We start from the raw sequence: 72,089 nt of genomic DNA, 5'->3' as shown, positions 1-72,089 counted from the left end.
TGGGCATTATCCTGACATACCTGGTGGTGTGTTTAGTACCTCAGTGGCACGGGAAAAATTACACTAAGTACGAATCAAGGAAGCTTTGGTTTTTGTTGACACCTGGCCATTAAGTTTTCTCGGCATTCCCCTACCCAAAACCCAAGGAGCTGCTAAATCTAGACTCCTGTGTAATGGATTAAGCATTAAGGTCTTACCTTTAATCACAAATGGAAAGAAGATACATATGATCCAAGCCATGGACTCCCTTACATTGTGGGGCTAAAGACAAATCACAAAAAAAGTACTGAGTGTGACAGCAACACTCAGTTGGAAATATCAAGCCAGCCTTAGATAGATATTTCTCCCTGGAACTATGATGCCTGATAGGCAATATAAACATATTACTACTTATTTACATTACCTGATACAGCTTATATTCAAACACAGAGAATTTAACACTCTCATTGATTGCTTTGTAAGCATTTAATAGTCTCAGTGTTTCACTGGAATCCACTCTTACCTTACATTTAGAAATGGAAACTCCAAGATTGCTCATAGTAATACATTAATTATCTATTGATATGTAACAAATTACCCCAAATTTTAGTAGCATTAAAAAAGGACATACGTTATCTCACATTTTCCGGGGTCAGGAACCTGGGGGCTGTTTAGCTGCATGGTTCTGACTCAGTCTTTCATGAGGGTATAGCTTAGCTGTCGGCCATGGCTATGGCCAACTAAAGGCACAACAGGAGAATGGCTTCCAACATTACTCACACTCACTCATTGGCTGTTGGCACAAGACCTCAGTTCTTCACCATGTGAGCCTCTCCAAAGAACTTCTCACAATATGGCAGCTTTTTCCTTCCAGTGAGTGATCCAAGAGAGAGGAGACTGAGAGAGTGCCCGAGATGTAAGCCATGGTCTCTTATAACCTAATCTCAGAAGTGACATACAATTACTTCTGCCATATGCCTTTTGGTAACACAAACCAACCCTGATGTATGTGGGAGGGGACTACATTAGAGTGTGAATACCAGGAGGCAGAGATCATTGGAAACCATTTTGGAACCTTACTACGACAATACTAAGTAACGTTAACTTACCCCTCACCTCGTGTTTTATGTGTGTTACCTTCCTGAGGCTCTCAATACTCTCAGAGGTAGTTACTATAATTCTCTCTATTTTACAGATGAGAGAACTGAAGGTGCATAAGAGCACACAGGTAGGAAATGAAGAGCTGAAATCACAACCCAGGCGTGTTTAACCCCAGAGCCTAAGGTCTTAGTTGAGGTACTCAGTTAAGTCTTGTCCCACCTGCCTTCTCTGTCCATTTGGATGTGTACAGCTGTCACCTTCTGTAGACCAGGTTTATTCAGGATTGGCCTAGAACATGATGCCTGTTCTAAAGAAAAAAAAAAAAAAAAACCTGTGGAGTTAACTCTGACTCATGGTGACCCCTTATGTATCAGAGTAGAACTATGCTTTGTAGGGTTTTCAATGCTGATTATTTGGAAGTAGATTGCCAAGCTTTTCTTCTGAGGTACCTCTGGATGGACTCAAGCTTTCAACCTTTTGGTTAGCAGCTGAGAGTTTTAACCTTTTGTACCACCCAAGGAATCCACCTGGCCTAAAAGGAGCTTATATTAATGTTGAAAACTGTCTACATGTTAAGGTTGTGCTTTTTCCGAGGAAATGTTTATTCTTCCCCTCCCTTCACTTTTGGGCTGACTACATGGCTCCCTGGCTGGACTCTGTGCTTCAGTTACTAAGTTACAATGCTAGCAGCTCACTGCTTAAATTTTGGACACGTTTCCTAGAGTTCTTTTGCCCTCCTGGCCTCAGGTTTAGTTATCGCCCTGCCCTACCTTTAGCTTCCAGAACTGCCATCTTCCAGCTTTTTGGACACGTTTCCTAGAGTTCTTTTGCCCTCCTGGCCTCAGGTTTAGTTATCGCCCTGCCCTACCTTTAGCTTCCAGAACTGCCATCTTCCAGCTGCAGCTGCTTAAAACTGAGCATGACTCTTAGGTTCCCGTGGAAAGAGACTTCTCTTAGCCATCTCTTTGATCCCTTTACCCATGCTCTCATAACCACACAGTCAAGAATTTTTCTCTAAGAGAGAATGGAAAGTTGGTAAAATTAAGGTTCAGATTCTCTAGATGTAAGTTTCTCAGAATGAAGATAAATGTGGAGTGACAATGACTCTTAGGAGCCAGGTTTCCAGGTACAGCACCTGGGGTTAAAGTGTTTGCATTTGAGCATGGGAGCAGGTAGGTAGTGACAAACTACCTACTCTGAACTTTCAGAGCATTTGTAATCTGTGCCCAACCCATTCATTTTTATCAAATATGTATTGCCTTATTTAAATAATTGAATTTAATTTGAAACACATAATTAGCACTATACATAAGAGTCCAATTTATATTTCTCAGTGAAAGGAGAAACCTTCAGAGATGACAGACTAAATATTGAAGAATCTAAAAACAATATATGTTCCTTTTGGGCAATGAATAGGATACCCAAGATAGGACTGAAGACACAGAGAAGGCATCTCTCAGAACTCTAACATAAGCAAAATCCAAATTTCTATATTGTATTAATGAAAGTATGATAATATAATGGAAAGCTTTTTCAACAGGAAAGGAGCAAAGAATTTTGGGTATCATCAGTCAACTACAAAATTCAATTATCTAGTAATAACTTTCTTATTCCTCAGTTGTCCAGTTATCATTTCACTGTTCCTCCCCCTTCCCCCAGATAGTACTGGTTTCCATTATTGTCCAGCCTCCAGACCGTTATTATGCATTTCAGATATTTGTATAAATACATTTGATTTTACTCTAATCCTTCAAAGAGATGATGGAAAGTGAATGATTTGAATAACTCAAATTTCACCTCTTTTAAGGCATGGAAAAGGGGAGAGCCTCCTTGTACCTTAAAAAGTTTTCAGAAGTCTAGTGCAGATAGAATTGTTGAATGAGGGACAAAATTCTTCATGCCATTCTCATTGTCCTGCATTCCAATCACAGGTTTTTACAATTTTCTTAGTGATTAAACATGTTAATCCTAAATAAATGATATGCAAATCCTCCCCATAGTTTTAATGCCCTGTGTAAAACTCTTACTGACCTTACTGCATTTTCTGCAATTTTCTTCCTATGCATCTATGTCTCTGCTAAAATGAAAGTCCTATGTGTCAGGGCCTGTGTACCTCTAATGCTCAGCACACAGTAGTTTTACACAAGAAATATTTTAGGAATGGCTCAATGAAGCAGTGAAAATCCCTGACAATAAAAAATAGGGACACGGAAATCTCATCAGGAATAGGCTGTACAGAAGTACATTCTGTTTTATCCATTTTAATATGTGCCTTCCACATTTAAGGAGTTCCTGCGTGGTTAAGGTGCTCAGTTACTAACCAAAAAGTTAGCAGTTCAAGTCCACCCAGAGGCAATTCACAAGATAGACCTGGTGATCTACTTCCAAAAAATCAGCCACTGAAAATCCTATGAAGCACAATTCTACTCTGACACACATGGCATCCCTATGAGTTGAACTTGACATTAACTGGTTTGGTCTTTTGGGGTAATCTTCTAAATAGAAGAATTTTCTTCTTTCATCTATAATTATTGAAATCCTCCTTGCCATGCCAGGTTATAAGATATTCAAGAGCCATGACTAATACTTATCTCAGTATCTAAAAATAATCTGTTAGCAATTCCAACTTTCAGTGAAGATGATCAGCATTGATTCATTTCAGACACAGCACTTTCCTCAACAACTGTCTTCTTTTTCTACCTGAAGTTCCAACGGATTTTATCAGGTCCCATTAAGGGTATCCTTCCCATTAGCATTACCGAACCCTGGTGGCATAGTGGTTAAGTGCTATGGCTGCTAACCAAAAGGTCAGCAGTTTGAATCCACCAGATGCTCCTTGGAAACTCTATGGGGCAGTTCTACTCTGTCCTACAGGGTTGCTATGAGTCAGAATCAACTCAATGGCAGTGAGTTTGGTTTTTTTTGGTTTTGACTAGGCTGTTTGTATATGTACAAAGGAAGTCTTGGGCCCGTCTCGTTAAAAGCCACTATGCTATTTTAAGCTAACCTCAATTTGAATCTCAGTTTCTAATTCCATCTAAAAAAGAAAGCTGAAAAATTGTCTGGCTTTTATGTGTATTTTTCTACACTCACCCTTGGCTTCCTGACTTATGCTTTTCTCATCCCTGCATTAGTTTCTTTATTCATTTCCCACATTTTTATTGAATGGCAACTGCATACTCTTTACTCTGTCTTCAGACACAGAAATGTAAAAGTGACCAGACTCAGTTTCTAGACTCACAAGGCTGAAGTATGATGAGAGAGATAGGAAAATAGACAATTCATTGTAAGTTGATGTTTCAGCTTTTGTGAGAGGTCCTCACTGGACCAGTTTAAATTAACTCTGTATAAATAATGCCAGAGTACAATGAAAGAAAATTTCACAGAAAAATTAAAATGTAAGTTGAGTTTGAAAAACTAGGAAGAGTTCACTAAATTAGAAAGGAGGTATAATACCTTTCAGGATGGGGAATCAAGGTGTGAATACAAGACAGTGCTATGAGATTGACCACATCCCTCATGATGAGAATTTAGCTTCAGTGGAGCAGACATTTAGGAAGATAGAGTGGAGAGAAAGAGAAAGGTTAGAAGCGTGGTTCAGGGAATTACTTTAATCAGGACAGTTTCATATTTTGATGGAAGTCTGTAAACTCTCCTTACTGGTCTTCCCCTTTGTGTCTGTTGCTATCAGTCTTTCGGCATCTTCGCTTCTGTTAAGCCATGTATCTCCATGTTGCGCTCAGAACCCATGCCTTCCTGAGGACATCTCACTCATCTCTAGGTGAAGGTATAAATTGCATGCGGTTCACTCCCTTTATTTAGGTCTGACTAATTCATATCTGCTCACACTTGAAAGCATAGTTAACTATTGTAATCTCTGTGTTAGAATCAATAGCCATTCACGAATGCAAAGTAGAAATTCAAACCTATGGTGCAATTGGTGGACAAAAGGAGCATTCTCAGACAAAAATGTCTCACTATCATAAATGACTCTCCATTATAGTAGAATCTTAATTATAGAATGAAATAACCTTGGGTGGGTATCTATGATAAAGTAAACTAACTGACTGATTTCCTTTTGATCGGAGGAGTTTTTGCACAGGTGAGGATGCACTTCCTTACATTGTTCATCCTCTTCAATAATCTGATATGCTCTATCTGGAAGTTCTTCATGTTCAAGTTCACTCAGACCTCAGAACTAGCAACATCATCTTCATTAAGTTCCCCACATAGAAAATGTGACATTTATTTCTTTAGGGAGCTCACCCTGTTCTGCCTTTTATATTTAGATACTTGATTACATCCTGCTGTAGGAGGTAAGTTCCTTCAGGTCACAGATTGTTTTCCTACAAACCTCTTTATGTCCCATTGCATCTACAGTGTCTGATAACTCAAAGGCAATTGAGAGGAATTTGGTCTTGGTAAGAAAAAAGAGGGCAAAAAAAAAAAAAAAAGAATTGATATAGAGAAGAAATAATACTATGTCTAATTATCACATTATAAATTTCTACTAAGAGAGTCAACATTCTTGCAGCAGTCTAAGATGTTAAATTCCTCTCCTTGTCTGAATCCCTTTGTGCTTAACTAGTTGGAAATAACTCAGAAAATTTCATGTTTTCTAGCCATTGAATATGGTTAGTGTGTTTCCCAAGCTCGTCATCATCAAAAAACAAAACAACAATAACAGAGGCACTCAATAAAAAGTGGTTCTTGCTGAGCAATTTGGGGCAAAGTCCCATCTCAGTCTGATTCCGAAAGGGAGCTCCTGAGTGTGAATTACCCCTTAAGGTGTCAGTTATACCTCAGTGTTTGTCCCTGTTCTAGACAAGGTTGCTAGACTTTTATATCCCAACCTGTCATTGGCTTAGGGTCACTCCAAACAAACAAACCAAAAAAAAAACTCATTGCTGTCAAGTCAGTTCTGACTCATGGTGACCCCACATGTTACAGAGTAGAATTGTGTTCCATAGTTTTTTTGGCTGGAATCTTTATATAAGCAGATCTACAGACCTTTCTTCTGGGTAACCACTGGATGGTTAGAACTGCCAACCTTTAGGCTAGTAGTCGAACCCTTGACCATTTGCATCACCCAGAGACCTAGGGCCACCCCAGTGGGACTCAACTCCCAGCCCCTTATATCACTCTGGGAACAATGGCAAAGTGAATCCAGTGGCTCCAGGGCAAGTCTCTGATGGTAGTAGCAAGAACAGGTCATTAGAAGAAAAAAACACAAAAGCTGGAAGAGAGGCACAGTGAAATGATAAAGAGGAATCTGAGAAGACTTGTGTGGAGCAGCAACAGTCTAAGGTTGGCATCCTTGCTTTGCAAATTTCTTAATCATTCAAAATCTGTTTCCCCAACTATAAATGGGTTAATACCTGCTTCATGGCAGGCTAAAGTGACTGACACATAGTGTTCTTATTATATGCTGTCGAGTCAGTTCCAACACATGGAGACCATATAGGACAGAGTAGAACTGCCCTGTAGGGTTTCTAAGGTGCATCTGGTGGACTCAAACTGCCAACCTTCTGGTTAGCAGCCGAGCTCTTAACCACTGTACCACCAGGGCTCCATTGACACATAACAGTCACTCAATAAATGTTAGTTTCCCTACTTGGTGTTCGAGTCAGGATAATGGTTCCTCTGATTTGGGGGACTTATCTAGAAGATAGCACTATGAGGGAATTTCTAGAGGACTGGTTATATGCTGGTATTCAATGTACTTTTCTCTGTGCTTATTAGATTTCAATAAGTTTTTAAAAAGAGGGAAAAAAATAAAAAGTGGTCCCTGACCAAACCATTAGGGCTTTAAGATCTTAGATCACAAATTTATTTTACATGAAGAATTTTATTTTTTATGTTGAGGGCCACAGTTTGTACTCAATTAAAATTAAGCAGTATATTCCTGTCTCATACAGTCTGTTTCCAGTCTTTAGAAATGAATGGCACAATGTCCTAACTGTAAGCTATAGCCCCTCTACATTTACATTTCAGATATTTTCTTCATTTTTGTTTTTAACTTATTGTTCATATGCAACATTATGTTTTACGTGAATAGTAAATATGAAGTGGGCTCTGATAGTCAAAGACAACTCATCTTTTGTTGTTAAACATCCTCAATTTTCTCAGAACTCCAGGTATTTTTAGAGAGGTAACAAGTAGGCAATCATGTACTCAGTTATTGTGAATACATATAAAAGCAGAAACGATATTAGCTGACTATATCCAAAGCAGTGTCATCAGCTGGGGTCATGGAAAAGCAAAATTGTTGGCAAAGACTGAGCCAAGAAGAAACAATTAGGATTGATAAGGTTTATCTGGATAGCAACTCCAGGAAAACTTTGAGCATAAAAGATATCATTATAAATGTCATTGATCTCTGCTAATGATTTTTTTTTTTTTTTTGGTGAGGAAGGGGATGAAAGAATAATTTCTAAGTGTGCACAATATCAAAAGATTTATTCATCAAATAAGTGCAAGTTACTTTCTCGCTCTAGTCTTATTTTCCTCATCAGCTGATGTTTTTTCCATTCAATCCTGATAACTACTACTCTGGGACTGCTGTTGTTGCATGCCATTAAGTAGATTCCCATTTATAGTGACCCTATAGGACAGAGCAGAATGCTCCATAGGGCTTCCTAGGCTGTAATCTTCTGGGAAGCAGGTCACCAGGTCTTTTCTCCCACAGAGCTTCTGGATGGGTTGGAACCGCCGACCTTTCAGTTAGTAGCCAAGTGCTTAACCATTGCGCCACCATTATTGATGAAAAACTTTCTCTAGATCAATGATTTCTCCATTGCCACTAATCTAGAAATCAGTAGCTGGGTTTAGGCTACCTGGCTCCAAAACCATTCTGGATCTGTCTGTAACTGGCTTTATATTAATGAGAATGGAGTTATATGGTGAGACTGAAAATGTACCCTGCCCATTTTGCAGTAATGTTTCTTCTACTCCTCTGGTGGCATGTGTACCCCGAGAAGCAGCTCCTACTTATGACCCCTTGGGCTCATTGGTATATATCTCTAAATGGCTAGCTCGAGCCCAGAGGGCCAGCCATCTGTGACTGCGGGTAATGATGAGATTAACTAACGGACCACAAGGAGTTTAAACCAAATGCTGAGCAATTTATAAATGTTAACTCAGTTAACAAGCACCCAACTATGAAACTAGTAATATTTTGCATTTACATGGTAATTTCCTCCTCAACCCTCAAGCCATTTTACAATACAGTCCAACACTAATCTTCACAGCGCTCTATGAAGAAGCCCATATAAAAGAGAGAGAGAAAAAAAATTACTTAGAAATGATCAAGTGAATGCCATGTCATTGCAGTACAGAATTTAATCACATAATTCATTTGAGTTTCTGTGAATAAAAATGAATAATTGCTGTCAATTATGAGCTAAGCCAATTGAAATGGAAAAGTTGAAATTTAAAAGACCAAAAAGCACTATTGAATTCAAACAAATAAATAGCAATCAGGACATAATCGTATGCTTCTAAATAAAATCCTCGTGAATCTCAAGGATAATTAGGCATAACAACAACAGAAAAAAAAAAATTTATTGGAAAAAAGAGAAAAAGAAATCCTAAGAATGTTTTGCTATATTAGCAACTGGGGAGTCAGAGACAACAAACTGAAGAATGACCTAAGAACCATGTGACAGAGGTCATAGCCCACCTATGATCCCAACTCCCTAATTACCTGTGGAAAAAACACTCATCTCTACGTCTGTTTTCTTATTTGCAGAATTCAATGAAGGGGAGATCTGAACATTTACTGAATTATTTTGGAGGTGTAAAATCTACAATACTCTAGATCATATTCAGAACCAATTATGTGTTTTAGGACAAATTATTTTACAATGTAACTCATTCCCTGGTTGACCTGAAGAGTGAAAATGGTGTTAAAATGCTTACTCATTCAACAGTAGGAATCTTAAAACGAGGCTTAGGCAGCCAATGTTTTTGATATCATGGGAAAACTGCTAGAAAAGAATTTTTTCCAAAGCTAACTAATTAAAGTTCTTGTTCTCTCTCTCTCTAGGAAAAGATTTTGAGAACTATTCACTCTATAGGACAGTGACTTAAGTGTTGCTGTCATTATGTGCTGCAGACTTAGCCCCAACTTATAGCGACGACCCTGTGTTCAGGTAATATTTCATTAATCAAACAACAACTCCATGAAGCTAATGATATTTTTGTCACTGTTCATAGTTAATTATTTTAAGGCTTAGAAATAGTAAGTCATACATCTAGCAAGTGGATAGAATAACATATCCATGTAGATTCTTTTTCTATCTTTGAGCTTATGTGTTTTGAGCTTCAACTATTTCTATTTTATGAAGGAATTATTTCCCTTAATTTTCTCCTGAGGTGTCTTTTTATTCTTTGTAAATTAGTGGATTAAGGTCCAGTATTAAAATAAATATAACCAGAATGCTCCTTAGAAGCAAGAAGAGCAAGATTTCAGCTTAATTACTTTGGAACCACCGTCAGGAATGATCAATCACTAGAAAAGGACATCATGTTTGGTAGAGAGTGAGCAAAAATGAGAAGAACCCTCAATGAGATGGATTGACACAATAGCCACAGCAATAGACAAAGCAAACCAGTGATCATGAAGATGGCACAGAACTGGGCAATGTCCCATCCTGCTATACGTGGTTACCGTGAGTTGGAACTAACATGGAAACAGCTAACAATAACAAAATTAGTTTCTAAACCAGGGATCAGGCAACTTTTTCTGTGAAGGGCCCGACAGTAGGAATTCTTGGCTTTGCAGACACAAACAGTGTCTATTGCAACTGCTCAATCCTGCCATTATAGTATGATAGCAGTAATACACAATATGTGAGTGAATGAGTGTGGCTCTGAGACTTAAAACTTATTTTTACAAAAACAGATACAAGTCTGTATTTGGTGAATGGATTGTAGCCTGCTAATCCCTTGCCTAAACTGTTTCTTCCCATCTAGACCTCATAAAGTTATTTTTGCTTTTTGTAATTTTGCCTGAAAGTAAAAGAACAGTCAAAATTATCACCTGCAATTTAAGCAAGGGCAGACTTATTTATTCTAAAAAAAGGTAAATATGCATCAGTACGAATAGATCCCAGTTAGTGGTAGCCTGAGCCAGTTTACATTGACTTTCCATTGGTTTGAATTTTTCATGCTTTTGTTGCTTGGGCAACAAGAAGCATCCCCCACAGGGAAGCCAAAAAAAAAAAAACAAAAAAAGTTCTCAGAAGCTGGCTGGTGTTCTGATAGGGAAGCAGCTTACTGAGCTATAATCATTGACCCTATATTTGTTGTTTGGGTCAGTTTTATATTTTTCATAGAATTCAAAGATTGTAATAAAAATAGCTCTTAGCTACATATTTATCTGTGAGTCCAAATGTGTTTTTATCTTGTCCCTTTAATTTTTGGCAAGCGAGAGGGAATGGTAAAGTCAATTATTGGTTAAAATTTAGCCAGTAGGAAAAAAAAAATATGTGTGTATATATATATATATATATATATATATATATATATATATATAAAACACTATTTGCTTCCATCACAACGCTGATCACTGTAAAAAGTGATAGCCTAGAGAGGCTAAATCCTAGGAATCAGTGCAAAGCTAGACATAAACCATCATTTTTTGATAAATCCCATGCCCTGTCTTTGCAGAACCACAAAAGGAAGGAAATAGAGAATGGACAGAATCAATGTATAAAATGATACTGAGAATGAATTTTCCAAAATGGAGAGAAAAGTCTAAGCTCTAGATTTAAGATTTAAATAAACTATCCAAAAAATCCAGTCATATCGTAGAAAAAACCACTGACAACCAAAAACCAAAAGCAAATCTTAAAAGCTGCCAGAAAAAAAAAAGGCATATTTAAAGGAGAAAGAAGAGACTGAGAGTTGACTTTTCAGGAAAGTAAGCCAAAATAAGGATAGTATATTTAACATGTTGATATTTAGAGCACAAAATTTTCTACCCAGCTAATATATCACTCAAAAGTAAAGTGAAATACTGACTGAAAGAATTATTTGCCAGCAGATAAGTACTAAAATTAATGCTAAAGGAGTGATTTAGGCAGATTTATAACGATCGTGGTTGGAAGGATGATAATGTAGAATAAAATGAAGTGCAATGAAAAGGCAAATATTTGGGAAAAATCCAAATGAATAATGATTGCTTACAAAATCTTGTAGGATTTAAACATGGGGAAAATATGTGGAATCAAATTATATGTAAAAAATTGGTAGGTGAGTAATGAATTTAAAGTACTGTAAAGTATTTGTAAAGATACATAACTTGTATCTATGAAGGGGGAATGCTAAAAATTATTAATTTAAATAAGACTCCAATAAGTAAAGAGTACATGTTATGAACCCTAGAATAAATTTTAAAATAATAGCCACAGACTCGGAATTTTATATCATCTATCTATCTATCTATCTATCATCTATCTATCTATCTATCTATCTATCATCTATCTATCTATCTATCTATCTATCTATCTATCTATCTATCTATCTATCTATCATCTATCATCTATCTATCTATCTATCTATCTATCTATCATCTATCTATCTAATCTATCTATCATCTATCTATCTATCTACCTACCTATGTATCTATCTAAAGCCAGAAGAAGGCAGAAAGAAGGAATAAAGAAACAAAAAAAAGATGGGATAAAAAAGAAAACACAAAAACATCACATTAGATGAAAACAAGCATATCAACAAACAGAAAAATAACAAACAAAAAACTAGTTGATACTTTAAGGAAACATTTAAAATAGAATGATGGAAAAGGTTGAAATTGGATAAAAAAAAGTACACCATGCAAACACAAACAGAACTGGTGCAGTTGAATTTATTAACTAAGCAGACATCATGGCATGAATTATTACCAGTAATAAGGAGGTACAATTCATAATAGGAAAAAATGGTTAATTCGATTGAGAAGAATACAACTGTCATAAATTTGTATGTACTTAATAAATAGACTTAAAACATAAAATTAAAAAAGAGTTCCAAATCTTAGGTAATTTTAAGAAAATATAATTCTAAATACTAATAGCCCAATTAAAAAAAAAAAAGAATAAAATCTAGAAAATATTTCGACCTGATTGATAATTAAAAAGAAAAGTACTTATCAAAACTTGTAGCATGAAGTTAATGAAGTACTTTAAGAAAATTAGTGTCTTAAACATGTTATAGAAAATAAGAAAAGCTGATAAAGTACTCTGTGAAGATTCATCTAAAACTTTTGAAAAGTATAGTAAATTAAGCACAACAAAAGTAGAGGTAGGGAAAAAATAAACACGAGAATGAAATATATTAAATAGGAAACAAAGTACCAGAAAGAATTTCAACAAGTGAACATCACTGCAGATACTTAAGATATTAATAGATAATAAGAGGATAGCTGAACAACTCTTTGCCAATAAATATGAAGTCTTAGGCAAAATATAAAATGAACCCAAAATAATATAAACTTAAAAATCTGATCATTAGATATTAGAAAATCTGAAGAGCTCCAATATCAATAAAAAAGTCAACTCCTTATTAAAAACAAGTCAATTGCTATAAATCACCACATTGACATAAAAAAGGAGAATAATCATAGAATCACCTTAGTAGATGCAATATATACATATATATATTTCAGAGAGTTCAAAACCCACTCGATTTAAAAACAAACAAAACCCAAAAGCTTCTTAACAAATTAATAATAGAAGAGAACATCCTTAATGTGATAAAAGCAATCTACAAACAAACAAAAACTACATTAAGTGTGGAACTTAATGGCGAGCATTTGAATATTTATAGCAAAGATCAGGAGTAAAATAAAATGTGTGTGATCCCTCATTCTATTCAAAACTATCTTGATGGTCCTAGTCTGTGTACTAAAGAAAGAAAAGAAATAAAACAGGTAAAAAATTCAGAAGAATTAAAAGATAAATTATGAGAACTAATTAAGTTTCTGGGAATAAGGTCAAATTAAACTGTATTTCAGTATACCAGCTGCTAACAAGTACAAATGAAAAAAAAAAAAAAAAGACTACTTATAATAGTATCCAATATCTAGGATTAAATCTAATAAACAATATGTAAGACCTCTACTCTGAAAATTACAAAAAATACTCAAAGAAAATAAAGAAGACCTAAAAGTCCATGGATTTGAAGACTCAAATCCATATGTAAAAAGTGGGTAGGGGAGTAATGAATTTAAAGTTCTGTAAAGTATTTGTAAAGATACATAACTTGTATCTATGAAATGCTAAAAGTTATTAATTTAAGTAAGACTCCAATAACTAAAGAGTACATGTTATGAACCCTAGAATAAATTTTAAAATAAAATTTTAATATAATAATAGTGTAAATAGTTCAATCTTTCCCAAATCGATCTATAGATTAACCTAATCCTATTCAAAACTCCAGCAGACATTTATTTTACTGTATGAAAACTGACAAGCTAATTCTAAAATTTATACAGAGATGCACAGGACCAGAATAGCCAAGAAGAACAACAGCTTGGAGGATTTACACTACCAAATATCAAGGCTGTGTAAACCTCATGCGTACACAGTAGAATCAATGCTGTGACTTTTCAGAAACAGATTGCCAGGCTTGTCTTTCAAAGTGCCTCTGAGTGGGTTCAAACCACCAACCTTTTTGTTAGTGTCCAGTGCTTAACTGTTTGTGCAACCCAGGGATACTATGTATTATTATAAAGCCATATAATTAAACAACATGATATAGTGACCCTATAGGACAGAGTAAACTGCCCCATAGAGTTTCCAAGGAGTGCCTGTTGTGTAAGCGCCTGTCGTGTAATTGTGTAAGGATAGCCAAATAAACCAATGGGACAGAAAAGAGATTCCAGCAAAAGATCTATGCAGGTAGAGTCACCCGACTGAGGAGAAATGTGTTGTACAAGTGGGGATGAGGAGGCTAGGTGGTAGTCTTTTTAAGAAGTAATTCTGCTTATCTCTACAGAAAAAGAAAAAATCCTGACCTTTGACTCTTACCTGTTATCAGAAATAAAAATCAATTCCAAATGAATTGTAAAACTAAATTTGAAAAGTAAATTAATACTTCTTTTAAACTATCATATAGTCTCTCATAAGCTTCAAGTGGACAAAGATTCCTTAAAATTACACAAAAGTACCAAAATTAAGTGAAAAGACTGTTAGATTGAGGTTTGTTAAAATTAAGAAACATCTATCCATTTAAGAACACCATTTAAGGAGTGAAAAGGCAGGGTGTGGTGTGAGAGAACAGATCTGTGACATGCTTATCTGACAAATAATTGTCGGAATCGACTCCATGGTGCTGGGTTTGGTGTTTTTTTTTTTTTTAGTAAATATAAAGAATGCTTTCAAATCAATAAGAAAAGCTCCAGATAAGCCCCCCCCCCCGCAAAAAAAAAACAGTTGATCCAAACAGATACCTCCTGAAATAGGATAATTGAAATGTGATAAACTGATGAACAGGTACTCAACTTCAGTAATCATTGTGGAAATGCAAATGAAGAAGAAATTAAGATTCAGTAGACAATCAACAGAGTAGAAAAAATTAAAATAAATACATAAACACACAAACAATATCAAGTATTAATGAGAATGTGGAGAATCTCTAATTCTCAATCACTGCTGATGAGCGTATAAATTGGTACACACCCCTGGAAAATTGTTCGGCAATATTCTCTATAGCTGGACTTACATGTTCCTTACACTTCAAAAACTCCACTGCTACATGTATATATATATAAAAAAATATATATATATATGTGTATATATATATATATATATATAAACTGTTACCCTCAAGTCGATTCAGACTCATAGCAAACCTACAGGACAGAGTAGAACTGCCCCATGAGGTTTCCAAGGAGCAGCTGATGTATTAGAACTGCCGACCTTTTGGTTAGCAGCTGTAGCTCTTAACCACAGTGCCATGTGTATATATAGGCAGCAGTTCAAATTCACCAGGCATTCCGTGGAAACTCTATAGGGCAGTTCTACTCTGTTCTATAGGGTCACTATGAGTTGGAATCGACTCGACGACACTGGGTTGTTTTTTTTTTTTTTGTATATATAATATATATATATACACACACATACATACTCAGCAAAAGTATGTACATATGTGCCTCAAAGACACCCAAGAAGATTAGTAGCAGCCGGGTTCTTAACATCCCCAAACTAGAACAAACCCTAAATTCCATCAATGCTACAACATATAAATAACTTATGAGACATTTGTAGAACAGGGTATTTATTATACAGCAATGAAAAAGAACAAGCTATAGTTACACAAAAGAGCATGAATGAATCTCAAAGACATAATGTTTAGATAAAGAAAAAAAAAAAAAACACAAGAGAGTATATTTGGTACGATTGCATTTAGTTCAAATACAACTAAAGCCAGTTGTGGAAATAGAAGAGAGAATATGGTTATCTCGAGCAGGGGACAGTGAGTTGAGGTGACAAAAAATTAGAGAGTCTTCTGTTGTTAGTTCCCATCATGTCTGAATCTTCATTTGAGTGGTGATCACATAGGTGACTCAACTTTGTAAAAATATATTCAGTTGTACACTTAGGATTTGGACCCTTTACTGAAGGCATGTCATATTTCATTAAAAATAGTTCAGAGACAAACGCACACACAAAGAAATATCGGTGATTCAAAAAACCTTTAACTCTATTTCAGTACAGGTCCTTCACTTCAAAAACTAGAATTATTATTGTACACATAATCACATTTCGCACTCTTCTTTATTGAGTCCCACCTTCCTCTGTTGTCACTTATCTGCTATTGAATCCCTGAGTATTGTTTTAGTGTTATTCCCCTACCTCACATCCCTTCTGGATTTATCCTTTTCCTTCCTCTTTACAAGACCTCATACTTGGTGACTTGACTGTGCTGCCCCATTCACAGTAGCACCAATAATTATTCTCAACATATATGCAATAAAATCTTTAATATCCTTGTTCACTTAGAGCAAGTTTTTAATGGGACTGTTAGCATAGTGAGTATAATAAGCCCCTGGTACGATTAACCTCCATTTATTCCTCTAGTTATGTGGATTCCACACTGTAGTCACGTTAAAGGCTTAGAGGAGCCTCATTAACTTTACAAGCCAAGACTGGATTTACAGAACCAATATCAGTGTAGAGAAAGCAATGCCTGCAAGTTCTGTTTTATTGGAGGTGCTCTGTTGTTTTTTTTTTTCTTCCTAATACAGATGTCTTTTATAAGATTACTTTTTATGGAGCCAAGGGAACAGGCAATTTCCAATCAAATGCAGATGGCAAGGTTTTTCTTACTACAGGCACACAGGTGTCAGGGTGAGCCCTGAAGCCTGTGAATTTTATGAGGGGTTAATGTGGTTGATGTATTTTACATATTTTGAATATTAATTACAGTATAAGCATTGCACCAAGCCCATGTTTTATGTAGCACATTTTCTAAACAAATGCACATCTTATTTTAAATAATCTTTCAAAACAAGTATAAGAAGATTATTACCTGTTCTAAATTATTTTTTTCATTTCTGTTTTAACTCTGCTTTCCAGAGACTAGACAGTGAAATAATTAAATTCAATGTCTCATATTGTTATTCAGCTTTCACTAGTGTTCGTCTATAAGACTTCACTGTTTGGACCATTTGATGAAGGAGCAAGCTGGGACTATGATGCAGTGATCCTTCACGATTAGCAAGTCTAATGAACATTTGATCATTAGAAGGAGGAAAACATGCAGAACACATAATTAAATGCCAATTGTTGATTGAATGTGTACTAGATGTTTCAATAGCACCACTACCATGTACAAAATTTATAATAAATTTTTTTTTTTATTGTAAATAGATAATTGGGTTACCGCATGAGGTTGAGTTTTCCTCAAGTTGAGGTAGCGCATGCTGCATACATCTCTCTTACGTCCTAATACTCAGTCTACCAAATATTTCCAGCTCTTCCCCTGGGCATATGATAGGGCTGCACTTCCCTGCACCCTTCATGTGAGGTTTGACCATGTTTCATGGATTGAATTTGTTCTGAAAAAGATAAAGTCCTAACCCCCAGTATCTGTGAACATGAACTTGTTTGGAAATAGAATCTTTGAAGATGTTGTCAGTTAAGCAAACACGGGGTCATATTTGAGTAGGTTGGGTCTTAATCCAGTCTGAGTGCTGTCCTTAAAAAAGAGAATGCAGAGGAGAATAAACAAGGAGAGACACACGGGGGAAGGAAGGGCATGTAAAGATGGGTCTACAAGTCGAGGAATGCCAGGAAATGCATGGGGCTATCAGAAGCTGGAGAAACCAAGGGAGGATCTTCCCCAGAGCAGACAGACAGAACATGATCCTGCTGACACCTCAAAATCAGACTCCTAACCTCTAGATCTGTGAGACTATAAATTTCTGTTCTTTATAAGGAGCCCTGGTGGTGCAGTGGGTTAAAGTGCTTGGCTGCTAACCAAAAGGTCAAAAGTTTGAACCCACCAGCTGCTCCGAGGGAGAAAGATATGGCAGTCTGCTTCGGTAAAGATTTAAAGCCTTGGAAACCCTGTGGGGTCGCCATGAGCCAGAATCAACATGACAGCAGTGGGTTTGTAAGTTATCCAGTTTTTGGTATTTTTCTATGGCAGTTCTAGAAAACTAACACACCGCGTGACTTGTTTTGCCAGTAAAAAGAGAGCAGGCATGTTGCTGATCACTTTCGGGTGGAAAACATTAAGAACCAGTGTGAGTATTGTCATTCTTTCTTCATGTTACAGACAATGAGTGGCTGCTCGGGAAACCTGGATCTGGGAGTGAGCAGGATGCCCAGATAACATGTGATCATCAGTTGCTTGAGAAAAAAATTAATCTCTGTTGTTTTAGTTTGCAAAAATTTGTGGGCTGAGCACGACCACATTATAACCCAGTGTGTCCTGATGTGACACATCTTGTACCTAGAGTGCCTGCTTCATCATGGGTGCTCAACAAGCCTTTACTAACCTAAACAACTGGAACACTTTAGATGCTGAGGGAAATACAAAGATGTGGAAAAGAATGGACCTACCTTCATGTGGCATAAATCTGAGAAAAGCCTGTGGAAAGTTAATTTACAACACAGAATCACAGGTTAAGAGATACTACCAGGTAGTGCTTGCTTAGTCACCAAATCAGTACACGTGTAATAACAGCTGTGATTTTAGGGGGCATGAGGAACAACCAGGAACAAACATTAAAAGGCTTCTAGGAATTAGAAGGACTTTAATCAGATCCTTAAACATTGGTAGGATTTGAAGAGGCAAACATGGTATTCTAGGTAAAAGATGGAACTTGAAGAAATCAGATTCAATGAATAATAAATACATATGCTTGAATGAAACTAATAATACCTAAATTCAGGGAACTATAGAGAGATAAGACTGGAAATGTGTTTTAGGATCAGTTGTGGGAACTCTTTTTTTTTTAAATTATTTGTTTATTTAATTGTACTTTAGATGAAAGTTTACAGAACAAACTAGTTTTTCATTAAACAGTTAGTACACATTGTTTTTTGACATTGGTTAACAACCCCATGACATGTCAACACTCTCCCTTCTCAACCTTGGGCTCCCTATTACCAGCTTTCCTGTCCCCTCCTGCCTTCTAGTTCTTGCCCCTGGGTTGGTGTGCCCCTTTAGCCTCATTTTGTTTTATGGGCCTGTCCAGTCTTTGGCTGAAGGGTGAACCTCGGGACTAACTTCATTACTGAGGTAAAAGGGTGTCCAGGGGGCCATACTCTAGGGGTTTCTCCAGTCTCTGTCAGGCCGGTAAGTCTGGTCTTTTTTTGTGAGTTAGAATTTTTTCTACATTTTTCTTCAGCTCTGTCTGGGACCCCCTGTCGTGATCCCTGTCACAGTGGTGGTAGTAGCTGGGCACCATCTAGTTATACTGGACTCAGTCTGGTGGAAGCCATGGTAGATGTGGTCCCTTAGCCTTTTGGACTAATCTTTTGAGGGAACTCTTTAATGAAACTCCAGGAGTTTGAATGTTATCCTCTAAGCAGAAGCTGTTGAAGTTTATAGTCAAGAGAATTTGAGGTAGAACTAGGCGGCTAGTTAAAGAATCAAATAGTGAGATCCTAAACTAGAGGTTTATAAGGAAAACAAGGAGTCCCTGGGTGGCAAAAATTGATTAAGCATTCAACTGCTAACTAAAAAGTTGGTGATTGGAACCCATCCAGAGGTGCCTTAGAGGAAGGGCCAGGCGATCTGCTTCTGAAAGCTCACAGCCTTGAAGACACTAGGGAGCGCAGTTCTCTACACACATGGGTTCACCATGAGGCTGATGGTAATGAATACATATTTTCCTTACATGGAATGGAGATTTCTGGCAAAGCTTCTGATATGGAATTCTGTATCACATACATCTCATCATATATGGGGAAAACAAAAGAAATTCAAGGTGTTTGGGACACATTTCCCAAAGCACCACTAAGACCATAGTTTTTTGGTATAATGGACTTTTAGCTACAATTTGGTGATAAGTAGAGGAAATACAGGACAGTAAAAAAACAGGACTTCAAATCAAATATTAGCTGTCACTGTTTTCAAATAACACAAATGCCAAAAAAAAAAAAAAACCCAAAAATATACGGCTGATTCTTTGTTAACTATGTCAAGCAAGGGAATTCACACCAGTGAATAAACATACTGAGTACTTCAGTGAGGGGGAAGATGAGGAGTCTTACAGAACTAAAAAGTGGAAGCTCACAGTGATTATGCTAACTAATCACTGGAAACTGGCACACTGAAGAAGACAGAATGAGTCTTCTCATAGGTCTATACCATGGTCGAATTAACTGGTAAGCAAGGTACACATGAGGTTAATTGTGTTTATTACTAATCTGTACTGTGCAATTTCACATGTGGTGAAAAACAGGTGAAACTGCACACTACAGATTAGTTAGTAAGTACTGGTAAACCTGTGCATACCTTGCTTCTTGGGTAATCCATCCCTAATCTGTATACAGTTGGTTAAAATAATTGATTATTCCCTGGTCAGGAAAGCCTTCAGGTAGTTCCAGTAAAGATCTACTGTTTTGGGGTCAAAGCTCATGGTTCAATATTGGTTTCAGCTGATTAGAACCAGTAGAATGAAATCCAAAAGTCAGCTATGATATCTCCTAGGCAAGAGCTACTGGGAGACATTTTCCTTTGTCTATGCCCAACACAAGGGCTGTTTTCACTATTTTCCTTAGGCCTCTACTTGCTGTCAGGTAATGTGGACCTAGTCTTCTCCCCACAGGAGCTTTTTCCTTCTTACTTGAGTTCTGGGCCCTGGAAACTTTACCTTCCAGATTGCCCATGGGAAATTAAAATTACATTAATTTAATATGTATTTCTCATCTTTATATCATATCATTCTATATAAACCAGCTTCAGAGTTTACCTTGCATCACTAGAAGATTTTTTTTTTCTTTAGAAAATGGCAAATAGCTCTGAAATGCATTTTGTTTCTTCATCTAACCCCCTTCTTTAGGAAAAAAAAACCTGCAAACTGTTTTTCTTACAAACTTTTAGAATTCCAAACATTTTCTTCCTGCTCTCTATATACAGATTTAGAATAGTGGACATGGCTCAGAATACCAGTGTAGAAAGGGGAGAAGCAATGAAGAAAATGGTGTAAGAAATGGAGATAAAGAGAAATTCCACTGAGATGAAAAGAGAGAAAAATAAAGGGAAGAGGGCAGGATGATAGCCTTAATGCTTCTCCCACCTCTAAAATTGTAGACACCTATTGGTCTGTTAAATGCTTAGTTACCCAAGGAAATTTATATTCAACTGTGATCCAAGTCTTAAAGAAAATAATTAGGGTTTTTACAGTATAATTGCAGACAGTCGTAGTCATGCAGAGAGAGTATCTGTGTTCTCCAGTGCTTTCCTTTTTTGCCTGAAATAAAATATTAGACAACTGCTTTTCCAAGGTGAAAACCATGGCCTAGTTGAGCTGTTGTTACTTTGTGGCTACCTTTAACCTTCCACCGTATTATTGAATTGGTTAAAAAACAAAACAAAACAAAAAGGTTTTTTTTTTTTTTTTTTACATTTAAGAAATTCTGATGTTTCACAGACATGAAAGAGAGGAAGCTTGTTTTGCAAAACTGGTTTTGTACTAGATTTTCCTTGGGCATATGCAGACATTCTTTCCTGAACAAAAGTCTTTAAACTGTTGCTGCCACCTAGAGAACTGGTTTGATATTTCCCCACAGCCAATCAAGAAAACAACAACCAGGCGTTGCTTTTTGTGTTGTGCCTGCTTCTCTTTCCACCATCAGGTATTAGCTTCATTGTGCTTCCACTGTAAAATGGTGTCCTGAAGTTAACTCCCTTATACAATTTATCACTTGAGTACTTTGCCTGAGATAATTGGAACCTGGCTTATTGGCTAAATTGTTGCACAGAGTTCCTATAATTGAAAGGTAGGCAGACTCATTCCACCTAAATAGTAAAAGTGCTGCATTCAAAGAAATAAGAATAAACGTTAATAGTAATTTGCATGATATCTTTCAAGTAATATAACGCAAACTCAGATGCATTTATACTTGCCTAGTGTTTAATTACGGATTAGTGTTTAATTATACTTTTTGGAATCTCATCACTTGCATTCCTATGCCTTATAAAGCAAGTATTTAGATTTCGAAGATAACCAGACATTGAATATCATTTGCATTAAAGATATTTAAAGTCAAGCCTGAAAGCCAATGATATCTAAGTCCCTTAGTCTTAGTAGCTGATAGAAAATTTATTTTTAAATTGTTAGTGGAGTTGGCTGCAAAATGGAATCTTTTCCTCACTTCTTTTTCTGGAGTTTAAGAAAATTGGCCTCTGTGATTTCATTTTATATTGGTGTTTTTTGTTTTTTTTTTTTTTAATTTTCTGTTGTTTGTTTTAGTAAATGCCCTATTGTGTTGAAGAGGAAAATCAATAACAGACATCTCACTTTGATTTTAAAATTTTTCTTATTCACAAAACCAAATATTAACCATAAAAAGCCTGACCCAAACTGCAAAAGCCCACCAGAAACTACATTATAACAATGTAAACTGTCTTATCCTGCTGGAAAAGGACAGTCAACAAACCATTACCTCCTGACTTAATGAAAAAGACTCTATGCTTTCCTCATTTCAACCTCAAAAAGTCTCATGGCTGCAGGTGGGTGGAGGGCCAAATTATTAGCAGCCAGGCCAGAAGAAACCTGACATCAGTTGATTTCAGTAACGGGGGAAAGGCAGGATTCAGTCAATCATGTTAAGTTTAGCCAGTGGTTGATTTTCTATTCTTCTCTCTTTTTGAAAGGCTCATTGTAACTGATTTACTTCAAGCTATTTGCTTTTTTTTTTTTTTCTGAAATCAGAATGGTCTCCCTATATGCATACAGAGTAACTACTCAGAATAAACCTTACGCTTCAGTTTCTTTGAGTTTTAATTATCTTTAACAGTTGAGAGACCACTATTACTCACAGAATTTTATGCCAGCCAAAGGCCTAAAAGTGTAAATGACGAACCTAGAACATTTCATAGAGGGCTTATTTTACGTAAAGTAGGGGTGACAGGATCAGGGTATGAGTGCTGCTATCCCGAAATGTAGTTTTATTTCTCACCAAAAATCCACCTAAAACTGGTGAGAAACTAGTGCTTCTCAGATTGTGTTGAAGGGCCAGTTTATATTTTCCTCTCAAAGTCTTCCAATCACTACTTTTAGGAAGTACAAGCACAATAAACTTCTAGAAAAATAAAATATAAAAACAACAGACATATAAAATAAAAATAAGCCTCCGTTTTCAAGTATTGTAGTCAAACAAATTTAATCTATCAAATTTTCTAGATACTTTCTAGAAGGACCCTTAAACTCAATTTCTGTACTCATTACTTTTTTTTTTTTTTTTTACCAGCTGGCACCAAACAGTCCTTGAACGGGTGGAGACCTGCAGATCATGCTTTGGGCAGCACTCAAAGCCTTTCTGTTTCTGAACACAATTTCATAGCATCATGCATCTGGAAAATGAATTGAGCCCATGAAGGCAGGGCTGTATCTCTCTTGCTCATACATAAAGCTGATATACTTAGCGCAGTGCCCAGCCACCAATTTCAAAATATATAAAATACAGCCTCAAAAAGTGAGGGATTCCATTTTATAATATCAATCAAGACATGCTGTTGTTGTGTGCCTAGAAGTCGGTTCTGACTCATTGCGACCTATATGACAGAATATAACTGCTTCATAGGGTTTCTGAGCCTAGAATTTTTACAGGAGCAGATTTCCAGGTCTTGCCTCCTGCAGAGAGGCTAGAGGGTTAGATAGTTAACAGCACAGTGCTCTTTCAATGAAGGCATATTCTTTTTTAAATCCAAATTCATACTTCCATGTCTAGCCCCAGATCCATTATAATCAGAAGAGGTTGCAAGTACCACAAAGATGGCAGAAAGAATGATTTATATAACATTTCTAACATAAAGAAGGAAGGAACACACAATCATCTGGGCTCCTGGAAAGCAACAGAAAATTCTCCCGAGAACCCCTTTACCTCAAAAATCTTAACCTCTAATTGTCTAATTTTTGCCCTCAAGCTTTTGTTGTTCCTATTTCTATGCCCTTATCCCACTCCAACTCTTCTGTTATCTTCTCAATGCCACAGGTCCCATGCCATGCCTTCATCTTTCCTGTAAAGTTCCTTTAGAATATTCATTCATTTATTCTTTATTCAGACTAGGCTAAGATGAAGACATTGTTCTATCAACTATACTCTTTTTGAAATCTGCAATTTCTCTTTCCCTGCTGGAGCCTTTTAGCCTATGCATAAAATATGTTTAAACATCTGCCATGTTTAAAAGCACCTCATCAATCTTACAGTTAACCTCATTTTTTCACCCTAGTTTGTCCTTCCTTTAATATTCTAAGTTCCTCTTGACAGTGTAGTCTCCAGGCTCTCATCGTCATTTATTTCACTGCATTTGACTGCCTCTGGATCTCAAATTTTGTGAAGAGTACCAGTGACCTCATCAATTCTCCAAATGATGGAAATAGATAACGCATTATCTTTTCCGATGCCTGTGTAGCATTTGATGATATTCCCCTTCTACTTTTTTAGATTGTTTCTATACTTTGTGGGATATAAGTAGGCTTAAACTAACCTATAGATTATAGATCTACAAGTGTAACAACCGATTTGAACATAGCCCCACCCTCTGCCAACTAAGCAAATGTCAATCAATTGTTGTAAATTCCCCTTTGAAAAGCCCCTGTCTATACAGAAAGAACCTAACTATACTGCGTACATAAACCAGCTAAAATTGTAATCTAACCAGCTCATCTCTTCAGAGGAAGAGATACCTTGTTTGCAAACAGTTGCTCTTCAATGAGACTTACCTGCTCATGATCCAATTTAAGTTAAATTTCTTTTTGACAATTGTATTCCATAATCAGAATATAAACTCCGAGACGGCAGAACTTTGTCTTCCTTGTAAGTGGGTGGCCTGAGCCTTATCTGGGTTTTCAGAGAATAATTAATCTAGTCCCTTCATTTGTCATGTGAGGAAATTGAAGCCAAGGGAAGTCAAATGACTTATGACAGATCTGATTCTTGGCGGTGGAGGTAGAACTGAGACCCAGGCTTCTTCCTACTACCAGTGCTTCTACATATTTTCTTTGAAATAGTCTTAGAGGGAGAAGGGACAGAATTATGTGCCAGAGAACCTAGGGTTCGAGGCCAAAGTAGCTCCTTGTGAGCATGATATCATTGGAATGTGTCCTAAGAATTTAAGCATATTTGGTGTTTTAGTTCATAATATGCTTGGGCTGGATTTAATTCTAGCATAAACCATTGGGTAAACTAGACTTTCTATTATGACGTTTTATATATAGTCCATGGATTTGGCATTAGATAAAACCTGGGTTCAAGTCCTGGTTCTAAAGTTACTAACTGTGAATTGAGCAAATTGAATAATCTTTTTATACCTTAGTTTCCTTGTATTTAAAATGAGGATGCTTGTAGTTTCTACCTGAAAGTGTTTTATAAGAATTAAAAGAAATAACACTTTTAAAGCTCTTCATACAGCCCTTGACACAAAGAAAGTGGCCAATAAATGTTAGAGGTGATTGTTATCTTTACTGTTGTAAACACATAACAATATACCCTGGGATTTTGATTTTGAAAACAATGCAAGCTAGTCTTAAAGACCTTTGATGAATTAGTCTCTGCCTTTTTGTCAGTCTAACTTCAAACTACACCCAACACACAAAACGTATGTTTTACTTGAGCTATTCCGCTTTGTCTCATAGGAGACTTGGTCAAGTACCTCATGATACAAGAAACTAAAATCTGGCTATATTTCTGGCCTGGTTTAAGGCCTTCTCCAGGCCCTTAAGATGTCAAGCAAAAGCCCCCATAAAAAAACTTGACCCTAACTTATTTTCCCTAAGACACTGAACTTTACATTTTATGTTTAAATAATAGTAAGTTACATCTATATATTTATTTCATGCCTCATGTTTGTTGATTTCATTCCCTCTGCCTAAAACAATATTCTTGCTTTTCTTCATTTGAATAATTTCAATCCTTCTTTAAGAGTAAATACACATAATCTATTTTAAGAAAGCTTTTATGAATTGAAAACTTTGGCCAACACCCCTTATTGTTCACCCTTGGAAACATCACAGACTGACATCCTCTTTCTTCTCATCTCCCTTCAGGAAGAAACTGTGTATTATCCATCTCTGGACTCCCAGGGCTTGGGCTTGACACAGTTCCAGGAACTTTCAGGAACTCAGTACTTATGCTGGTACTGAATTGATTCACTACTTTCCCTGGTTGTAGGAGTACTTCTTCGTGGATTTACTACTCTCCATTTTCTATTATCCATATACTTCAACTACTTTTACACTTAGCTCAAATTTAGCTCTCAATTTACAATTCAATTCACTCTGTGACCATGTTCCTTATTTAAAAATAAGCACATCTTTTCTTCATAAGAAGACAATTATAAATATAAAGAAAAATTTCAAATCATACTCCATCATAGAATAAGTAATTATGTTTAAGACAATTTATAGCAGAACAGCATGGCAGGGTTACTTTGAATTTAGAATAATTTCAAAACTTTTAAAATAGGATTTGGTATGTGAATGAACTCTGCATAGATGTGACAACAGGTATACTGAGAGTCATTGAATAATTATCTCTGATTGACTAACTTCACCTGTTCTTAGTACCCCTCTAGTTACTTGCCCTGGCCTTGGTCAAGCTATTTGGAAAGAGAATTAACCCATTAGGTACAAAGAGAAGAAAAGAAAAATTGATTCTTAGTAAGAGTCCATGTATTAAATGATACTCAGTTAACATTGAAGAAGTGAAATTTTTTATATTTCTTCCTGTGAATTTGGTCCTATACATAGTGGTTTCATTGTGAAAAGTCCTTGCAGTTCTTCAAAATAAATGACAGTTTGACGTATCTCCAAAGGTAAAATAAAATTATTAACTTCAGAGTGAAATTTTTCAATTTTCTGTTCTTGCCTGATAGAAAGGCAAAACTTTTGGGGATGAATCAATTTACAATGCATTAAGGAGTTCAAGTGGTAAGAAGTAGCCAGAATTTTAGGTTAGCAACATGTTCCTTTGCCTCATTCTTCCCCCATGACCCTGAAGAGTCAGCTACTGGAGTTTTTACACCTCTCAGAGAAACTTCCTCACGTCCTAAATCCATCACTTCTAATGACCCTGCTTTTTCTCTCTTCAGAGCATTCATTTGATTCATGAATATTAGACATTCATTTTCTCTTTTTGAAGAAATATTTGTATATAACTGGGCACATCTATGGGCCCCTGGTGACATAGTGTATTGCTTTGATTGCTTTTCTTATGTTGAACCATCCCTGCATTCCTGAAATAAATTCCACTTGGTCATGATGTCACAGTGGTTAAGAGCTCGGCTGCGAACCAAAAGGTCGGCAGCTCAAATCCACCAGCTGCTCCTCGGAAACTCTATGGGGCAGTTCTACCCTGTTCTATAGGGTTGCCATGAGTCAGAAACCAGTCAACGACAATGTGTTTGGTTTTGATTTGGGCATATCTACAGGTCTTAAAGAACATGATTTGCTTTATAAAGAAGAAGCTTGCATATTTATAGAAAAGTAGAAGCAAAATCCAAGGGATGGTCTGTATACTCATTCTCCCCACAAACTTCTAAACAGGGCTTTGAACTGGGGTCTTCAGGTTCCCAGGAAGTTACGCATAAGAATCACCTAAGAATCTTGCCAAAATGTAGATTCTGATTCAGTATATCTGGGGGTGGAAATGGAAATTCTCAGTATGAACCAGTTCAAAGCCCTGCTTCTAAATGTTGACTATCCCCGTGAGAATGTGTGTTTTGGCCAAATTCTAGGATATCCAGTTGGTTCCCAGAAGAATTTGATTTTCTATAATCCTCTGAAGCTGAAAAATTACTTTGCTCTAGAGAATTTAGTCATGTGAGATTGTTTCTTGCTTTCTTCAAGAGAAACATCTACAGAGTGCCTATCTTTCACCCTCTAACCTCTTTGGTGGAGACATGAAACCAAACTCTTTTTTCACAAATACATTCTGCACAGTTGTGCCTGATTATTCTTCATTAGCATCGTGTTTATCATATGTATGCTCACAGACCAAATTAATAAAACAAAACAAAGTTGAATAAATTAAGGTCCTGAAATGTAGTATAGGAAGCCAGGGTTGGGGGGTGCAGAGCAGAAAAGGTGACTTTCCGCTACTCTGATGAAGCAAGTTTGCACAGAAGAGAGGACTTTATGTGGACCTGTAGGGCAAAAAAAAAAAAAAAAAAAAAATCAGGGAGAAAGGTAATAATTCAAGGAGAAAATATAAGTTAACAAAAAATCCTGAAGAGGACCAAAAGGTATAATTTGGTAATAGGAAGTTGATCAATTTGATTGTTCCAATGAATTTTTCACCTTTATTGAGGTATTATTGATATTCATTAAAGTACACACATCTAAAATGTTGTCATGGATTGAATTGTGTCCCCCAAAAACATGTGTCAAGTTGGCTAGGCCGTGATTCCCAGTATTGTGCGATTGTCCACTATTTTATCATCCGATGTGATTTTCCTATGTGTTATAAACCCTATCTCTATGATGTTAATGAGGCAGGATCAGAGGCAGTTATGTTAATGAGGCAGGACCCAGTCTGCAAGATTAGGTTGTGGTTTAAGCCAATTTCTTTTGAAATATAAAAGAGAGAAGCAAGCAGAGAGACATAGGACTTCATATGACCAGGAAAGAAGCACCAGGAGTATAGCACTTGCTTTGGACCCAGTGTCCCTGCTCAAAGAAGCTCTTTGACCAGGGGAAGATTGATGACAAGGACCTTCCCCCAAAGTCGACAGAGAGAGAATGCTTCTCCCTGCAGCTGGCACCCTGAATTCAGACTTCTGGCCTTCTAGACTGTGAGAGAATAAATTTCTCTTTGTTAAAGCCATCCATTTGTGGTATTTCTGTTATAGCAGCACTAGACACTAAGACAAATGTATAATTTGATAAGTTTTGATATATGTAACACCTGTGAGGCCATCATCACCTTCAAAATATTGAACATATCCATCCCCTCCAAAAGTTTTTTCTCAAAACCATTTATAATCCATCCTTTCCACAGTCTCCAGGTGACCACTGATATGCTTCCTGGAATAGTAATTAGTTTGCATTTTCTAGAATTTTATATAAATGGGATAATTTTTCCTTAAGGTCTGGCCTCTTCCACTTAGTATAATTACTTTTAGATTCATTCATGATTTTGCATGTGTCCAGTAGTATAAATTCTTAACAACCATCTCTCTAGTGGCAGGGGCATGGGTGGGGTTGGGCTGAGTGGGAATGGAGGAGACTGATTTGTAGCATTTCCTGATTCCCATGGTATAAATTGTCTCAGCATGGTTGATTTCATGTTCACCATACAACATCACTGAACTCAAAGAGATACACTCAGCACACAATCAGGTTTGGTGACCCAGTACTGGGTGGCTCCCGCTCTCTACTTGTTGTTGCTAAATAATGTTCCATTTCCTGGGTATATACAATTTGCTTATTCATTCGCCTGTTAGTGAACATTTGGGTTATTAACAGTTTAGCAGCCTTGCAAATAAAACTGCTGTGAATATTCATTTACCAGTGTTTGGACACATTCTTTTATTTTTCTTAGGTAAATACGTAAGGGAGTCCATAAGTCGTACAAATACACTTGGCTACTAACTAAAAAGTTGGAGGTTCGAGTCCACCCACAGGAACCTGGGAAGAAAGGCTTGGCAGTATACTTCTGAAAACTCAGCCACCGAAAGCCCTATGAGCACAGTTCTACTCTGACATGTGAGGTTGCTATGATTCAGAACTGGTTTGACGACAACTGGTGCTAGTACTATTAAATACAAATGGAATGTCTGGGTCATACGGTAGCTGTATGTTTAACTTTGTAAGAAAGTATAACTTTTGCAAAGCGTACCATTTTACATTCAGCCAGCAGTATAAAAGTATTCTGTTTGCTCCATATTCTTGCTAACACTTAGTATTATCAGTATTTTTGATATCAGCCATTTTAGTAGAAATGTAGTGTATCTCATTATGGTTTTAATTAGCATTCTAAAATTAAAATTATATTGAGCATCTTTTCAGGTACATATTTGACACTCATATATCTCCTTTGGAAAGTATCTATTCAAATATTTTGCCTCCTTTGTTTATTGGGTTATATATTTTCTTGTTATTAAGTTGTAAAAGTTCTCTATATATTCTATATAAAATCTCTTTGTCAGATATACACTTTGTAAATGTTTCCTTCTACTCTGGTTTGTTTCTTCATTTCCATAGTGTCTTCTGAAGAGCAAACCTCTTAGTTTTGTTGAAGTTCAGTTCATGAATATTTTATTTTATAGTTATGCTTTTTAAATCCTATTTAAGAAATTTTTGCCAAACTCAAGATCACTAAAATTTTCTGCTTGACTTTCTCATAGAAATTTAAAAATTTTATTTCTCAAATTTTATCTATGTTCCATTTTGAATTAATTTGTTTGTATGGTGTAAGTTAAGGTCAAGGTTAATTTATCTGAATATGGCTAACCAATTGATCCAGCATACCTTTGAAAAGATTTCGCTTTCCTCATTGTTTTATATATATACATATATTTTAAATTAGTGATGCTCGTATATAGCTCTGACAAGTTGTTAGTGCTATATCTTAGAAAATTTAAATTTCAATTTTTACAGTTTAGGTTTCATCACCTTATTATAGAAGGGGGATTTATAGATTTTGTGTAAAGACAAATTAGCTTATAAAAAATAAGCTCCATTAAGAGTTACAAAATAAACCTAATGCAAGTAACAGAGTGATTTGTAACCTTTTTTGAGTGGCCTTCGGATAATTTGTTAAAAGCTAGGGACACTCTCTCCAGAAAAATGCCTGAAAATATACATACCCCAAATTTTGCATGCAAGGTCATTATACCCTGAGTCCATGCTCCATCTATGGGTTTGTGAACACTAGGTTAAGAACTACAGGAACTTATCCGTTAACACAAATAGTACTAAAAAGTTCAGATTTAGGAAGAACAGAGATTGAGACATGTCCCAAGAAGCTGCCTGCTCAATTTTCACTTCACTGTTGTATAAGGCACAAGAAACCTGGGAGAAGATGGGTATAGATGGGAGGAGCAGGGATGTAGGAAGGAATGAAATCAACTCCCTACATCCCAGCAGAACACAACCAGAAACTAAAACCAGCTGCTGTTGAGTCAATTCCAACTCGTGTGACCCCACATGTGTCAGAGTTCAGCTGCGCTCCACAAGCTTTTAATGACTGATTTTTCGGAAGTAGTTCCCCAGGCCTTTCTTCCAAGGAGCCTCTGGGTGGACTCAAACCTCCAACCTTTTGGTTAGTAGCCAAGTGGTTTAACTGTTTGCACCACCCACAAACACCAGCAGAGCATGAAGAGCACTTAAAATACAATCATCAGGATTGTCCCAGTAAGTCTTGCTGAACTCCCACATCATGGAATTACACACACAATCCTCCAAAAATAAAAAAAAACAAATCTGTTGCTGTCAAGTCCATTCCAACTCATAGCAACCCTATACGACAGCTCAGAACACCCCCACAGAGATTCCAAGGAGCAGCTGGTTAATTGGAACTGCTGACATTGTGGTTAGCAGCCGAGTTCTTAACCACTGCGCCATCAGGACTCTGTACAATCCCCATACAATTCTCCCAATTCTGCAACCTGTCTGTTGAAAGTGTCCAAAGTAACTGAATCTCAAAAGCTAGCTCTGAAGGATCAAGACCATATAAACCAGTGTAAAAATATTAACGAAACAAAGCACCGACATTAGCTTTTTAAAAATATTCTGCTGTTGTTGTTTAATAAAGCAGTTGTTGTTTAATTAAGCAGACGTCTGTCTGATTAGATATTTGGTACTAGCAGAGAAGTAAAAGAGTTGCACTTGGTAACCTGGAAATGAGCTAACCTAAAGATCAAAAACAAAACAAAGCAATAAAATGATTGTAATCCACTACTGGAATCTTCGTGACTCTGTTGGCCTCCTTCCCACGGAGAACTTGAGGGAAAGAGAATTTTTTACTCCTGCCATTTTCAAATATCTTTCCCTGCTTTCCTCCCATCACATAGAAATGCCCTGAAAATTCTAATATAGTGATAACTAGAAACAAAATAATTATTTATCTTACAAAACTTTTATTATGCAAACTGAGTTTTCAACAGCTGTATCAAAATTATAGCAAATCAAAGTAATTGATTAAAATAATTTTAATGACCGCTGTATAATGTAACTGTACTAGCATTTAGTAGTGTAGCTATATATGTAAATGCCAGTTTATTTTGTGTATAAGTGTTTTCACATGAATACATTGCTTACTGCAAACAATTCCTTTGTAAGTTCCCATGTTTTGGTTTGCTAATTATGGTCACTGTATCAGAATGGGTTAAGGGAGTTTGTTCTACCTGTTGCATAGATCCTAACTGAGTAACCTCCAATAAAGGGACAACTTACAGGAATAAACACCAGCTTCTAAAATCACTGAAATTACAGCAAACCTATCAGACACGAAGCTGCACAGCAGAGGGTGGCTGAAACAGCAGATCAGAAATACAGCAGTAAATGTCACGTGGCAGCAGATGTGGTTCATTTTTGAGCGTATGCGAACTATGTTCTGCACACTTTCCAAATCCTTCAAGAAAGGGAGCTGTGATTTGCATCAGCATGTGAGGGCAAGAACAATGGGTCATAGAGTACTTGCTCAAAGTAGAAATAGCCACATGATCTGTGCTTCCACTACAAGCTTTACACATTGGTGTGGGTTGTTAAAGGGTCCTAGAAACGGTCCTGATGCCTCCATCTCCCCCTCACCATACCCTCCACCCAAACATAATTTTTTATCCATTGGATTATGCTGGAAATTATACTCCTAGATTTCTATTTAACACTTCCTCATTCCCGCCCTTCCTAGCAGTGATAGCTCAGTGTGAACGAAAGATTAGAAAGCTGATTTTGAGACTCTAGAACAGTGTTGTTGGGGTGAGGGGTAGCAAGAGGGAATGCGGACCTGTTGAAGAAGGAAGATGCCAGCAATGGAGGGCATAAGAGAAAAAACAGGGAGACTGGGGACCCAAATGCCAAAGGAACTCCCCCGATGGGCTTCCTCTTACCTCTGCTTCCATAGCTCTGGGAATAAGGCTCCATTACTGCATTTATGAGGGCATTGGTGGTTAACGAAATCTTGCCTTCCATGTTGAACACACAGGTTTAATTCCTGGCCAATACGCCTCATGTACAGCTACCACCTGTCTGTCAGTAGAGGCTTGAGTGTTGCTATGGTGTCGTACAGGTTTCATTGAAGCTTCCCAACTAAGACAAACCTGGTGGTCTACTTCCAAAAAACAGCCAATGAAAACCCTATAGATCACAATCATGGGGATGGTGCGGGACCAGGTAGCATTTCATTTCCTTGTGCTTGGGGATCACCAAGAATCACGAGCTGACTTCAGGGCAGCTAACAACAGCTACAACTTTATCTCCAGCTCTGCTATTTGCTTCAGTATTTGTTTACACCCCTATAAGTTCTTCTAGAAAAAGAAATGTGGCATGTGGTGCAAACTTGGCAAAACCAATAGATTAATTGATTTAAAAAACCCTAATTTCCAAGTTCAAATGTATCTGGTGGTTCTGAAATGTCCTTACAGTTGTAACTACAAATGTTTAACCTCAGAGTCTAGGGCTCTGTTTTACAGATTGATTGTCCAAAGTCCATAGCTGTATTATCTACTGTGTTATCTGCTGTGTGTGTGTGTGTGTGTGTGTGAATTGCAGCAGAGCCTGTGGTTGCAGAAGGAAATTGATAAATGATCCACAAAGACAAAATGATTTTTTTCCCAAATTATATAAATATCTAAATTCCATTATGTCAGAATATTGCTTGAAAAAATGCTCATCTAACCATCATGAAAATTGGTTTATATTCAGGACACCCCAGTCTGGAATCTGTGTCTCTCTTTGGCACAGTATGCAATTGTTGGCTCGGAAACAGGCACCTCCATTTTCTGTGAGGAAATCTGCTCTTCCTCATGGCAAATTCTGGGCCACAAGTACCTTGAAGATTCCAGGGGACTTGCAAGCACCTTTTTTGTTTATCTTTAGAACACATCCAAGTGGTTTCTTCCCACTTTAATGGAAGATACAATTTAGAGCTAGAAGACTGTAATGCCTATGGCTTTTAAATAGATTTTCTTTGTTTTGGTTATTTTGAGAGTACATGTATTTCAGCTCCTGAGTAAATTATAGGCTTTTAAGGCTTCACATAGCTATTTTGTTTTTAAGCAGACAGCATTTCACCTTTATTCCTCTTGAGCGCACTCCCCTATTTACAGATGAAAAACAGCAGAGGGTAGCATTTATTTACTTTCCAACGAGCATCAAGACACCACGCATTTGTGCAAGGAGTCCAATGGTGGTGACTCACACAGGCCTGTCTTCTTAGCCTCTCAACTCTGAATCTCATCGCTATGATATCAGAGCAAGTGGACATGAAGGAAAGCCTGCAGGAAGAACAGCGGTGTGAAGCAATTAATACTTCCGCCATGTCAGTGGAGAACCTGTCAACAGCAATGGGGTTTGTTTTTTTTTTTTGGCCTTAGAGACCCAGTGGGACAGAGTAGAACTGCCTCATAGGGTTTCCAAAGTTGTAATCTTACAGAAGCAGACTGCCACAACTTTCTCCCACACAGCAGCTGCTGGGTTCTAACAGCTGACCGTTGGGTTAGCAGCTGAGTGCTTAACCACCACACCACCAAGGCTCCTTCCCTATTCTGTACTGGGTATAAATCAGGAAAACTGTCAAGTGAATCTGGAGAGCTATTTGTTTGAGCAAAAACAATGAATCAAGAGCAATTACATCCATTTTTTTTTTTTTTTTTTGGTAATTCTGTCTGATGATAGCAAATTAATGCGGTTAGTCAGAAGGAAGAATTGTCTGACGTGGAGGCTGGGAAATATTGGAACTGGATAACAAAGGAAGCAGTGAAGACTTTTTTATTTTATTTTTGCTAATGCTGATTTTTCTCAGACTTGTCCCTTCCCAGCGCTACAGGGCTTCGCCATGCCGAACTGCTCACTGAGACCCTGACAACTCCTGAAGCTTCTTGCCTCCAGGGCTTATACTGGCTCTTCCTTTGTTTGTCCTCAATACCCTTCGACCTCTTGCTTCTTATTGAACTCACTCTGGGTAATTGAAGTTTCTCAGCAAAGCCTTCCTTCAGTCTTTCCAAGAAAAAGCTATAGGACTTTGGCAATGTCACCTCTCTGAGATTCCATTTCTTCATCTCTAAAACGAACAAATGAAAGTGATCTTTAATGTCATTTCTGGTTTTGGTCCTTGAGTTAATTCCATAAGTGCAACAGTGACCACGCTTCCTAGAACCCCTCCCTCTCTCTAGTTTCTAGGCACAAATCCTCAATCCTTTATGCTTCTAAACTGCTTTGTGCATAACTTACACTGTGGTTAAATAAGAGTTTTGCAATTATTCAGTTAATTAACTTTTTCCTCCACTGGACTTTCAATTCTTTATGATAGTCACCATTTTATAAACTTATTATTATTTTGTTTCCTGGTGCTATGCATTTTTTAAGTTCTCAGATGTTTATGGAATGAATGAATATGTATTTGGTTTTGAGATTATAGAGTTTTAGTAGATATGATCCATTAGCAGATAACTGAATATTTTATGACTATCTGGACCGGAGGACAGGTAGGGAGAAAAATAGCTACCTCAAATATATTCAAATATGAGTCAAAATTATAGTTTTGAACAGTTGAATAACTAATGTTTAACTGTCCTAAGTGGGACATAAAAAAAACAAGCTTCCGCCTTCATCAGGGATTAGATGACCACTTTGCTTGAAGGAATCACACAGGGAGTAAAGCGCTACAACTGACAACTTCTCCTGTCTCTTTTTACTACGTTCTTAAAGTTGATGACTCTGTCATATGTCCTGGAGTTTCATGAACCCATATAAGGGTCCTGCACTATTGAATCCATTGGCATATACTGGAGGGCCAGGAACTCAAAAGATGCTCTACAGTGGGTATGAGAATATTCTATAAATGTTGTTGAATCCAGAACCTTAGAGAGCAAGTGCTAGTGCTGAAGGCATGGAGGGCAAGAATAATAGTGTCTTTGCACTGTTCGTGGCATGAGAATCCTGTGCTCTCACTCTGACTCTGCCAATAATAGTTGTGTGCTTTGGCCAGGTCTCTAAACGTCCCAGGGTTTCGGTTTTATCCTCTGGAAGATGAAAGAGGTTAGACCAGATGATTCCAAATAGTCTTACCAGTTCTTAAGCAAATTTGTATCAATAGGAACCAAAATATTCTTTCTTTCTAAAGCTTCAGTAGATAATTATCTAAAGTCACATAAACCATGAAGAAATTCTTCACAGATTTAATCTTTTGTTTGACAAAGTGCTCCTTTTAAAAACAAGCATATGCAGATTTATTTATACCAATTTGATTTATATGCAGCTTTTCTATCATAAAATGAAATTGGTCTATATGGGGCAAGTAGGAGGTGAAAGATTACAAACATTATCATCACTTACCATTGTGTAGTTTCTATTTATAAACTACAGGGATTAAAAATGCTGATTTTACAACTCTTACATTAACCACAGAACTATTAATCTGTTACTGAGTTTATGCCTGCTCCATGAAAAATCCTGATGACTGAGAAGAAGATGAAAACATCGTGGATGCTTGAAATGAGGCCTAATTGAAAAGGCTGGCTTCAGTGAAGTTTATGGTTTGAAGAGGGTTTTGAATTTACAGCTTGCTTTATTCTGTAAGCACTAAATTATTCTTCATTCCTTGTGTGAATTGCATTTTATCTTAATGACTAAAAGAAAAATAAAGAAAAAAAATAAAAGACTAGAAGTCATAAGAAATGACAGACTTGGGGGAGAGAGAGTATGTCAAGTTAATGCCAGGTCTTAAAAAATTGAAAGTCAGAGGTTTATCCTTTTCACCATAACTCCGCTTCCTACAGCTTTCCATGTTTCTAACATCCCTACATTTTGCTCAGTTGCTCAGTGCTTCAAATCATCCTAGGTTCCCATGCCATTGTGAAAAGTGGTCTTATAAATTCATCCACCCTGAGCTGCTAGTGGTTTAAATTCTTGATAATGACAAATCCATTATCTACCTAGGGTTGAAAGAATTGTAACCAGATTACTAATGAGTATATATACATAAAGCTTTGTACTTTAGAAAGATCTTTCTGTATATTGTCTGCTTATATCCTTACAGTAGTCCCTTGAAGCATATATGTTAGACATTACTCGTACCTCTTGTGAAATGAGGACAATAGTTGATAGAGTTCAAGTGGCTTATCCACAGTCACTAAGATGATTATGAAAGAAGATGAATTCAAGCTCAAGATTGTCTGTTCTGAACTGTGACTTTCACCACCAGACCAAAAAACCAAACCCATTGCCATCGAGTTGATTCCAACTCATAGCAACCGTACAGGACAGAGTAGAACTGCCCCATAGGGTTTCCAAGGAGTGGCTGGTGGATTTGAACTGCCAACTTTTGGTTAGCAGCCAAGCTCTTTAACCACTTGGCCACCGACTTCCACCACACAGCATGTTTTCTATAAACCCAAGGCTTTAAACAATGCTTCTCTCATGGTTACCCATGCCACTCGTAAGTAACTTATTTCCAATGTGTCTTCACAATATTGTTTCACCTTCTTCCTTTTTCTCTTTTTATTCACTTTTCACATGCCCTTCATTTTTAGAATCGGAGAAGTCATAAATTAGAAAAATAAAATGAAATAAGAAAACAAAATCCTTGGACCCAAACATATAATATTCACTTAAAAATAGCTAAAATCCCCAGCATGTCACCATCTGTGTTTTATAAATTTCACGAAATATTATAATGAAAGTGACAAGTCATCTCAACCTCTTGTTTAACAGATTAAGAAAATGGAACCCAAGAAACTAAGCACCTTAAAGAAAGTCATACATCTCATTAGCAATAGAACTAAGGTAGAAACTACTGTTGCTGTGGTGAAATAAATTTCTTTATGTGGCCTTTAGCCTTGGTTCTTTGGAAAAACAGCTTGAGAGATTTCTCCCCTAAGCCCTGAGGTGTTACTTTAGCTCTAGTTTTCTACTCCAGAGGGTTTGTTACTTTTGTCCAGGTCAATTGTCATTTCCTGGGTAATCTGGAAGCAACTTGTTTTGTTACTTTTTGTCTGGCCCTTGGCCAGCGCAGCCTACCCTGTGACAGATATTCACCTTGCAGGGACTGGTCAATATACTACACAAATGAAGTGACTATGAACTATGCAAATGAGGTGACTATAGTCTACTAGGCAAATTGTCTGTGGCCTACCGAGAGGATTGGTCAGTTTATGCCCCAAACTGGGAAGGGTTGTGCCTTGAAACTGACAAGGAGTTGTATACATATGTAGCCAATATCACAGAGATTTTGAGACAGAAAGAAGCAAGAAAAGAAGCAGCAAGAAAGAAACAAGAGTAAGAGAGAAAAGAGAAGGAGAGAGAGAAATAGGAGGAAAGGAACCTCCTAAAAGAGCTGTAACACAGGTTAAGGGCTATAACACTGGATACAGCAAGAGGCCCAGAAGGGGTCCAGCAGCAGAACCAGCAGCAACAGGCCCAGAAGGGGCCTTGTAGGAGAGTTGGTAATAAGAGATGTCAGGGCCAAGAGGAGCCTGTCCTCAGGGGCCTGGGAGGAGCCTGCCTGTATGGCCAAGAGGAGCTGAAAGAGCTGTCCTTTAGTGAAGAAGGGAGACTTTGTCTACATGCTTCCTGATTCTGATTCTAAGTTGTACCTTGTTACTCTCTTAATAAACCACTTAACTATAAGTATGGTCTGAGTTTTGTGTGGCCACTGCAATGGATTATCATACCTGGAAGAGGAGTAGAGAGTGCTGTGGGAGGGGTAGCTGGTGTGAGAATTGGTTAAAAAAAAAGGTTGAAGAGTGGAAGTATGTCTGACCTCTACCTCATGGGAATCAGCTTTGGGCTGATCTGGTCCTTATGTCCCCTGAGGTAGACAGGTTGTGATGCTACTACTACTACCACCATTTTACAGTTGCCAACATTAACTCTAATACATTGTTTTTTGTGTTCTTTTTTTTTTTTAATCAAATTATTATTTTTCCCCTTGACATTCTAGGAAAAGAGAGTTCACAAACTTCTTTAATATACTCTTCCATTGTTCTTTCTCACTGGAACCCTTTCCTTCTGTCCAAGCAAACTATGAAAAACTCTAATTGTGTCTAAGTTAATCCTGTTCAGAAATCAAGAATTTCTCTTGTGCTTACTGAGTGTAACAATTCATATAAAGATGGTGCTCTGGGTATCTTGTTCCTAATTCCTCAGGTCATTGTGGGGAATACCTAAATGGTAAAAGCCTGGTTTTACCCTGCAAAACTTAGTTTAATGTCTACACAGCTAGTGAATGAAGCTCAGCAGCTGTGGAATACCCACATTGTTAGGACAAGAAAGTCATAGAGTGTGGTGGACACGAAGATGCTTCACCCAGATCCCCCTTTGAGAAAGAATGTTTTCTTGGCTACTGGGATGGTGGTCAGCAAGCTGCTCTTGTGTCAGCCCCTTCAGGGTTAGCCTCAGTTGTGTTGAGCCAGAGCAGCCTATTCTTGAGGTCATGACTTCCTGACCCTTCTAGGCAACCCAAATGTAGTATCTGAGCAAGGAGGGAGTATAAAGGCTTCCCACTTCAGCTTGATAAGGTCAACCCAGGTGGGTAATACCAGCACCAGAGCTCCCTGTCAGGTTGCCTGAGGCCTTGCAGGGCAAGCATCACAACTGGACTTTTTCCTCTAATTCTGCTTCATCTCCCTTGACTTCACGGGGGGTCCCTGATAATTCTCTTGCAGCCCATCGTCATCTCACCGTCTGTCACCCTTGAATCCAACCTGTGAAGGGAGAGCTGAATAAAGCAGATATTCATGGAGACAAAACAAAAAGAAGAGCCCAGATAGGTTTTCCTATCCTGTTTTCAGCATTTTCCTGAAGCTGGCTACAATCCTGCCTTTTCATTCTGTGTGCCATCCTTGCAGATTAAAATAAATCACTCCCATTATTACTAGTATTATTTTATCCCTTAATTTAATTCAAATCAGTTTTTACAACTTACAGCCATAGTCATAGCTCCGTAACTAAATATGACCAAACGCTGTGGGTTTTGGTGTTAATACAAAATAGAATAGATGCTAAACCAATGAAAATACTAGTGTGAGATTCTAAAGACGGAGAGATAAACTTGAATGCCAGAGTTTTAACTATTTTTTTTTCTCCAGCCATATTGTTTTTTTGGTTTTGAATAAATTCATCCTCTATGCTTCCTTCCTCGTCTCTGCAACTCACTTTTCCTATCCAACAACCTGAGTAGATTCCTTCGATGCCGAACAACAAAGGGAGTTTTTAAGAGTGGTACCTGGGGAATTCTAAGGGACATACAGTGCCAGAATTTTAGCAGATCCTGTAAGACATGGCAAGGATTGGAATTAGAGAAAAGGAAATAAAACAGTACGAACGAGAAAATTCAGGTCTTACCTTCCACCTAGAAGAATCAAGTCAAGGTGGCTAATTCTCCTAAGCTTTTTAGCCTAGTATGTTCCTGGTACATGTTCCTGATTTGATGACCTCCTACTCCCTAATGTACTAGGTTGGAAGCTCCATGAGGAAGAAAAACATTTTTTTTTTTACCTTGGTATCACGAGTTCTAAGGCACCCTGTTGGTACAGTGGTTAAAGCGCTTGACTGCTAACCAAAAAGTCGGCAATCTGAACCCACCAGCTGCTCCATGAGAGAAAGATGTCGCAGTCTGCTTCTGTGAAGATTACAGCCTTGGAGACACTGTGGGGCAGCTCTACTCTGTCCTATAGGGTTGTTATTAGTTGGAATCAACTTGACAGCAGTGGGCTATCACCAGTGCTGAGCCTGGATTATAGGGGACATTTCAATAAATATTTGACTGTATTGATGAGTTTATTTATTAATAATATTAAGCTTTTGCTATTACAAAGTATTTTATAGAAGTTATTTGATTTAACCCTGATTATGGGGGTTTCCCTGGTGGTGTAGTTGTTAAGTGCTATGGCTGCTAACCAAGAGGTTGGCAGTTCAAATCCACCAGGTGCTCCTTGAAAACTCTATGGGGCAGTTCTACTCTGTCCTATAGGGTCGCCGTGAGTCAGAATCAACTCGACGGCAGTGGGTTTTGGGGTATAGGGGTTAGCTCATTAAACAGAGATCCTCAGACATATCCAGAGCATGAATTGGGTGGGGTCTTCTGGGTCAGATGCCATTTAGTTTTCCATTACAGCACAGTTGCCTTAGCAAGAGCTATAGCAGGTTGCTCCTCACTACAGTGTGCTGCCTCCAAAAGTGAGTGATATGAGTAGCAAAAAAAAGCCTCTTAGGATATAAGCAAATCAGAATGATAGGCGCCTGCTCCAAAGATTTAGTTTTGCAAAGGAACGAAAGGCAAAGGATGTTCTTAACAAATATTGTTGTTCTTGCTGGAGTAGGAAAGACTAAAGAGATAATCAGAGGCACCATGGAAGCCCAATTTCAAAAAATCCAGTAGCTTTGTACTCTCTTGGCTAACAGACAGGTTGGCAGAGAATGAGGGTCCAGGGCAGGTGAGTACAGCAAGTGATGAGTGCATAATTGGCAGAGACTTCAAGCATTTTGGAAAACACACAGCCGCAATTGGCTCTTAAAAGGAAACCTCAAATGTAAACCCAAGTGCAGGATTCGCCAACTCATAGAGAGACTATGGGGACAGCCTTTGACCTGATCAGTGCCTATGGTTTCTACACTGCTTATATTCTCAAGGTAGTAGTGTCTCCTGATTGTCTGCTGCTTGCATTTTAACACTTCCGTTACTACATTTTTTTCTTCTTTTCTTCTTTTTTGATGGCACGTGTTTTCAGTATTGGAATGGATACTTATTAATTGAGTGTGTCTAAATTTTTGGTTGGAAATACGGATTTCGAGAAATAGGATCTGGTAACACAAGCCACCAATGAAGCGAGTGGCGCTGTGGTGCCACAGACCTGTGGTATGACAATATACCAATAGAAGCTATACAAATAATTTACTGCAGGCGCCTTTCTATTATGTTACATGGGGAACTTCTGGTTTTCCAAATATGAAAAACCCAAACAAACCTATCAGGGCTCCCTAACTATCACAGAGGAAAGCCATAATTATACTTTCAAGCCTTATCTCACAGAAATAAAGTGGAAAAAAGGCAAAAATTTACAAAACTAACACATCCAGGAAGCATTACCCGATAGAATGCTCAACCTACTCAACAATGAGGCTCCAACCCTGGTCTGCTGAGCTTCACACGTTTCAAAAGGAACCCACCTTGATGTTAAATGCATTAGAACTGAATAACACCTTACCTCTGATGTCCAGGGGCATAAAGAACTCCTGGTATAACATTATTCCAATAGTAAAGAGTTATGCTCCTCTTTTTATCTTACTATTCAGCCGTATCTCCCCAGGGCACAGTCCAGGAGTGAGCAAGACCACCCCCCTTATTGGCTGCACATGCTCGGCTCACTCCTGACTCAATGCTGCCTTCTTCCTTTTCTTCTAAAGATAATCCCCAGTTCTGTCTTATCCACTGAGTTTCCTCTAATTATTACAGCCCAGACATCAAAGAATTACTTTTATGAATGGAACTACACATAGCTCCACATTTTAATTTATCAGGCTCTTCTTTCCGTTATTTTTCAAGAATGTATGTCTACAGTGTATGTTTCTGAAGGTCAGAGGTTGTGTCCTTTGGACACTAAAAATCAAGTCCAATTCAAACCAGTTTCTATCAAGTCAATTCCAACTCATGGCAACCCTATATGTTTCACAGTAGAACAGCACTCCATAGGGTTTTCATGGCTTTGAATTTTCAGAAGCAAGCTGCCAGGTTTTTCTTCCAAGGTACCTCTGGGTGGGTTCAAACTGCCAGCCTTTCAGTTACTAGCCCATATGACATGCTTAATATAAACTGACTAATTCATGGATTATTAAACATTAACCCATTGCCATGGAGTCAATTCCTACCCATAGTGATCCTACAGGACAAAGTAGAACTGCCCCATATGATTTCCTAGGAGGGCCTCGTGGATTCAAACTCCCGACCTTTTGGTTAGCAGCCGTAGCCCTTAACTACTATGCCACAAGCATTTCCTATTAAGCATTAAACCAAAAATGAAACCCAGTGCTGTTGAATTGATTCTGACTCATAGTGACCCTATAGGACAGGGCAGAACTGCCCCATAGAGTTTCCAAGGAGCGCCTGGTGGATTCGAACTGCCAACCCTTTGGTTAGCAGCCGTAGCACTTAACCACTACACCACCAGGGTTTCCTACTAAACATTAAAATTATGTATGTATAAATACTTGTTTCCTAGTTCTTTAAAAATATCTGTTACCTAGCCCTTCACAAATATCTCTTTGCTTATTCAAAATGCTTTGTAATGGACAGGGCTTTCCTCTAGACATGAACAAAACATAAATATTATCAATGACAAGATATTCTAAATTACACATAAAGCTCCCTTTAGTGAATCCAATCACATCCAACTCTTTTTGCACATGCTTGGTACTTTGAAAAACCTTTTTTTTTTTTTTTTTTTTTAACCATTCTGTTCATACTTTGGAGCCCTGGCAACACAATGGTTAAGAACTCAGCTGTTAACCAAAAGGCCAGCTGTTCAAATTCACCAGCTGCTCCTTGGAAACCCTGTCCTATAGGGTCTTTGTGAGTCTGAATCGACTCGATGGCAAGAAGTTTGGTTTGATTTTTTTCATTTTTTAGTAGCAAACTTAAAGCTTGTGCAATGGTATAAATGCATTTTTCAAAATAATTTTGCTAAAAATGTTACTTTGTTCAGTTTTCTTAAATTTTGCACTTAGATTGATGAGGATTTAAAAACATGTTTTATATGAAACACTTTGATCTGCTCTAGTATAACGCAACTTCATGAGTCACAGGGTGAGTTTGAGCTGGAGCAACGGCTCTTTATCTCCTGTTGCCATGCCAATGATGTTTGACCACATTGTGACGTAATGAGAGCTGTCTGATTCAATAAAAGACACGAGTTCCCCTCCAGTATTTCAGAAGAGATAGTTCATTCAGCTCACAGCCTGGGACCCGCTCTATCCTCAGGTTGAAATCATGCTGTCGGCAGCATCTCAGCTTGCCTTGAAGAGTGCTATTGAAAGCATGTTTGCTTGGACCAGCTCCAGATTGAGAAAGCCCGCAGCAAAAGAGAAACTAACAAGCAAGAACAAGGACATTTTTCAAGTCGTGATGACTCCTGACCGCATCCCTAAATTCTTCATCCCATCTTTGGATGTGGCACATGTGGACTTGCATCTAAAATCAGTCAAACTTCCAGAAGACTGGTACTTAGGGAGAAGGCTGTCTGATGTGATAAACAACAAATCTCCATCAGCTCAATGCAAGCCAGAATCTTCTATAAAAAAGAAGAGCATGAGGAGAAGAGAAACTCTATACAAAAAGGATTCTCTGTTCTTGGCTGAGGACTTTGCTGACTGTGAAGATGTGCAAGGAGCTATGGATCACTCAGACCCAGCAACCCGGGCTGCCCTATCATTGCCACACCTTCCCAAAGTTACAACCCCATATGGGTTTCTTGCACTAGGTGAGAGTCCCAAAATTCGACGGAAGGAATCGCTCTTCTTTGAGTCTGACGTAGCTGACCACGCAAATTTGAAGTCCCAGCGAAAAGGGAGTATTGGCTCTCACAGTTGCCTGTTAAACCCTCTGGACAGACCAGGAAGCCAAAAGAGCCATGCCCAGGCTCCTGGTGTACTGTTGAAACAAAGCAGGGCACTGTCATTGGAGTTGATGGATCAAAATCGAAATCCCCTTGACTGTCCTACCCATTGCCCCATTGCTTCTAAAAGTTGCCATTTCAAGGAACCGAAGACTTCTCAAAGACTGATGATTAAGCACTTTCCCAACATTAAACGCATGTAAGCCGAAGTCAGGTATGGACGGTGTGGGCAGAGCGATGTTTGGCTAATACAATATTTACCAAAAAGATCCCTATTTTGTATATCAGAGGGCTTCCAAGCATGGAATCAGCTGCATCATCTTCTTCTGCACCTGGGCCATTCACAATTCCAGTAGCGTAAGGAGAGATCTACAAGCTTGCTCTAACTGAAAGGGTAAATCATTAGTAAAATATAAAATTTTTAATGTCTTTACCCAAGTTTCACTCCATTTTCGGTAATGTCATTAAGATCAGTGATTTTTCTTTCAGTGATGTGATTACAAGAGCAATCCCCTGGGAATACTAAAAGCTCTGGGTCTACCTTAAGTGCAAAGCTACAAATAAAACCAGTTGGGGAAGTAAGAGTAGGGGTGGGGCAGAGTGCAAACTATAACAAAGAAATAACACATTGGTAAATGTTTGAAAGCTAAACATAAGAAAGTAGCCCAAATGAGCATTTCTATATTACGTCTTATCTACATGCTTTGTTAAATGATTTTATAGATACAGACATACGTGTCGTGTAACTCATACCGTGATATAAGGTACATGAGGTTCTGCAACTATATATGCACACACACTTCTAAGAAATGAATAGCCATTAATATATCACATGTCTCTCTTGTTATTAAGCAGATGAATTAAGTTCATCCTTGTGGAGGTGAGAGGGGCCTGACGCAAAGAAAACAAAGCAACGAGAATGGTTTCTGATATTTCATAAAACTTGGAAGCTTGCATGCTTCTTTTGCTTGGCCAAGATGTTTTATATAGTGTGCTCAGCTGGGATGCTGTATCACCCATATCTTGTTCAGGTACTAAAATGAATAAAAAGTATTTCTGTTTTCAAAACTTTAAAGATTGCTATTTGATTTTCTGTAGTGTATGGTGATTGATAACACTCGTGGGCTCAAATAAAAAAACACTTTCCAAAATTTCTCTCTGAGTCCAGCCCTCTGTGGGATGCTGAAGTTCGGGAAGGTAAAAGAAGACGGGGGTATAATCAATGCCCTTGATGAATTCCTGGTCTCTTCCTGGTCTTAGAACTCACACAAAAGAAGCCAGTAGAAATCAATATAAGAGTGCACATATTCAACCACAGGAAAAACAATACTGTCTTGACATGGGAACTTAATTGCCTGTAATTGTTCTTGAAATCCAAAGTGCCAAAGCACCCAACAAAAGAATTAGAATGTTGAATAGGGAATATTCATCATCCTCCCTAGGAATGACGTGGGGATATGAAAGAACTTAAGTGTTTTAGCTCATCAGTGTAATATAAATGTAAATGGCATGCTAACCTTCTTACTCCTAAAGTATGTACAAATTAATCTAACTAGTTCAAACTATAGGGTGTATTGATTTTAGTTTGCCGTATTTTTTTCTTACCACCTTTATTTATTTATTTGTAGACAGTATCTCTTTGACTTAATATCATGCACACATTTTTTTTTTTTTCATTCCCCAGGAAATCAAGTGTAGTCAATAACTCTCTTTGAATCTCTGCTTTAAACACTATTTCATAGGAGTTAATAGCCATACTTATTGTAAAATGAAGTCGTAAGAATAAAATAAGATAAATAGGGTGGGACAAGATGGCGGAGTAGTCATATGTTTCCTGTGGTTCCTCTTACAAAAAAAGACTTGAAAAACAAGTGAATCAATTATATGTGACAATCTAGGAGCCCTGAACATCAAAGAGAAAGCTGAGGAGTCTAACTCAGTGGCAGGGGGCAGGAGAGACAAATCAGAAGCAGTGAGGATTTGCCAGACCTGACATGGCCAGCACCCTGCAGGCTGGATTGGCCAGCGTGTGAGGGCTGAGGCAAGTAGCAGCACTCAGGACGCGCTTTCCACACTGGGAGAAACTGAGTGGCAGAGAATCTGCTGAAGCCTTGAGAACTGGGGAGAAGTGGAGCTGAATCCTCAAAAGTTAAATGTGTCTAACCTATCACATGGGATCAAAAAAAATCCTTCTCCCTCTAGGAAGTACCTCTTTCTCACTTACCTGTCCCTTCCCTGCTCTGCTTCAGTTCTGTCCAGCTTCAGCAATTGCCACAACCCTTGGGCTGTAGTGGAACCCATCATGCCCCCTAAGCCATCCTTCAGGCTTTGGAGAGGGAATAAATAAACAAATAAATAGCAAACAGGAAAAAAATAATCTGCTAGCTCCCCTAAGCTGGGACCTCAAGATAGGCGCTGTCCCTTTGCCTAGGCACAGGCATAAGGGGTCCACGGACTTGAAATGCCTTTTGCCCCTGCCTTTTTTTTTTTTTTTTTAGACCTATGTGGGCCCATTTCAACAGTGTAGATCCTCATTAGCACAGTACAACAGTGTATATACCTGAAATCTATTTACAACTGCAACAGCTAAGGGGGAGTGGCAGGTTTGTGATATTTGACACTGCCCTGCCCATTAAGCAGGGTCCTCACCTACCTACATCAGGGGCCTGAGGACTGGTGGCTCCATGTACTCCATCTAGCCACCTGTGACAGGGGTCCTAAAATAAGTGAAGCCTCCCAGTTCTTACAACCAATGGCATTGGGTGCTCATAATCTGGCTGCAAAACCCACCCACCTACACATTGTAGAGAACAAGGACATGTCTTCCAGCCAGGCACTCAGGGGCAGCCATTAACCACCGGCTTTGCTCAGCACATAACCCCCTACTCCAGCCAGATACCTGTGCCTACTCTAACAATGCCTGTTCATCTAGGACTTTAAGTGAGAGCCTGAACCACACGCTTAGTGACTGACAACCTGGACACCTGAGCTGAAACCACACCAGATAAGTAGACAGACTCCTGGGCTCGCATACCTAGTAACAGCTCTAAACACATGATGACAAGAAGTGAGAGCTTCAAAGGCACCAATAATCGAAGTAGCTCACACAACCAGCCTATTTGGGCATATCAAAACAAAACAAGAGTCTAGGACACAGTAAGCAAACATAAAGTAAATACACGTGATAACTTATTTATGACTTGGAGACAACAGACAATCTCAAATCACATACAGAGGCAGACTATGATGGCTTCAGCAAGTTACCAAAACAAAGAACTAAGAAATCTCTTGGAGGAAGATAAGGTCATGGGGTTACTGTAGGTAAAATTCAGAATATTAATACATAGAGCTCTTCAAGGGATTAGAAAGAAGATCAGGAAAAAGGCAGAACAAACCAAGGAACACACAGACAAAACAACAGAGGAACTTAAGAAGGTTATATAAGAGCATAATGACAAATTTAACAGGCTTCAAGAACCCATACAGAGACAGCAAACAGAGATCCAAAAGATTAGCCATGAAATTTCAGAATTAGACAACTCAATAGAGCCATAGAAGCAGAACTGAGGCAATGGAGTAAGAATTAGTGAGATTGAAGATAAAGCACTTGACACCAATTTATTTGAGGAAAAATCAGATAAAAGTATTTTTAAAAATGAAACACTAAGAAATATGTAGGACTCTTTATCAAGAGGAATAACCGACAAGTGATTGGATTACCAGGATGGTAATAGAAAACACAGAGAACTGTTGAACGTTTACTGGCAGAAAACTTCCCTGATATGGTGAAAGATGAGAAGATATCTAGCCAAGAAGCTCAACGAATCCCACACAGGGTAGATTCCAAAAGAAATTCACCAAGACATATTATTACCAAACTTGCTAAAACCAAAGATAAAGAGAATTTTAAGAGCCACTAGGGATAAACAAAAACTCATCTACAAAGGAGAGTCAGTAAGAAAAACTCTGACTACTCAGCAGAAACTGTGCAGGCAAGAAGGCAATGGGATAACATATATAAAGCCTTGAAGGAAAAAAAAAAAAAAAAAAACTTTCCAGCCAAGAATTATATATTCAGCAAAACCGTCTCTCAAATATGGTGGTGAAATTAGGGCACTTCCAGATAAACAAAAGTTAAGGGAATTTGTGGAAACCAAACCAAAGTTACGAGAAATACTAAACGGAGTCCTCTGGTTAGATAACGTCAGATAACAACCCAGGACTAGAACACAGAACAGAACAAGCAGATATCAACCCCAATAGGAAAGTCACATAAATAAATCAAAGCTAAAACACTGAAAATAGGGAAAAAGAGATGTCAATATGTGAAAGATGGCAACATTAAAACAAAAAAGGAGAACTAAATAATATTGTCATAGAACCTTCATATGGAGAGGAAGTCAAGGCAATATCAAGAAATAAAAGATTGATTTAAACTTAGAAAAATAGAGGTAAAAATTAAGGAAACTAACAATCCTCCATGTCAAAATAAAAGACAAGAAAAACATAAAGACTAAGCAAACACAAAATAAACAACAATGAAAATGATGTAAAGAAAATGTATAAGAAAAACCACTCAGCACAAACAATTAAGTGGAACAAAGAAACTGTCAACAACACACACACACACACAAAAATACATTAAAGTGACAGCACTAAACTCATAAACTCAATAATTACACTGAATGTAAATGTACTAAATGCTCCAATAAAGAGACAGAGAGTAGCGGAATGGATTAAAAAGCACAATCCATCTATATGCTGCCTACAAGAGACACATTAAACTCAAAGACACAAACTAAAATTCAAAGGATGGAAAAAATATATCAAGCAAACAACCATCAAAAAAAAGCAGTAGTGGCAATATTAATCTCGGACAAAATAGACTTTAAAGCAAAATCCACCACAAAGGATAAGGAGGGACACTATATAATGATTGAAAGATCAATACGCCAGGAGGACATAACCATAATAAATATTTACACAGCCAATGACAGGACTCCAAAATATGTAAAACATACTCTAATAGTATTGAAAAGAGAAATAGCTCCACCATAATAGTAAGAGACTTCCAACACACCACCTTCGGTGAAGGACAGAATATCCAGAAAGAAGCTCAATAAGACACGGAAGATCTAAATGCCACAATCAACCAACTTGATCTCATGAAGCCAACTATACTTTCTTTTCCAATGTACATGGACATTCTCCAGAATAGAACACATATTAGGCCACAAAAGCAAGACTTAACAGAATCCAAAATGTCAAAATATTACAAAGCAACTTTTCTAACCAGAAAGCCAAAAAACTAGAAATCAATAACAGAAAAAGCAAGAAAAAAAACCAAATACATGGAAACTAAACAACACCTTGCTCAAAAACTATTGGGTTGTACAAGAAATCAAGGACAGAATAAAGAAATTCACAGAATCAAGTGAGAATGAAAACACATCGTACCAGAACCTTTGGGACACAGTAAAAGCAGTGCTGAGAGGTCAATTTATAGCAATAAACGCACTCATCTAAAAATAAAAAAGGGCCAAAATCAAAACATTAACCTTACAACTCAAATAGAAAGAGAGCAGCAAAAGAAACCCTTGGCACCAGAAGAAAGGAAATAATAAAAAGTAGAGCAGAAATAAACAGAGAAAAGAAAAACAATCAAAAGAGTTAACAAGTCCAAAAGCTGGTTCTTGGAAAGATCAACAAAATCTATAAACCACTGGCCAAGCTGTGAAAAGAAAAACAGGACAGGAAACAAATAACCCAAATAAAAAATGAGATGGACAATATCACAACAGACCCAACTGAAATTAAAAGAATCATAACAGAGTACTATGAAAAATTGTGCTCTTACAAATTTGAAAACCTAGAAGAAATGGACAAATTTCTAGAAACACACTCCTTACCTAAACTAACACAAACAGAGGTAGAACAACTAAATAAACCTATAAAAAAAGAAGAGATTGAAGAGGTAATTTAAAAACTCCCAACAACAACAAAAAAAGCCCTGGCCTTGACAGCTTCACTAGAGAATTCTACCAAACTTTCAGAGAAGCATTAACACCAGTACTACTAAAGGTATTTCAGAACATAGAAAAGGGTGGGATACTCCGAAACTCATTCTATGAAGCCAGCATAACCTTGATACCAAAACCAGGAAAGACACCACAAAAAAAGAAAATTACAGACCAATATCTCTCATCCCTCACGAACATACACTCAAAAGTCCTCAACAAAATTCTAGCCAATAGAATTCAAAAACATATCAAAAAAAAAAAAAAAAATTCACCATGACCAAGTGGGATTCATACCAGCTATTCAGGGATGGTTCAACAAAAGAAAAACAATCAATGTACTCCACCACATAAATAAAGCAAAAGAAAAGAGCCACATATTCATATCAATTGATCCAGAAAAGGCATTTGACAAAGCCCAACACCCATTCATGCTAAAAACTCTCAGGGAAATGGGTAGAGGGGAAATTCCCCAAGATAATAAAGGGCATTTATACAAAGCCAACTGCCAACATCATACTAAATGGAGAGAGTCTGAATGTATTCCCCTTGAGAATGGGAGCCAGACAAGGAAGGCCTCTATCACCATTCTTATTCAACATTGTGCTGGAGGTCCTAGCCAGAGCAATAAGGCTAGAAAAAGAAAGAGAGGGCATCCAAATTAGTAAGGAAGAAGTAAATGTATCCATATCCACAGATGATATGCTCTTACACGTGGAAAACTCCAAAGAATTCACAAGAAAACTACTGGAAGTAGTAGGAGATTTCAGCAAAGCATCAGGATACAAGATAAATATACAAAAATCAGCTGGATTCCTCTACACCAACAAAGAGAACTTTGAAGAAGAAATCACCAAATCAATACCATTTACAACAGCCTCCAGGAAGGTTAAACACTTAGGAAAAAATTGAATGAGAGACGTAAAAGACCTATACAAAGAAAACTATAAGACACTACTGCAAGAAACCAAAAAAGCTCTACATAAGTGGAAAAACATACCTTCCTCACAGATAGGAAGACTCAACATTGTGAAAATATCAATTCTACCCAAAGCAATCTACAGATAGAATGCAAACCCGATCCAAATTCCAATGACATTTTTTAATGAGGTAGAGAAACAAATCACCAACCTCATATGGGAAGAAGCCCTGGATAAGTAAACTTTACTGAAGAAGAACAAAGTGGGAGGCCTCAGACTTACTGATTTTAGAATATATTATACTACCACAGTAATCAAAACAGCCTGGTTCTGGTACAACAACAGAAACATAGACCAGTGGAACAGAATTGAGAATCCAGACGTAATTTCATCCACCTTTGAGCAGCTGATATTTGACAAAGGCCCAAAATCTGCTAAATGGGCAAAAGACAGTCCGTTTAACAAACAGCGTTGGCATAACTGGATATCCATGTGCAAAAAAATGAGACAAGACCCATACCTCACACCATGCACAAAAACTAACTCAAAATGGATCAAAGACAAAAACAATAATGCTCGTGGAATAGGGACAACACTAGGAGCCCTAATGCATGGCATGAAAAGAATATGAAACATAACTAACAATTCTCAAATTCCAGAAAAGAAACTAGATAACTGGGAGCTCCTAAAAATCAAAAATGCTCATTAAAAGACTTCACCAAAAAAGTAAAAGACAGCCTACAGACTGGAAAAAATTTTTGGCTATGACAGGGTCTAATCTCTGAAATCTACAAGATATTGTAAAACCCCAACAACAAAAAGACAAATAACCCAATTAAAAAATGAGCAAAAGATATGAATAAGCACTTCACCAAAGAATACATTCAGGTGGCTAACAGATACATGAGGAAATGCTCATGATCATTAGCCATTAGAGAAATGCAAATCAAAACTACATTGAGATACCATCTCACCCCAACAAGGCTAACATTAATCAAAAAACACAAAACAATAAATATTGCAGTGTTTGTGGAACACTTATACACTGTCGTTGGGATGTAAAATGGTACAACCACTTTGGAAATCAATTTGGCATTCCCATAAAAAGCTAGAAATAGAAGTACCGTGTTGTTGTTAGGTGCCATCTAGTCCGTTCCGACTCATAGGGACCCTATGCACAACAGAATGAAACACCGCCTGGTCCTGTGCCATCCTTAAAAATCGTTGTTATGCTTGAGCTCATTGTTGCAGCCACTGTGTCAATCCACCTCATCGACGGTCTTCCTCTTTTCCGCTGACCCTGTACTCTGCCAAGCATGATGTCCTTCTCCAGGAACTGATCCCTCCTGACAACATGTCCAAAGTATGTAAGATGCAGTCTCGCCATCTTTGCTTCTAAGGAGCATTCTGGTTGTACTTCTTCCAAGACATATTCTTCGCCAACACCACAATTCAAAGGCGTCAACTCTTCTTCGGTCTTCCTTATTCATTGTCCAGCTTTCACATGCATATGATGTGATTGAAAATACCGTGGCTTGGGTCAGGTGCACCTTAGTCTTCAGGGTGTCAGCTTTGCTCTTCAACACTTTAAGAGGTCTTTGCAGCAGATTTACCCAATGCAATGCGTCTTTTGATTTCTTGACTGCTGCTTTCATGGATGTTGATTGTGGATCCAAGTAAAATGAAATTCTTGACAACTTCAATCTTTTCTCCGTTTATCATGATGTTGCTCATTGGTCCAGTTGTGAAGATTTTTGTTTTCTTTATGTTGTGGTGTAATCCAGACTGAAGGCTGTGGTCTTTGATCTTCATTAGTAAGTGCTTCAAGTCCTCTTCACTTTCAGCAAGCAAGGTTGTCACCTGCATAACGCAGGTTGTTAATGAGTCTTCCTCCAATCCTGAGGCCCCGTTCTTCTTCATACAGTCCAGCTTCTTGTATTATTTGTGCAGCATACAGATTAAATAGGTATGGTGAAATAATACAACCTTGACGCACATCTTTCCTGACTTTTAACCAATCAGTATCCTCTTGTTCTGTCTAAACAACTGCCTCTAGATCTATGTAAAGGTTCCTCATGAGCACAATTAAGTGTTCTGGAATTCCCATTCTTCGCAATGTTATCCATGGTTTGTTATGATCCACACAGTTGAATGCCTTTGCATAGTCAATAAAACACAAGTAAACATCCTTCTGGTATTCTCTGCTTTCAGCCAGGATCCATCTGACATCAGCAATGATATCCCTGGTTCCACGTCCTCTTCTGAAACCAGCCTGAATTTCTGGCAGCTCCCTGTCAATATACTGACACAGCCATTTTTGAATGATCTTCAGCAAAATTTTGCTTGCGTGTGACGTTAATGATATTGTTCTATAATTTCCACATTCAGTTGGATCACCTTTCTTGGGAATAGGCATAAATATGGATCTCTTCCAGTCAGTTGGCCAGGAAGCTGTCTTCCATATTTCTTGGCATACACGAGTGAGCACCTCCAGCGTTGCATCTGTTTGTTGAAACATCTCAAAAGATATTCCATCAGTTCCTGGAGCCTTGTTTTTTGCCAATGCCTTCAGAGCAGCTTGGATGTCTTCCTTCAGTACCATCGGTTCCTGATCATACGTCACCTCTTGAAATGGTTGAATATCAGCTAATTCTTTTTGTTATAATGACTGTGTATTCCTTCCATCTTCTTTTGGTACTTCCTGCATCATTTAATATTTTCCCCATAGAATCCTTCACTATTGCAACTTGAGGCTTAAATTTTTTCTTCAGTTCTTTCAGCTTGAGAAATGCTGAGCGCGTTCTTCCCTTTTGGGTTTCCATCTCCAGCTCTTTGCACATGTCATTATAATACTTTGTCTTCTCGAAAGGCCCTTTGAAATCTTCTGTTCAGTTCTTTTACTTCATCAATTCTTCCTTTTGCCTTAGCTGCTCAACCCTCAAGAGCAAGTTTCAGAGTCTCCCCTGACATCCAACTTGGTCTTTTCTTTCTTTCCTGTCTTTTCAGTGACCTCTTGCCTTCTTCATGGATGATGTCCTTGACGTCATTCCACAACTCGTCTGGTCTTCAGTCACTAGTGTTCAATGCATCAAATCTGTTCTTGAGATGGTCTCTAAATTCAGGTGGGGTATACTCAAGGTCATATTTTGGCTCTCATGGACTTGCTCTGATTTTCTTCAGTTTCAGCTTAAACTTGCATATGAGCAATTGATTGTCTGTTCCACAGTCAGCCCCTGGCCTTCTTCTCACTGATGATATTGAGCTTTTTCATCATCTCTTTCCACAGATGTAGTCAATTTGATTTCTGTGCGTTCCATCTGGCGAGGTCCATGTGTATAGTCGCTGTTTATGTTGGTGAAAGAAGGTATTTGCAATGAAGAAGACATTGGTCTTGCAAAAGTCTATCATTCAATCTCCGGCATTATTTCTATCACCAAGGCCATATTTTCCAACTACTCATCCTTCTTCTTTGTTCCCAACTTTTGCATTCCAATCTCCAGCAATTATCAATGCATCTTGATTGCACGTTTGATCAATTTCAGACTGCAGCAGCTGATAAAAATCTTCTATTTCTTCACCTGTGGCCCTAGTGGTTGGTGTGTAAATTTGAATAATAGTCGTATTAACTGATCTTCCTTGTAGGCGTATGGTCATTATCCTATCACTGACAGCATTGTAGTTCAGGATAGATCTTGAAACATTCTTTTTGATGATGAATGCAACACCATTCCTCTTCGAGTTGTCATTCCCAGCGTAGTAGACTATATGATTGCCCAATTCAAAATGGCCAATACCAGTCCATTTCAGCTCACTAAAGCCTAGGATATCGATGTTTATGAGTTCCATTTCATTTTTTATGATTTCCAGTTTTCGTAGATTCATACTTCATACATCCCAGGTTCTGATTATTAATGAATGTTTGGAGCTGTTTCTTCTCATTTTGAGTCATGCCACATCAGCAAATGAAGGTCCTGAAAGCTTTACTTTATCCACATTATTAAGGTTGACTCTACTTTAAGGAGACAGCTCTTCCCCAGTCATCTTTTGAGTGCCTTCCAACCTGGGGGACTCATCTTCCAGCACTATATCAGACAATGTTCCACTGCTATTCATAAGGTTTTCACTGGCTAATGCTTTTCAGAAGTAGACTGCCGGGTCCTTCCTCCTAGTCTGTCTTAGTCTGGAAGCTCAGCTGAAACCTGTCCTCCATGGGTGACTCTGCTGGTATCTGAATACTGGTGGCATAGCTTCCAGTGTCACAGCAACACACAAGCCCCCACAGTACGACAAACTGACAGAAACGTGGGGGAGAAGTACCATACGATCCAGCTATTCCAGCTATCCCACTCATTGGGATACATTCTAGAGAAACAAGAATCATCACACGAAAAGATATTTCCAGACCCATGTTCATTACAGCACTGTTCACAATAGCAAAAAGATGCAAACAACTTAGGTGCCCATCAACAGATGAATGGATAAACAAATTATGGTATATTCACACAACGGAATACTATGCAACGATAAAGAACGATGATGAACCAGTGAAGTATCTCACAACATGGATGAGTCTGGAAGGCATTATGCTGAGTGAAATTAGTTGTAAAAGGACAAATATTGTATGAGACCACTATTATAAGAGCTCAAGAAAAAGTTTTCATACAGAAGAGAACATTCTTTTACGGTTATGTGGGTTGGGGAGGGAGGGAATGGGGAATTCACTAACTAGACACTAGACAAGAATTACCTTAGGTGAAGGAAAGGACAACACACAATGCAAGGGAAGTCAGCACAATTGGACTAAACCAAAAGCTAAGAAGTGTCCTAAACACAACCAAACACTTCCAGGGATAGAGTAGCAAGGGTGAGGGTCTGTGGACCACGGTTTCAGAGGGCATCTAGATCAATTCGCAAAACAAAGCTTATTAAGAAAGTGTTCTGCTTCCCACTTTGGTGAGTGGTCTCTGATGTCTTAAAAGCTTGTAAGCGGCCATGTAAGATGCATTGATTGGTTCCAATCCACCTGGAGCAAAGGAGCATAAAGAACACCAAAGACACAAGGAGAATAGTAGCCCAAGAGAGAAAAGGGCCACATTAACCAGGGACTCCATCACCCCTGAGACCAGAAAAACTAGATGTTGCCTGGCTACCACCAATGACCACCCTGACAGGAAACACAACAGACAGCCCCTGACATCCTGAATTTAGACTTGTAGACTACTAGACTGTGAGAAAACAAATTTCTCTTCAATAAAAAAAAGTAAAAATAGTAAGATAAATATTTATCTAAAATTAAAGACACTAAAGAAATCTAATTCTATTCTAAAATAAAAAAGTTATTTAAAAAGACATACTAAAGAAGACACTTTTTAATTAATTCTAGCCTGAGTAATCTTCATAAACTGTCCTTTCTCACCAAGATCAAAAAGACTGAGTCTACTTCCATGAGATTAAGTAACTCATTCATTGTCACATGTTTGTCATATGACACAGCCAACACTTGAAGCCAGGACATCTGACTGCCGAATCGATACTGTTTACATTACTGCCATTATGTTTTAATAAACAAAGAAAGAACTCATTAGTTGATCAACTAGTTATGCAAGATCATAAATGAAAAGATTGTGTGGTAAATAAGTAACTTCCATGAAAATAGGGATGGAGGAAAGCTTAGCTCCAAATGTTTGTGCTTTGCCCAGGCAGAGTGAGATTGGGGCAACACCGTCATGAGGGGCCCTGGGGATCCAGGGATTACAGCAGAGCAGTGGCAACATTAGAATCCATACAAGAGGGAAGTGACAGTGCTGAAACAAAGGTAGAAAGGTAAAAAATAAAAATAGGCCAAGATTACAGTTTTTTCTAAAAGCTGGACACAAAATCCATGGGTTTCAAGGGTCGCAGTAAACTAGAAGCAAAAAGGCAGCGCTCTGTGCTGCTGGCACCGCACAAGTAATGTGAGACTTAGCAGGGTCCTTCATGAAAGCAGGAGCAGGTAGACTGTCTACAGAGCAGAGTGTGCAAGGGAGTCAAAAAAGGCCCCTTTCTCTGGCTCTTCTTATGTAACTTCCTGGGGGGAAAGGGGGCCCCTATACATGGAGTTATAGGTGTAAGAACATTTTTAAAGACATAAGCTCCTTTGAATCTTCTACTTAAGATGGTGATAACGAATGTCAGGAATCACCAGCCAAGTGGGAGGTGAGTTCTGCTGTCAATAGTCTGCTGCATGCAGCCTTCCCCCACTTACGCATACTCTGACCTTGCTGTTAACTCCAAACAAAAACTATACCAAACCCATTGCTATTGAGCCGATTCCAACAAACAGCAGCTCTAAGTCTACTAACTCTAAGGAAGGTGAAATGGGATGTAAGACTAATAATGTGCAAAGAAGCAAGGATACTGTCAAATTTATTTACAGTATATCCATTGACTTAGCTTTTCTCTTGATTCCATTGTCTTTAACCATAAAAGACTTCCAATGACCTTAAAATAAGATATGAATGATAATCAATAGTATATTTCCTTATCATTAAATGGATCTCACCACCACAACTCTATCAATTTGTCATACTGTGGTGGCTTACGTGTTGCTGTCATACTGGAAGCGAAGCCACCAGTATTCATATAACAGCCGGGTCACCCTTGTTGGACAGGTTTCCATGGAGCATCCAGACTAAGACAGACTAGGAAGAAGAGCTTGGCAGCTTATTTCTGGAAAAAATTGGCCAGTGATAAACCTTATGAAGAGCAGTGAAACTCTGTTTGATATAGTGCTAGAAGATGAGCCCTTCAGATTGGAAGGCACTCAAAATACAACTGGGAAAGGGGAAGAGATACCTCCTCAAAGTAAATTCGACCTTAACAATGTGGACAGAGTCAATCTTTCGAGACCTCCATGTTCTGATGTGGCATGACTCAAAATGCGAAGAAACAGCTGCAAACATCCATTAATAATCTGAACACGGAATGTATGAAGTATGAATCTATGAAAATTGGAAGTTGTCAGATGAGATGGAATGCACACACATCAATACCCTAAGCATTAGTGAGCTGAAATGGATTGGTATTGGCCAGTTTGAATCAGACAATCATATAGCCTACTGTGCTGACTCCACAGCACCTAACAACAAACGAATTCCACGTACACTATCTCACTGAACCTCAGGATAAACATATTTTTATTATTATTTGTTGACAGCATTAATTCAGTCTCAGGATTTGAACTTGGATTTTTATCAAAGTTCACGCACTTTCTAAATCTAACGGACTTACTATCACCTAATAGTAGTTTCCAGATTTCCATGTCTCTCAGAAAAGTATATTTTATGGTACTGACAGAAAATTAATAACTTCAAAATTTGGCTAAATGATGATATGAAGTATAACGTAATTTTTTTTTTTAATAAAAAAGACATGCAACCCCAACAGAGTGGAAAGGAGAGAATATCAGAATAAATGTTGAAAGAAGTAAATTAACTTTTTGCAAAATCCACTACACTACCGGAAAAAAACAAACCCATTGATACCGAGTCTTTCGGACTCGGTGACACTATAGGACAGAGTAGAACCACCCCGTAGGGTTTCTAAGGTTGTAATCTTTATGGAAGCAGACTGTCACATCTTTCTCCCGTGGATCAGCTGGTGGGTTCGAACTGCTGACCTTTCGATTACCAGCCGAGTGCTTAACCACTGCATCATTAGGGCTCTACACTGTCCTTAATTTTCACATTTCTTCTTACAGCAGTGAAAATTTTTTCATGTGCGGGCTTTTGGAAATATCTCTTGTGTGTAAGACCTTTTTTGCAACTTTATACTGTTTTCAGAAGTAGACTGCCAGGCCCTTCTTCCTAGTCTGTCTTAGTGTGGATGCTCTGCAGAAACCTGTCCACCAAGGGTGACCCTGTTGGTACATGAATACTGGTGCCGTAGCTTCCAGTATCACAGCAACACGTAAGCCACCACAGTATGACAATTTGACAGACATGCGATGGGTGAGATCCATTTAGTGATAAGGAAATATACTATTTATTATTGTCCATATATTAATCTTATTTTATGGTCATTGGAACTCTTTTATGGTTAAAGACAATGGAATCAAGAGAAAAGCTAAGTCAGTGGACACACCGTAAATATGTTTGACAGTAGTTACAGTACAGTACAGTAATTTACTGTGTACCTTCCTATGACCCCAGCACTGTTCTAATTGCTAGGGGACAGGAAAAAGAAAAAACATATAAATGAAAATGTCTGCCCTCAAAAGTAATAGTTTGATGATAACAAGCAAAGGTTAACGAAAGCTCACTACGTGCCCTGACTCTTCTAAGTGCTCTATAGCCATTATCTCCTCTAATGCAATGGTATAATGCCCTCAGTGATTCCTGGGAAGCTGACAACAATAAAGTGGCTTTTTCACTAACACTAGTCTAGAAAGCAGCAAAGCAAGGACTCAGACCCAGGCAATCTGGCCCCAAGCCTTGAATTTTTAGCCACGAAGCTCTATCAACTCCCTGAAGACAAAATACATAGACAAACCAACTAGATATTCATAAAATACCTAGCCCAGTGCCGTCAAGTCAATTTCAACTCATAGAGACCCTATAGGACAGAGTAGAACTGCCTCATAGAGTTTCCAAGGAGGGCCTCGTGGATTCGAACTGCCCACCCTTTGGTTAGCAGCCGTAGCACTTAACGACTCAAAGGCAATGGTGATTCATAAAATAGCACGCCAAAAAAAAAAAAAACCCTTTGCCATCAAGTCAATTTTGACTCATAACAACCCTATAAGACAGAGCAGAACTGCCTCAGGGGGTTTCCAAGAAGCAGTTGGTGGGCTCGAAATGCCAACCTTTTGGTTAGCAGCCTAGCTCTTTCAACCACTGCACCACCACACAACACAAACTGCTAAATATTAGATGTTTAAATGCCAGTATTTGAGTGTGTCCAGGATAGGGGAGATCCAATGAGACACAATTTATCCTTCACTAGAATGAAAGCTCCATGGGGTGGAAGCGTTTATCTGTCTTGTTTACTGGTGTGTTCCTAGCCTCTAACCCATAGCCTGGCACACAGGACATACATCAACAGATATTTACTGAACATCTGCTGATATGGAGAATGGTGAAGAAGTTAGTGTGGGTGCTCAACTGGGCTTGTTCTGATGGAAGGGCTGCAGCCGTCCGAGGTTTTGGAGGCAGCAGATTGATGTAAGGCAGTTTATATGGACATTGTTGGGCATGCAGTTAACTGTGCTATGTCCTGGGGCAGCTGCAATAACTTTGGGAAAAGTCATAACTTTTGAAGATGCTATGTTCATGATCCCGTTTTACGTATACTAAAATAGACTTCCAGAAAATCCCAGCTAGAAATCATTCTAAAACAGACCTATAATTAGTACAATTCATAAAATTTGAATATGGACTGTGAATTAGATGATTATATTGTATCAGTGCTAAAGTCCCAAAATCAATATTTACTAATAATTTGTACTTAAATGGATAAGATTCAATTACCCAGAAAAGTTATATATCGAAAACCTAATTGTTGAGTCTGTTCACAAAATGAGACATCACTTCACATTGGCTGTTACGTGTAAAAACTAAATATCAATGCCCTGTAATGTAGGAATTAGAAAAATAAGTCAGAGGCATCATGAGTTTAAGTTTTCCCACACAACATTTATTTCCCAACTACCTATTCTTATTTTGTTGCAAAAAAGCACAGCAGGGTGCTGAGCTAGGTGAAGGGAGATAGAGATCCCTTTATAAACACGCTAAAATATCCTTCACCTAACAGCCAGTAATCCTTCAGGGAAAGGGGCCTGATGTTTATTCCAGCCACCACATGCCAGGCTCTTCGCTGACTTGCCACTTTACCTAAGTTGTTCCATTTGAAACCCTTTAAGGACTGTTATTAATCATTGTTAGGGAAGGTTGTCTGTGGTACAGGAGAAACAGGCAGAAGAAAATTAGCAGGCTGTGCTAACTCTTCTCACTGCCTTCAGAACTAGCCCTCTTGAATTAACTTCCACACTGCCAAAAGGTTGGTATATTTCAGCAGTTCTTAGATATTGCCATTTTACTCCTTGACTTAAAACCCTTTGCTGAAATTTTATTTCTCCCTGTATAAATTCCATAAAGAAGTCATTAATGATCTTGCATGACTCCTTCATGAGCCTCAACTCAAAATTCACCCTATACTCTACCTTTAATGAACTATTTATAATTCATCTGAATATCTTAACTTATACATTCATGCTTCATCACCTGCATTTTTGTTTCCTGCACTGAATTATTCTATTTTTGTTGTTCTTTAGATGAAGGTTTACAGAACAAACTGGTTTCTCATTAAACAGTTAGTACACATATTGTTTTATGACATTGGTTAACAACCCCATGGCATGTCATCAATCTCCCTACTCGACCCTGGGTTCCCTGTTAATAGCTTTCCTGTCGCCTCCTGCTTTCTAGTCCTTGCCCCTGGGCTTCTGTGCTCTTCTAGTCTTGTTCGGTTTTATGGGCCTGTCTAATCTTTGGCTGAGGGTTGAACCTCAGGAGTGACTTCATTACTGAGCTAAAAGGGTGTCCAGAGGCCATATTCAGGGTTTCTCCAGTCTGTGTCAGGCCAGTAAGTCTGGTCTTTTTTGTTAGTTAGAATTTTGTTCTACATTTTTCTCCAGCTCTGTCTGGGACCCTTTATGTGATCTCTGTCAGAGAAGTCAGCGGCAGTAGCCAGGCACCATCTAGCTGTACTGGACTCAGTCTGGTGGAAGCTGTGGTAGATGTGGTCTATTAGTCCTTTGGACTAATCTTTCCCCTATATCTTTAGTTTTCTTCATTCTTCCTTGCTCCCAAAATGGTGAGACCAGTGGAGTATTTAGATGGTTGCTCATAAGCTTTTAAGACCCCAGACGCTACTTACCAATGTAGAATGCAGAACATTTTCTTTATAAACTATGTTATGCCAACTAAACTGGATGTTCCCTGAGACCATGGTTCCAACAGCCCTCAGCCCAGCAATTCAGTCCCTCAGAGAGTTAGGATGTGTCCATGGAGCCTCCATGACGCTGCCTTATACAAGCTGTGCTGGCTTCCTCAGCATTGTGTATTGTTCCATCCGTCCTTCACCAAAGTTACCACCCATCTATTGTCTATTTAGTGTTTTTCCATCCCCACCCCTCTCCTCCCTTGTAACCATCAAAGATTGTTTCTTTTTGTGTGTAAAACTTTTCATGAGTTTTTACAGTACTGGTTTCATACAATATTTGTCCTTTTGTGATTGACTTTTTTCACTCAGCGTAATGCCTTCCAGATTCATCTATATTATGAGATGCTTCACAGATTCATCATTGTTCTTTATCGTTGTGTAAAACTCCACTGTGTGTACATACCATAGTTTGTTTATCCTGCCCTGAATTATTCTGTGGCTAAAAAAATAAATAACATTAAACAATAAATCTCAGAGGATTAAGTCCCTAACTTTCATTCTTCTGATCAATACATGTTTCCTGCAGTTGGACAGGCAGTCTCTGCTCATCACTCAGGGACCCAGCACACAGAATAGCCACCGTTTCCAGTCTTCCTGGTCACGGTGCTAGAAGGTAAAGAAAGATCCTGCTCATTGGGCAGAACTGGTCCATACTCTCTCAACCTCAGTGATGTGGGAAGGAGGGTAGTATCCGAAAGGAGAAAGAATCAGAGATATTTGGCCAACAGCACTGATGACTACTACTACTCTGTCTGGTAAAATACACAATTCTTTTAAGACTGAACTCAAATGTTTCCACCCTTTCTGATCCTTACCCCTTTTTACCTGCTACTCTCACTTGTACTTAATTTATATTTCTACTTAGCATAGAGTTGGGGTGGTGCAATTGGTTTGCTATCAGCTGTTAACCTTAAAGTTGGCCGTTCAAACACACCCAGTGGCTCCATGGAAGCAGATGTGGTGATCTGCTTCCATAAAGATTACAGTAAAGAAAACCCTGTGGAGCAGCTCTACTTTGTAATACCTGGGGTCTCCATGAGTCAGGGGCCAACTCAACGCTGACTAACACCAGCACTCAGCATACGATACTTCAATTATTAATTTATTTGCTGGCCCCCCAACTAAATTATTAGTTTGCTAACTACAGAAAGTGTTTCATACTGCATTTTTAGCACTTAGGCTGGCAACTCTTTTATTGCGTTTATTTATTGCAGGCACGCTATAATTGTTGAATCAATGGAGGAAAGAAAAAAAAATAATAGCTCTATGACATTTGGAAACCCTGGTGGCGTAGTGGTTAAGTGCTACGGCTGCTAACCAAAGGGTCAGCAGTTCGAATCTGCCAGGCGCTCCTTGGAAACTCTATGGGGCAGTTCTACTCTGTCCTATAGGGTCGCTATGAGTCACAATCGACTTGACAGCACTGGGTTTTTTTTTTTTTTTTTAATGACATTTTGCCATGAGAAAGGCAGGCTTTTGGTATACAACTTCATTCCCTAAAAAGATCAAAGTACGCCATAAAAAAATTATGTACCTTCATATTTATATAACCTCCATTCTTCTAATCTGTGCAACGATTCATTTTACAGATGAGGAATGTAATACACAGAAGCGTTAAATTACTTGCTATAGCTAGAGAAAGGGCATGCACAAATTAAATCCCAGGCCATATAGCTTCAGATTCCTTGCCCTTGACCACTGAACTCTGCTGACTTTTTCCAGTAGCACGGATTTTTGAAAGGAAAACTGAGCACTTTGCTTGGGGGATGTTAGTGTGGGAAGGAGAAAGTTGATCCTATCAGAGGTTCCTAAACACTTGGCTGCTGTGTGTTAATGTTGGGATGATTATGTAAGAATTTCCCAGGGAATAAGATTCCATTTAGTACACCTAAAATTTAAAAATTAGCCAAACTCACAGGTTAATTTGATGCATATTTGTTAATTTCAGGCCTAAATTATTTTATCAGGGTTTGTCCCAGGAAAGCAATAAGCTGCCATTCATTAACCCCCATGTGATTATAGCACAGTAAGAAATAGGCTATCTTGATGGGTAACAGTCATCTTAGAGTCTTTGGTTTTTTTTTTTAAAGAAACAGATTCTAATCATGGCGTGAAAATTGTACAAGGTTGGAGATATTAGTTTTCCCTGCCTCTAGCTTGTGGGAATACTAGTGCAATACTTAAGAACAGGGAAAAGCTCTAAGTAGAATTATCCTTCAAAATTATAATTATATTGAATGTTCAGATAAAATGGAAAATTAATTTATAAATGTATATTTATTTTTGCCAGGAGTTTTCCTACCTGCCAGTTAGTATAAAAAATATTTTTAAAAGAACCCTAATGCATGAAGTGAGTTGAATGCAGACTGAGCAGTTACTTTAAAAAAAATCATAGAGAAGTTTCATTTAATTCAATAGACTTAATTAATTTCTACATTATTCATAAAACCTTCATGCTGGTCTGCCCCCCACCCCAGGAGCCCTGCATGTCACTTATCTAGGTACTCAGCTTAAAACGATCAGAATACTAATTAATACAATAATAAAGTATGTGGCCACCTTAAAATGGACTTAATCTAGGAGTGCTTTCTAACGATTGAAGAATAAAATAGATATCTAAAATTCCTTTATAGCTCAGTGTTGAAACAATCCATTAACAAGACATGCAATTCTGAAAAAAGAAAAACACCCGGTTCCTGCATTTCTGCATATGAATTTGCAAACAGTGTCACCAATTGGCTCTAAAATGATAATGTGACCAGCCTACAGGGCTGTATAATGAGAATAAATATATTTCAAGAATGAACAGTATTGTTTCAGTTAGGAATAACTGACATATTTATGTGCATCCTAGGAGTAGGAAAGCCCAGCTAAAAAATTACTGACTCTATATGACATCCCCCAAATCATATCCCAATGAAGGCTAATGACACTCATTGAAACAAAACAGCAGTCATACAAAAGCTTTGGGAATTCAAACGCCCTCCTACACATGAAATATGGTTACTAGATTGCTTTAGTTATATGGTGACAGAAGAGGATACATAAATATTTTAGGGCAGAAAGATAACAGTTCTTCATATGTCTCCTCATCTACCCACATCAAAACTGACCCTATTACAGTGTTTCTGCTATGTTCAAATGCCCCAATGCTCCAGAAAGCCACCATCATTGTTAGGGCTGGCCTCAAATTTGTGCTATCTTCAATGTTCACACACATGAACTCTTGAACTTCTCTATGACTCAGTATCATTTCAGATTCTGTCTCCTTCCCCACAAAGTCATGGTGTCCTGTATGCCAGTGCTGCTGCTACAGCTCCTGTTCAGGTCCTCATTGTCTCACATGGGTAATTGTGACAACGGACACTTGACCGTCTGTTAGCTCTCCTCTCCAAGGTTTCCTTCACACTGTGGTCCAATTTAGCTTTTTAAGTCCCAAGTCAGATAATGTCTGCCCCCTTTAAAAGCACTTAGCTCCATTTTCTACAGAATAAAATCTAAAATACTCTATTCCTATTCCTTATTGAATTTCTTTTGTACTTTAACCCATGCAATCTTTTCAACTTCATTTCCTTTTACGTTTCTCTATCAACTCCACAATCAATATCAGATTTTCAGACATATCCCCCAGCACAATGGTAGATGATACAGGCATTAATAAGCTGTAATCAATTGTCAATCTACAGTTATTCATTGACTTGAGGTGCAGCAGTTAAGCACTTGGCTACTAACAGAAAGGTTGAGAGTTCAAACTCACCAGCCGCTCCAAAGGCTAAAGATGTAGCAGTCTGTTTCCTTAAAGATTTAAAGCCTTGGAAACCCTATGTAGCAGTTCTACTCTGTCCCATAGGGTTGCTATGAGTTGAAATCAACTTGATGGTGACTTTTTTTTTTTTTTGCATCATAGAACATGGTGGAAATTATAAAACAATATCATTAATATCACACAAAAGTAAAACTTTGCTGAAAGATAATTCAAAAATACTTTTAGCAGTACATTGACCGGGAACTGTCAGAAACTCAAGCCAGATTCAGAAGAGGATGTGAATGAAGGATATCATTGTTGATGTCAGATGGATCTTGGCTGAAAGCAGAGAATACCAGAAAGATGTTTACCTGTGTTTTTTTGACTATGCAAAGGCATTTAACTGTGAGGATCATAACAAATTATGGATAACATTGCAAAGAATGGGAATTCCGCAACACTTAATTGTGCTCATGTGGAGCCTGTACATAGACCAAGAGGCAGTCGTTTGAACAGAACAAAAGGATACTGTATGGTTTAAAATCAGGAAAGGTGTGCAACAGGGTTGTACCCTTTCACCATACTTATTCAATTTGTATGCTGAGCAAATAATATGAGAAGGCAGATTACATGAAGAAGATTGGTGGAAGACTCATTACCAACCTGTGATAGGCAGAAGACATAACCCTGCTTGCTGAAAGTGAAGAGGACTTGAAGCACTTACTAATGAAGATCAAAGACCACAGCCTTCAGTATGTATCATACATCAACATAAAGAAAACAAAAATCCTTACAGTTGGACCAATATCTCCATCAAGATAAATGGAGAAAAGTTTGAAGTTGTCAAGGATTTCATTTCACTTGGATCCACAGTTAACACCCATGAAAGCAGCAGTCAAGAAATCAACCGACATGTTGCTCTGGGCAAATCTGCTGCAAAAGACCTCTTTAAAGTGTTAAAAAGCAAAGATGTCACTTAGAGAACTAAGGTGAGCCTGACCCAAGCGATGATATTTTCAATGACCTCATATGCATGTGAAAGCTGGATGATGAATAAGGAAGACTAAAGAAGAATCGATACCTTTGAATTACGCTGTGGCAAAGAATATAGAATATACCATGGATTGCCAGAAGAATGAACAAATCTGTCTTAGAAGCACAACCAGAATGATCCCTGGAAGCGAGGATCATGAGACTCTGTCTCAAATACTTTGGGCATGTTATTAGGAGGGGCCAGTTCCTGGAAAAGATCATTATGCTTGATAAAGCAAGAAAGAGGAAGACCCTCAACAAGATCGACTGACACAGTGGCTGCAACAATAGGCTCAAATATACCAACAAATGTAAAAATGGTGCAGGATCAGGCTGAGATTCTTTCTGTTGTACATAGGATCCCTTTGAATTGGATCTGACTTGACAGCACCTAACAACAACAATGACATAACATGGTGCTCCAGAGTGGAACCCTATGGCTCACTGGCTACATCCGTAATGTGTACCTGACACTGCCCTTTTCTCCCTTTCATTCACTGTCTTTAACTCAACCTATTTATTCCAGTCTCTCTCTTTCACTTAAATGCAACCTCTTCGTAGGCAATATTTGCATTTTACTCAGATATTTATTCCTGTTGCTTTTCTATTCAGTAAATGTTCAATACATGGTTGTTCAGCAAAGTGTGGCAAAAATGGTTAAACACTCAGCTACTAACCAAAAGGTTGGTGATTTGAATTCACCCAGATGTGCCTCAGATGAAAGGCCTGGCAATCCACTTCTGAAAGGTCACAACCATTGAAAACCCTATGGAGCATAGTTCTTCTCTGACATACATGGGGTTTCTATGAGTTAGAATCAATTTGATAGCAACTGGCTTTGATTTTTTGGTTTATCAATGTAAACAACTACAAAGATAGGGCGTTTGGTCCAAAAATTCTTTTAATGTAACTGAGGAGGAAGACAAGTATCCTACAGCAGTGATGAATTTAAATAAGACACAATTTACTGCTAAAATTACTTAGAAGTGTGACTAGGAAACTGAAGAAATTATGAGATGATCAGTCTTCGTGAAGGGGCCCTGGTAGTGCAGTGGTTAAGTGCTGGCTGCTAATTGAAAGACTGGTGGTTTGAACCCACCAGTGGCTCTGCAGGAAAAAGATGTGGCAATCTGTTTCCCTAAAGATTTGCAGCCTTGGAAACCCTATAGCGCAGTTCTATTCTGTCCTGTAGGGTAGTAGTTATGAGTTGGAATTGACTTGATGGCAAAACAACAACAATCTTGGTAAAATAATTTTCTGGCTGAGAATATCACTAAGGACCAGAATTGTGGTTGTTGAATCATCTAGATAAAACAATAACACACCCTACTTGTAAAAAAAGAAAAATTAATTGAAATGGTTCATTCCTGAATTCTGTATAAATGCATATTTTCAGGTAGTGCATGTAGTAAGCATAGAACGGAGGGAGGGGGCAGCGTTACTTCTAAGCTGGTACATCGGCACATCATTTCTTTTCAGTTTGTCAGATTCTTGGTGCAGATGGTATACCAGGTGGTTTAAAAATCTTTCTGAAAAAAAAAAAAAATCTAAAGTCATCATCCTCTTGTGCAGATGTTGATTTTTGTCCTTATGGCAGCCACCAGAATCAGTAACCTCTTTTCTCCTTAAAATAAAAACATATACTTTATTTTTAGTTTAGTTATATTCAAGCCTTCATTCAAAGATGATTTTAAATGGCCTATAATGATATCCCAAAACAAACATTTTGCTCACTTAGCTGTATTTTGAGTCTATGTTGGCTTCAGTTTTCTGAATATTTTAGCAGATTTTGCCTAAATATTGATTGTAGAAGCTGGGCTCTGGCTTTAATCTGTGGACCTAAATAGGAATCCCCATTTTCTGTCTTGCACCATTAATGACCAGAGCTTAAGATTCAGGGGTTATTATTTAGAACAAAACATCTAATGCATTGGGGTGGCATTTCTAGAAATGATGTTGAACTTTCTCCCATCACTGATACGTTGGGTAACATAGGTGGAATACTGAGGACAAGCTTGGAAAATGTTAATAACAGAGAGAAGGCAAGCATTAAATTGGACATTTAGAATAGGTGATGGGTCAACAGCCAGGAGTCAGACATGGAATATAACAGACATATATTAGCAATGGATTAGTAATCAAAATACCACATTAAGCCAAATTACTCCTTTTCCTTTAATTATTGCACCTATTTTTATTTCTAGTACCTACCCTTGTCGTTCATAGAAAATATTTACATACTAATTCTAATAAATGGTTATTGAAAAGTAAATATGTGCTAGATTGAGCATTGGAAAGGACTTCTTACTATAAACTAATTAGACCAACAGGCGGCTATGAGAATAATCCACACAGCAACATCAGAGTATGCATTCTTCTTAAAAGCCCATAGAACATTATCCAGGATAGACCATATGTTAGGCATCAGCAAAAGTTTCAACAAATTTAAAGTCATTGGAAACATATAACATATCTTCTCTGACCACAGAGAAGAAGAAATTAGACAACAAAAGAGAAGGAGATGTGGGAAATTAAAATATGTGGAAATTAAACAGCAAACTCCTAAATAATCAATAGATCAAAGAAGAATTCCCAAAAGAAATTAGAAAATACTTTCAGATGGATATTTTAAAAAAAAGGCAACATACCGAAACAATTGTTTAAAAAAAAAGTCTATTGCAATGACATCAAAAAGAATAAAATACTTCTGGGTAAATTTAACAAAAGAGGTATAAGACTCATACCCTGAAAACTACAAAACATTGTTGAAAGAAATTTTTTAAAAACCTTAAATAGATGGACAGATATCTTATGTCCATGGATTGGAAGATTTAACATTTTTAAGCTGATAAAAGTACTCCTCAAATTGATCTAAAGGTATAATATAATCCCTACCAAAATTCTAGCTGCAAGTTTTGGCAGAAATTGACACGGTCTTAAAATTCATATAGTAAGACAAGAGACCCAGAGTAGCCAAAACAATTTTAAAAAGATGAAACAAATTACTGAACTCACAGTTTTTTAGTTCAAATTTTACTGCAAAGCTACAGTAATCAAGACAGTGTAGATCAATGGAACAGAAATGAGAGCCCAGAAACAAACTCATACATATATACTCAACTGATTTTCAACAAGTGTCCCAAGACAATTCAATGGGAAGAGAATAGTCTTCTCAACAAATGGTATTGGGAATCTGAATATCCATATGCAAATGATTGAATTTGGACTCCTGTCTCACACCATACACAAAAAATTAATTCAAAATGGATCAAAGATCTAAAGGTAAGAGATAAATCTATAAAAGCCTGAGAAAAAAGAATAGGCGTTTAAGTTTTCACAACATTGAATTAGGCAATGGTTTCTTAGATATGACACCTAAAGCACAAACAACCAAAAAAATAAAAAAGATAAATTGTACTTCAACATTTTTAAAATGTTTGCATTTCAAAGGACACTATCAAGAAAGTGAAAAAAACAACCTAGAGAATGGGAGAAAATATTTCCAAATCATACATATGGTAACTGGTATCTCTGATCAAGGATTTAGAAATATAAAGAACTCTTAAAACTAAAACCTAAAAAGGCAAGTAACTCAATTAACAACTGAATAAAGGTTTATAATACACATTCCTTCAAAAAGCAAATACAATAAGCACATTAAAAGATGCTCAACGTTATTAGTCATTAATAACAACAACAACAAACTCATTGCTGTTGAGTAGATTCCAACTTATTGCGACCCCATGTATTATAGAGTAGAACTGCTCTACAGGATTTTCTTGACAGTAAGCTTAATAGAAGCAAATCACCAGCTACTGAGTGAATTGGAACCGCCAATCTCTGTTGGCAGCCGAGTGCTTAACCATTGCACCACCAAGTTTCTTTAGTAGCCAAGCACAAACCATTTGTGCCACTTAGGAACTGCTTAATTAGTCATTAGGGAAATTCAAATTAAAACCACAATGAAATACCACTTAATACTAAAAACAAAACAAACCCATTGCCTTCAAGTCACTGACTCATGGTGACCCCATATGTTACAGAGTAGCACTCCTCCATAGGGCTTTCTTGGCTGCGATCTTTACAGAGGCAGATTCTTCCACAGCACTGCTGGGTTGGTTCAAACTGCCAACCTTTATTTTAGGTTACCAGATGAGGGCAAACCATTTTCACCACCCAGGGACTTAGTACCCATTGTTGTTGTTGTTGTTAGGTGCCACCTAGTCAGTTCCAACTAATAGCAACCTTATGTACAACAGAACGAAACACTGCCCAGTCCTGCACCTTCACAATCATTGCTATGCTTGAGCCCATTGTTGCACCCACTGTCAATCCATCTCCTTGAGGGTCTTGCTCTTTTTCGCTGACCCTGTACTTTACTGAACATGATGTCCTTTTCCAGGAACTGGTCCCTCCTGACATCATTATAACAACAATACCCATTAAGTTGGTTTTAATAAAGAAGATAGACAAAAATACTGTTGGCAAGGATGTGGAGCAACTGGAAACTTCTTCCACTGTTGGTAGTAATGTAAAAGGTGCAGCTGCTATAGAAAACTTTTTAGCAGTTCTTTAAAATGTTAAACTTGCAGTTTCCATATGACCCAGCAATTTCATTCCTAGGAACATAATCCAAGAGAATTGAAAACATGTTCACACAAAAATTGTATATGAAAGTTCATAGCTGCAGCATTTTCACAATAGCCAAAAGTCTAAAGAAAGCAAACGTCCAAAATGTGTATATTTAGACAATTAAATTTTATTTGGCCTTAAGTAGCAATGCAGTACTGATACATGCCACAACATGGATGAAACTGAAAACATTATGCTTCAGTGAAAAAGGCCAGGCACAAAAGGCCA

Source organism: Loxodonta africana, chromosome 11 (genome assembly GCF_030014295.1).
Source record: "Loxodonta africana isolate mLoxAfr1 chromosome 11, mLoxAfr1.hap2, whole genome shotgun sequence".
Classification (NCBI taxonomy): Eukaryota; Metazoa; Chordata; class Mammalia; order Proboscidea; family Elephantidae; genus Loxodonta; species Loxodonta africana.
The sequence above is the reverse complement of the archived record's forward strand: the minus strand, read 5'-3'. Positions refer to the sequence as shown.